Source organism: Carlito syrichta, unplaced genomic scaffold (genome assembly GCF_000164805.1).
Source record: "Carlito syrichta isolate Samal-C Ts95f unplaced genomic scaffold, Tarsius_syrichta-2.0.1 Scaffold287601, whole genome shotgun sequence".
Classification (NCBI taxonomy): Eukaryota; Metazoa; Chordata; class Mammalia; order Primates; family Tarsiidae; genus Carlito; species Carlito syrichta.
Window position 1 is genome coordinate 18391 of NW_007231697.1, and position 62933 is coordinate 81323.

At 41.1% G+C, this 62933-nt stretch overlaps 2 protein-coding genes across 4 annotated transcripts; both read left to right on the forward strand.

The window, feature by feature from the left end:
- Positions 1-2789: 2789 nt before the first annotated feature.
- On the forward strand, positions 2790-11313 carry B2M (beta-2-microglobulin). Its single transcript, XM_008052864.2, has 4 exons — positions 2790-2885; positions 6796-7071; positions 7970-8000; positions 10824-11313. The coding sequence occupies exons 1-3, from the start codon at positions 2819-2821 to the stop codon at positions 7981-7983; spliced, it is 357 nt and encodes a 118-aa protein (XP_008051055.1). The 5' UTR covers positions 2790-2818; the 3' UTR covers positions 7984-8000; positions 10824-11313.
- Positions 11314-27629: 16316 nt separating this feature from the next.
- On the forward strand, positions 27630-58243 carry TRIM69 (tripartite motif containing 69). 3 transcript variants are annotated; one of them, XM_008052866.2, is made up of 7 exons: positions 27630-27870; positions 33024-33500; positions 34365-34460; positions 38727-38960; positions 44594-44616; positions 44702-44826; positions 57645-58243. In XM_008052866.2, the coding sequence occupies exons 1-7, from the start codon at positions 27865-27867 to the stop codon at positions 58184-58186; spliced, it is 1503 nt and encodes a 500-aa protein (XP_008051057.1). In that variant the 5' UTR covers positions 27630-27864; the 3' UTR covers positions 58187-58243. The 3 variants fall into 3 exon arrangements, with proteins under 3 accessions (XP_008051057.1, XP_008051058.1, XP_021565569.1); XM_008052867.2 differs by lacking the exon at positions 33024-33500; XM_021709894.1 differs by lacking the exons at positions 33024-33500; positions 38727-38960.
- Positions 58244-62933: the final 4690 nt, after the last annotated feature.

A 62933-nucleotide genomic window follows, 5' to 3' on the forward strand; every position in this document is an offset into this window, starting at 1 on the left:
TGCTGGCCGGGAGCGGCCACTGCACTTCAGTCTGGGCGACAGAGTGAGACTCCAACTCAAAAAAAAAAAAAAGTTCATTTAGTTTTCATTCTGATTTCAAAATATGTCATAAATGGTAAATCCAAGAAAAATACAAGAGTTCCCCCACACATAGAAAACTGGAAAAGTGGGCCAGGTGTGGTGGCTCATGCCTGAATCTCAGAACTTTGGGAGGCTGAGGTGGGAGGAATGCTTGAGCCCAAAAGTTTGAGTCCAGCCTATGCAATGCAGTGAGACTTGTCTCTATATAAAATCAAAAAATTAGTCAGGTGCAGTGGCATGTACCTGAAGTCCCAGTTACTTGGGAAACTGAGGCAGGAGGATCACCAAAGCCCAGGAGGCAGGAGCTGCAGTGAGCTTTGATTGTGCTACTGTACTCCAGCCTGGATGACAGTGACCTCTGACTAAAAAAAAAGAAAAAGAAAAAGAAAATGGATAAGCAGCCTTTTCTCTGTCTTCACTGTTTTCTTTCATTGCTTTTAAAATTAGTTTTTAAAATGAAATAGAATCTCTTTAATGAATTTTAAATTTAGTATTTCTCTGTGATGTAGTAAACAAGGAACTAGAGGCAAAAAACAGCCTTGTCTCTTTCCATACTCCTAAGGTACTCTTCTAGTACAACTCAACACTAATGCTTTCAAGTAAAATTCAACATTCACATTTCAGGCTTTAAGGGCCTTCAGTGAGTTTAGAAAAAAAAAACAACAGGAGTGTTTTAGCTCATAACTTCATGCATAACAATTATGCTTATATTTCAGAGTTATAGAAAGGGGGCTGGTAGAAAAACTAGGTAAATAATTATAATTATATGCTTATTAAACACTATAGGACACTTACTATGTGCTAGGTACTGTGGGAGGCTCTCTGGGTGCGTTATCTTATTTCATTAGGTCAAATGGAGTGTATTCTGTTTTCTCTAGTTTAGACAAGGCCTCCACAATAGGGATTATTAAAAGTCTAAAAATAGTAAAAGAAACCCAGAAGGTATTTGTTATGTTTCTTAGGGGAAGTACAGCCACTCTTTTTAACTGAAAACCCTGGTGATTTCCAAAATCTTTGCCTCCTCTCCCTGTATCCATGGGACAGGGCAACACTAACGCTATTACTTCCTCTTCTCACTGTTTCACCCAGAAAAGACTGAGTCATTACAGTGACTTAGTAGCCACAACATGGCAGCACTTTGTTTATGGTACCTTTTTTTTTTTTTTGAGTTGGAGTCTCACTTTTGTAGCCCAGGCTGGAGTGCGGTGGCATGCTCACACGGCTACTGCAGCCTCGACCTGCTGGGCTCAGGCGATCCTTCCGCCTCAGCCTTCCAAGTGGCTGAAAGGAACTACAGACGCACACCACCAGGCCCAGCTTATATTTTGATTTATTGTAGAGACGCGGTCTCACCAAGTTGCCCAGACTGGTCTCGAACCCCCGGGCTCAGGCAATCCTCTTGCCTCGGTTTCCCAAAGTGCTGGGATTACAGGATGAGCCACAGTGCCCGGCCTTATTTATGGTATCTTTAGAGTGTAGGTTTTCTTAGTGAGTTTGCCTGACACTGTCTCACTCTTAGAGTCAGTGTGCTTAACGTTCTTAGTCTGGGCCCACGGCAAATGAAGTTCAAACTCTCATTAAAATTGCCAAGCCTTTTGTCTCCCAGTGTCTAACGCATGCTGACAGAATCAGGCCAGAGTTTGAATCCTACTGTCTTAGCCTTTGTTTTCCCTATCCATAAAAGGAATGGAGTATTTCTTACCTCCTAGAATTTACTCATGTATTCATGCATTCATTCATACCAAGTACCTACTATGCCGCAAGCCCACTCTAGGGTGGTAACTCTAAGGGAATGATCAACTCGAAGGGCTCTGGAAATTCTAAAGCTCTAGTAAAACAGTTACTGCTTCTGCTACCAGTGGTAGCTTTTCTTTTCCATTCTTTTTTTTTTCATTATTGTAGAGACGAGATCTCGCCAAGTTGCCCAGGCTGGTCTGAAACCCCTGGACTCAGACAATTCTCTCGCCTCGGCCTCCCAAAGTGCTGGAATTACAGGCTTGAGGCACCGCGGCCGGCCAGTAGTCGCTTTTCCCCACAGATCGACAGCACAAAGAAAATTACCTAAACAACGGGAGGAACTTCCTAGGACAGAACATTCCAAAAAGAAACTTTTTCCTGGAGTTCAAGAAGCATGAAAGATCCTCATTTGCTCTGGGTGGTTTTCTGAACTGTCCTCAGGTAGCCTTAAGGTTCCTGGGACCGTTTTTCTTGCCCACAGAATCGGGAAACCCTGAAGTATATTCCAGGGTTATAGTTATACACCGAAGTCCTCGTTCCGCCAGGCACATTTCAACGCTCTCAATTTTTTCTGGGTTTCCGTTTTCTCGAATGCAAACCGCAAGTCCTAGGCTCTTAACAGGCGAGGGCACCAAGTCATTTAGCATCTCTGGGGCCAGTTTGCAAAGCAAAGACGCCGATGAAGGCGCTCTGAGCCTGAAATCCTAGGATGAGGGCCGGGAACCCCAAGCTCCGGCGCGCACTCCAGATCCGAGCGCACCGAATTACAGACAGCAAACCCACTCGGTCCAGGCCCGCCTTCCTAAGCATCACGAGATTTTATAAGAAAAGGAAACCGAAAACAGGAAAGTCCCCCTCTCTAACCTGGCCAGGGGCGGCGCACTTGGAGACGGGTGACGCTCCCCGCTGGCCGGGCCCTGATTGGCGGGGTGCGCGTGGAATATAAGTGGGCGCGCCGAGTCGGGAGCGCTTTTCTGCTGTGGACCGAGCTGTGTTCGCGATGTCTCGCCCCGTGGCCTTGGCCCTGCTGGTGCTTCTGTCTCTGCTTGGCCTGGACGCTGTCCAGCGTGAGTCTCCCCTCACCCGCTAGCCCTTCCTCTCCCGTTCCACTACCCTCCTGGCTCTCTCCGCGCTCTGTGACGCTCCCCCCGCCCTCCCCACCGTCCCGGCCAAGTTCTCCTTCCCGGCCGGGGGTCCAGTCCAGGGCTCGGTCTCGAAACGGTGGTGTGGCGTGGGAGTGGGGAGGGGGTGTGAGCCTGGGACGCCAGCGTCTTGCCTCTTCCCACGGGGAGCGAGGGAGCTCTCTGGCTTGCGGGGGCAGAGGTTCGAGACAAAGGTTAGGGCGTTGATAAACTTCGGAGCGGCCGAGGTGGGGGAGGGTTTCTCTTCCCTCTTGCGCGGGGCCTCTGGCTTCCGGAGCGCCAGAGGACAGGGCGGGGAGGCCAGTCCCCAAGGCGCGAGTGGCGGCCTGAGGAGGAGTCGGGTGTCTAGGGTCTGGGGGAGGCACCGCCCGGGGAACTCGGCTCGCCTCAGAGCAGGAGGACTGTTGGCTTCGTCTGGGCGCCCGCTGAGGTCGTTCTGCCCGGGGCACCTCCGGATCCATGTGCGACCAAACTATGGCGAGGAAGCGGCACACGACGTTTGTTGAATGCTTTGCGGTGTTGCAAGGCACTTTCGAATCATTAACTCATTTGTTCCCGTTACATGTCACTTCTGATCATCAGAAGAGCTACCTGTTGTTGACAGCTTACGGTGTGCAAAGGACTTTACGGGTTTTATGTCATTTAATTTTGAAAATGCACCTAGGATGAAAATACTTTGGTTATCATCCGCATCTCACAGATGAGGAAACTGAGGCACTGGGATTTTAACAAACTTAATTACTCGGGATAAATGGCAACAATCAGGATTGAAATCGAGCCTGATCAGGGCCTTCTGCGGAAGCGTAGGCCTTTTGGCTGTTATCCTTGTTTTTCAGGCTCCTCACCTTACAGATGAGATTCAATCCAAGTTGGGTCGAGGACACCAAAGATCTTGAGCACTTTCTAATTACCTGGCAATATAGTGGGCCCTCTCCTTCTTTCCCTTCACAAAATTCCTGTAAAGTAGTCTTTTGATAATGTGAAAATGGTGTTTAATTTTAATGCATTTACAAAATAAGGAATAATGTACATATCATCACCATACTGATGTTTGCTGGTGACATTAGATGCTGTGTTAAAAAATAACAATCTGGTGTGTGTGTGTGTGTGTGTGTTTTTCTTTTTTTCTGAGTTGGAGTCTCACTATGTCACCCAGACTGGAGTGCCGTGGCATATTCACAGCCACTCCAGCATTGACCTACTGGGCTGCAGTGATCCTTCTGCTTCAGCCTTCCAAGTAGCCGGAACTACAGGCGCTCTCTACCACGCCCAACTAATTTTTTATTTATTGTAGAGACGAGGTCTTGCCAAGTTACCCAGGCTGGTCTCAAACCGCAGACTCAGGCAGACCACTCGCCTTGGCCTCCCAAAGTGTTGGGATTATAGGCTGAACCACTGAGCCCAGCCAACAATCTGATATTTTAAAAAATCTTATTTTGGCCAGGCACGGTGGCTCACACCTGCAATCCCAGCACTTTGGGAGGCCAAAGTGGGAGAACTGCTTGAGCCCAGGAGTTTGAGACCAGCCCGGGTAACATAGTGAGACCTTGTCTCTATAAAAAATTTTTTAAAAATTAGCCAGGTGTAGTGGCATGTACCTGTAGTCACAGCTACTTGGGAGACTGAGGCAAAAGGATTATCTGAGCCCAGGAGGTCGAGGCTGCAGTGAGCCATGATCGTGCCACTGCATTCCAGCTTGGGCAACAGAGTGAGACCCTGACTTAAAAAACAAAACATGAAAAATCTTATTTTGAAAATTTCAAAGTAATACGTGCCATACATGGACTACTCCTGGAAGATACACAAGAAACCTGTATTGGTGATTGCCTCTGGAGGTCTTTGTCCCTTCTGTCTTGTGTGTGGGTTTTGTTTTACTATGGGCATCAATTAGTTTTTTAGTTAAGCTTCAGAAGCATAAATAATGCTTTCAGAAGTCACAGAGCAGTAATTGGTTGAGCCCAAATTCAAACCCAGCCTATCTGATACTCATCCTCTTAGAAAAGATTACAGTGGTGTTCTTGCAAAATCCAACTTTCTTTCCTCAAAGAGAGAATTCCAGGCAGGATGAACCTGTGCTCTGACCCCTGTGGCATTTATTATGTTCTTATTATTAGAAGTTCATATGCAAAGAGTTATCTGTTTTATTTTTACTTTTAACTTTATGGGGGGGAAAAATCAAAGATTCATTAAGATCTCCATTCCAGCTCTTGATGGGGCTAGTGACCTTTCATGATGATAGGGTTTTCGAGAAAGATCCATGGTCAAAGTGTCCTGGTACTCTCCTTCCCACTACCTCCCAGTCTTGGAGGAGTAGCTTCTCTTTACTGATCAAGTACCCTGAATATATGTATATTTAAATGAATTTTGTACTCATGTATTAGTGCCAATCCACATTTTAGTAGCAGTAACACTTCTCTTTATTTTGGATGAAAAATATAGAAATAGAATTTATAATATTTTCTTTCCACTTCCCCATGGATGGTCAAGTCATGCATCCCATTTTGGAAAGTCCTGTTCTGTAGTAATAGGCAATGTATTCCCAACCTGCCTAGTTACAGCAATTACCTGTGGGTGCTAATTTAAATACAAATCTCGGCCGGATGTAGTGTCTCACACCCATAATCCCAGCACTTTGGGAAGCCGAGATGAGAGGATTACCTGAGTCCACGGGTTCAAGACCAGCCTGGTCAACTTGGTGAGACTTCATCTCTACAATAAATCAAAAAATTAGTGGGCATGGTGGCTTGTGTCTGTAATTACAGTTACTTGGAAGGCTGAGGAGGAAGGATCACCTGAGCCCAGCAGGTCAAGGATACAGTGGCGATAAGTGTGCCACTGTATTCCAGCCTGGGCGACAGAGTGAGACTCTGACCAAAAAAATTATTAAATAAATATAAATAAAATGCAAATCCCACTGTCACATACATTACTCCATTTGGTCTAAATGGAGAGTATGTTTTTCTCATTTGCCATAGTCCTCACTTCTTCCTATTGTATTTTATCCAGCCCAACTCAATCATGTAAGGTATTTGCTAGGTCCCATGTGCATTTGGGTGTTGTTTCTTTGTTTTCTAGCTCATGAAATCAGGTATGAAATCAGATAGAGATCTGGCATATAAACTCTGGGCAGAAATAAAGAGGTTGTGCTGGTTTGGTAAGAACATACCTTGGGTTGATCCACTTAGGAATCTGAGCAAGGAGGTAATAATAATAACAATATCTGCTACGTATAGAGCAATTGCTACATGTCAGGCACTGTACTAGACACTTAATACATATTAAAAAGTCAGATGGCTGTAAATCTAGGCAGATATAGGAACCAAAAAGAAAGGAGTAAAAGTAAGAAAAAAAATCAAAGGAGCTGATGCAGGGTACAATAACACGAGTAATCTGATGTGGCTACTATGGAGAGTATTTGAAGTGAGAAATGAAGTTTGAAATATAGCTTGGGGCCAAGTCCTGTAGACCCTTTAGTGATGTGGTAAGGAATTCTATGAGTGCTTGAGAAGCCTTCAGAGGTTCTTAAGAGCCTCCAGAAAAAGTTCTCCAAAATTCAGCATAATCTCCAGTGACAGAAGAAAATACTGCTAGAAAAGAAAACAAAAGGGCATACAGAGAGGAATTATGTAGAAAAGATACTAAATCATGGTTTATTCCTCAAAATGAAGGTAGCCTTTTGGGAATGTGGAAGCTTATTTGACTGGCCAGAGTGGAAATGGAATTGGGAGAAACAGATTAAATGTAAATACATGGTACCTGATCTAGCTTGAGACCCAGTTAGCTCCAAGTGAAATATTCTAGCAATATTCATTAGTCTTTTCCTGATGTTCCTCAGGTCCTCCAAAGGTTCAGCTTTACTCACGTTACCCAGCAGAGAATGGGAAGACCAATTTCTTGAATTGCTATGTATCTGGGTTTCATCCACCCGAGATTGAGGTTGACCTGTTGAAGAATGGAGAGAAGATGGAGGTGGAACAGTCAGACTTGGCTTTCAGCAAAGATTGGTCCTTCTATCTCCTGACCCACAGTGAGTTTACCCCTTCTGACAAAGATGAATATACCTGCCGTGTGAAGCACATCACTCTTCTACAACCCAAGACAGTTAAGTGGGGTAAGTTTTAAGTTCTTTCCTAAGCTGCTAAAAGTTGTTTCTTAGTAGAACCATAGCATAGAGCTGCGTTGATATAAGAAATGTGCATACTGGGTTTGCCAGGGAATGTTCTTAAAGGCCTGATTAGTGGCTGGGTGCGGTGGCTAATGCTTATAGACCCAACCCTTTGGGAGGCTGAAGCAAGAGAATCACTTGAACCCAGGAGTTTGAAACCAGCATGGGCAACATAGTGAGACCTCATCTCTACAAAACATTAAAAAAAAAAATGAGCTAGGCGTGGTGGTGTGCACCTGTAGTCCCAGCTACTCAGGAGGCTGAGGTGGAAGAATTGCCTGGGCTTAGGAGGTTGAGGCTGCAGTGAGCTGTGATCGTGCCACTGCTCTCCAGCCTGGATAATTGAGTGAGAGACCCCCAACTCAAAAAAAAAAAAAAAAAAGGAAGAACTGATTAGTGGCATCTGCTGAGACCTCTGCACAGCATGACACCATGGTCCCTGAACAAGAAGTTTCCCTGCAGTAAGAGCAGGGAGCAGCATCAACACTTGCATGAACACACCCACACTCCCAACATTTCTTACCAACTGGCTTTTCTGGAAGCCTCATGGAAACCTGGCACCAATGAGCATCTCAGGAAGGCACAGGCCTTTGTCAGATAGTCCTGATACACCAGCACTCTATAATCCCAGACTTCTCCAGTACTCCCTGGTTGGGTTGATATCTGTGGGTAGTAGGCAGGGCTGCTTCCTACTGGGTAGTTCTAAACGAGGTATTCATGGTTAGGAACAGCAGCCTGTTCTGCCAACCTTATTTCTAACAGTTTGATATGTTAGTTAACGCACGGTATTTTAAAAATAAAACTTAATGTTTTCCTTTTTCTTTCCCCATTGTCTTTTTTATAGATCCAAACATGTAACCAGCATTGTTGCAGAGGTGGGTTTTTGACCTTAAGAAAATGTCTTTTTTTGTTTCACCATCCTAGGGACTATTTATAAACAGCTCTAGCACGATAACCCTCACTGTGTGGAGTCCATTAATTAGAGTAGCATTACAGTAGGCAAAGAAAAATCATGTGAGGTCCTATTCCCTTGTCCTGTGGAGTGGCATGAAGAAGATGTGTGGCCCCAGGTGTAGCCCTGCCAGCATTACTGACACTACAGGGAAGGCAGAAGAGCTTCAGTGTGGTATGGCAGGATAAAGGCCGCTAGGTACCCACACCACCTGGAAGGCTTTGATCTTTCTTCTGCCATTTTCACGTTGGACATCTCTGCTGTGAGAAGGACATTAAAAAATGAACCACTCTCTTCCTTTGCATAGCGGTTGCTTTTGTTCTTTAGCCAGAGGAAAGGAGTGACACAGATCTGCATATGTCCCATTCCTGTGTTGGCATCGTGTTTACCTTTGAGAGGCTCTCAGACCACTAGAAGAGGGAAATGGAAACAAGTTGTTGTAAATTGATGTAAAGGTATTATAATAGGCTGGACTTGGTGGCTCAGCCTGGAATCCCGTGCTTTGGGAGGCTGAGGTGAGTGGATTGCCTGAGCCCGCAGGTTCGAGACCCGCCTGGGCAACTTGGCGAGACCTCATCTCTACAATACATCAAAAAATTAGCTGGGCGTGGTGGCGCTTGCCAGTAGTTCCAGCTACTTGGAAGGCTGAGCGGAAGGATCGCCAGAGCCCAGCAGGTCGAGGCTGCGGTGGCCAGGATCATGCCACTGCACTCTAGTCTGGGCGACAGAGTGAGACTTCAACTCAAAAAAAAAAAAAAAAAAGATATTATAATAAATGTATTTACAAGGAGCTCTAGAAGCATTCAAGAGGTAGGAACTTGTACTTCTCTGCATCTTCAGTTGGAATCCAGAGTTATAAAATCCAGCTTTTTGATGAAATTCTACTACCTTGATGATGAAAACACATTCACATCTCTTGTTATATTCTGAAATAGGGAAATTGATTTTAGAGAGCACTGGAGAAGTTGGGTGATCTTCCCAGTCACACAGTTACTAAATGATAGAACCAGGACAGTGGTCTAATACAGTCATGTGTCACTTAATGACAGGGACATGTTCTGAGAAATGAATCTTTAGAAATTTCATCATTGGCTGGTGTGGTGGCTCAAGCCTATAACCCCAGCACTTTGGGAGGCCGAGGTGAGGGGATTGCCTGAGTCCATGGGTTCGAGAACAGCCTGGGCAACTTAGCAAGACCTCATCTCTACAGTAAATCAAAAAATTAGCCAGGTGTGGTAGTGGGTGCCTGTAGTTCCAGCTACTTGGAAGGTTGAAGCGGAAGGATCGCCTGAGCCCAGCAGGTTGACATTGGGGTGGTCATGAGTGTGCCACTGCACTCCAGCCTGAGAGATAGAGTGAGACTCCAACTCAAAAAAAAAAAAAAAAAAGAAATTTCATCGTTGTGCAAACTTCATAGAGTGTACGTTCACAAACCTAGATGGTAGAGCCTACTACACACCTAGGTTTGCTCCTAGGCTACAAACCTGTACAGCATATTACTATACTGATACTGTAGATGACTGTAACACAATGGTGTGTATCTAGACATAGAAAAGGTACAGTAAAAATACGGTATAATCTTATAGGACCACTGTTGTATATATAGTACCTCATTGACCAAAATGTCATACTAAGGCCTTGGGAGCGCCAGTAGGATAAACTAATGGAAAATGCTCTTTGTGATGGGTTTGGAGAATTATCTGCAATTCTTTTTAAAAATTCATCTTGCCGGGCTCGGTGGCTCAGCCTGTAATCCCGCGCCTTTGGGAGGCTGAGGTGAGTGGATTGCCTGAGCCCGTGGGTTCGAGACCCGCCTGGGCAGCGAGACCTCATCTCTACAATAAATCAAAAAATCAGCCAGATGTGGTAGTACATGCCTGTAATTCCAGCTGCTTGGAAGGCTGAGGCGGAAGGATCGCCGGAGCCCAGCAGGTCAAGGCTGCGGTGGCCGGGAACGGCCACTGCACTCCAGTCTGGGCGACAGAGTGAGACTCCAACTCAAAAATAAATAAATAAATAAATTCATCTTTGGCCGGGTGTGGTGGCTCATGCCTGTAATCCCAGCACTTTGGGAGGTGGAGGCGAGAGGATTGCCTGTGCTCAGGAGTTCAAGACCAGCCTGAGCAACATGGTGAGACCTCATCTCTACAATAAAATAAAAAAATTGGCTGGGCTCAGTGGCTCAGCCTATAATCCCAGCACTTTGGGAGGCCGAGGTGAGTGGATTGCCTGAGCCTGTGTGTTCAATACCAACCAGGGAAAATTGGCGAGACCTTGTCTCTACAATAAAATTTAAAATAGCTGGGCGTGGTAGCGTGTTTCTGCAGTTCTGGCCACTTGGAAGGCTGAGGCGGAAGGATCACTGGAGCCCAGAGAGTCGACGCTGGGATGGCCATGAGCATGCGTGCCACTGCACTCCAACCTGGGTGAGGAGTGAGACTCCAATTCAAAAAAAAGAAATTAATTAAACTAAAATAAAAAAATTAGCCAGGCAAGATAGCACATGCCTATGGTTCTAGCTATTTGGAAGGCTGAGGCAGAAGGATCATGCAAGCCCAGCAGGTCAAGGCTGCAGTGACTGAGAGCGTGCCACTACACTCCAGCCTGGGTAGCAGAGTGAGACTCTGACTCAAAATAAATAAATAAAAATAAATAAAAAGTCACCTCCAACAGAAGTTTAGATGAGATCTCTAATCCAAATAAAATGAATTCATTTGCTAATCTTTTTCTTTTATTTTCTTTTCAGATTTGAAGAGGCCTCATTTGATCTGGACTAATTCCAAATCCTCTTTTCTTTCTTTTTAATAATGATATCAAAATATACACTTGTATACTTTATACACAAAATTTAGGAAGTTATAGTGATGTTAACACAGACATCATCTTTTAGTTCTACTTTGGATCGGTGGTATCTGTCAGGTTGCACTAGAGGAACTAACAACTTAGAAGTGGGGAGGAGAGAATTCTCATGCCTAACATCAACATCTTGGTTAAATCTGAATTCTTCAGTCTCTTCTGCATGTGAAGCTTGATAATTAGGATAGTTATGCATGTTCAAGTTAATTTCCAATTTGCTTACTGTGCTTGTAGAAATGTAAGTGTTAGATTATTAGAAATTCGTTATAATGAATGAAACAAAATTCATATTTATCTCTTAAATCTGTTAAAGACAGACATGGTTGCACAAATTTTGATCTCGTTTTTGTTTCAATAATTAAACCATTCATAAAGCTTGATGTGTTTTTTCCTTATATATTACTCCTCCTCTTTGTTTTCAAAGAGGGGAACAGTCTTCAAGTGCCACTTGGTTAAGAGTGTGAACCCCTTGTACATAGGGTTTAGCTTACCATGGAAAGGGTCTTAGTTATCTGCATTTTATAGATGAGGAATCTGATGCCCAGAAAAGTTAAATGACTTAGAGTGACACAGCTACCTACTGGGAGACCAAGCTTCTCTATTTTAGCCAAAGTTCTTTGCTGTGGGCCAAGATATGAGGAATATGCAGACCCTAAGCGGGAGCAAAAGTATCTGGAAGATGTAATGTTTTAGCAAGCAATAGGTACACAGTCATCACTCAGTATCCATGAGAGATTGGTTCCAGGATGCTTCCCCTCGGATACCAAAATTCACAGATATTCAGTTCCCTTATATAAAATGGCGTATTTGCATATAATCTACTTAATCCTGTATACTTTAAATCATCTCTAGATCACTTATAATGCCTAGTACAATGTAAATGCTATGAAAATAGTTGTTATATTGTTTAGGGGATAATGACAAAATCTACATGTTCAGTACAGACACAACCATCTTTTTTTTCTTTTTTCTCAAATGTCTTTGATCTGTGGTTGTTTGAATGAGGAGCCCACAGGTACTGAGAGCCAATTGCACTTGGAGTGAAAAAGAATAGATTTTAAAATTTCAAGGCATAGTGTGATGAACAGCTTTGTAGTTTTGTTTATTTGACCAAGAATTTGTGTTAGCTAGTGCTAGGTACTGACGAGATAAATAAAACACAACATTGCTCTCAATTTGCTCAGTTTTGTGGAGGGGCAGACATATACTCAAACAAAGTATATCCTGCTAAGAATATAGCATAGGTATGCCCAAAGGACTTGGTGACAGGAAGGAAATTTTGTTGTTCAAGGAACAACAAAAACTTTAGCAGGGAGTTAGGAAACCCATTTGCCTGAGCTGTTATTGGTGGATAGGGCCTGGGGTTTCCAGGCATGAGGTCAGGATGTGTAGAAGCATGACAGGTCTGTGCAATGCCAAACTGGATACCTGAGGGAAGACTTGCAGAAACTCAACTGAACAAATTGAAGAATGACATTCCGAAAGAAAAACAATTTGTTTTTTCCTTCTACTCTCACACTCAGCACAGATCACTTTTGTGACCAGTTGTGTAGGGTTTTCCCCCCTCACACACTGTTAAAAACTTTAGACAGATTAAATTTAACAGAGAAAAAAATTCATGCTTCAGGCAGTTTCCAGAAACAGAATTAAGTTCAGAGCGACTCTGGAGCTGCCACATGATCGGATAAGTTATGGACAGTTAAAGGCAAGTGATATACAGAAAACGGAAGTGAGATACAAAAACAGCTGGATTGGTTGCAGCTTGGTATTTGCCTTATTTGAACAGTTGGCTGCCTATGGTTGGTTGAAACTCTGGTACAAAGGTAGGTTACGGTTTATTTACATATCCAGTTACATTATGGAGAAACCTTTATACCAAAGTTAAAATATGTAAGGAGGTAGCTTTAGACTAAATTTAATTTAAGAACACCAAGCAATCTCCAATGGATACCGACTGGGTATCCTATAATTCAACTCGATTCTGATGCTATCTACCTGGAGGTAGTGTCAGATCCCACAGGTTGAGGGCTCAGTCCCACAAGACTGCCCTCCAGTTCAGATGCCAATCACAAGCAGCAGGTTGTCACCTATACTTCTGACGGACCGGCTAGAAACCAGGGTTCCCATGACCCCCTCCTTAAGTTGATTAATTTACGAGGACAGCCATAGAACTTGAGAAAACACTTAATGTTTACCATTTTATTACAAAAGATGCTACAAGACTGGGCGCAGTGGCTCATGTCTGTAATCCCAGCACTTTGGGAGGCAGAGGCAAGAGGACTGCCTGAGCCCAGGGGGTTCAAGACCAGCCTGGGCAACTCGGTGAGACCTTATTTCTACAAAAACCAAAAAAAATTAGCCAGGCATGGTGATGTGTGCCTGGAGTCCCAGCTACTTGGGAGGCTGAGGCAGAAGGATCACATGAGCCCGGCAGGTAGAGGCTATGGTAGCTGTGACTGTGCCACTGCATTCCAGCCTGGGTGACAGAGAGAGACTCCAACTCAAAAAAAAAAAAAAAATACTACAAAGATACAGATGAATAACCAGCTTAAGAGAGAAATAGGGCAAGGTATAAGGGGCAGAGGTGGTAAGCTTCCATATCCTCTTCAGGTATATGCCACACCCCATCTCCACACGTTCAGCAAACAGCAAATTCTGTTTTTCAAGAGTTTTATGGAACTTGAACTCCAGCTCCCCACCACCTTCCCAAAGATTAATGAGTTGGATTGAAACTTCCATCCCGCTAATTCTCTGATCACTTGGTCTTTCTACTGACTGGGCCCATCCTGAGGCAATGTAGGGCCACAACCTAGATAACTAGATAGTTCAGGACTTACCAAATGGGCATATTATGAATAAAAAAGACACTTCTATCAGTCAGGAAATCTCAAGGCTTTTAGGATCTTCTGACAAGAATACAAAGAGCAAATATATTTCAAATTATGCCACTCTTACCTAGACCATTTATTAGCCTTTCACCTGGCTGCAAACAGAAATCACCTGTAGATTATTAAAAAATAGCTTTCCAGTCTCCAATTCAGATAAACTAAATCATAATCTCTATGTGTAGAGTCCAGGTGTCAATGCTATTTTTAAAAATCTCTAGATAGTTCTAATGTGCAGCCAAGATTAAGACCCATTGTGTTAAATAGTAAGGAACCCTCTATTACATGTCATTCAACAGAGCTATTTTATAAGAAGCTGCTCTGTTGGCTGATGGCACAGAGTGATAGCATATCAAAGTAAAAAAAAAATAATACAGAGGTGAATCTCTGAAATTAAAGTGCCTTATTTGGAAGGAAAGAATAGCAATTAAGGGCATACATGCAGATTAGTTGGGTTTTGGGGCAAAAAATAACTGTGTCTTTCTCTGGAATCTAGACTTTTAGAAAAAAATTGAAGATGAACATTTGGTCTTAAATGTCTTAAATAATAAATAATATTTGCTATAATAAAGTATCTGTGAGTACCTTGATTGGAAACCTTATGCGTAAATATTTTTCTGATATTTTGGAGAGTGACAAGAAAAGATGACAGAAAAAACTAGTATATATAATTAAAAATAACAGTTGAGCATGTATCAAGCACTTATTATGCACTCAACTCTATACATCTCCTCTCGTTAGTTGGATGCAGTAATTCATCTTCTTTGGTCCTCCACAACATAGATGATTATTACAAAGTCTATGAAACTGAGGTGATATCTATCTCTCTTTGGTAAAACATACAGGCCCAACTAAAGTCCTCAGTGGTAAGCAGTCTTCCCCTCCCCCCACGGACCACTTCCTCTTTTTTCTGTTTTCACTAAAAAAACAGAGAGAACTTTTGCTACCACACAATCTGAAGTCGTGTTCTAGTTTTCTGCTACGGTTTGAGCATTTGTGCCCTCTGAAACTCACGTGGACACTTAATACTCAATGTTGCAATATTAAGAGGTGGACACTTTAAGACCTGATTCATGGGTTAACGAATTAACGAGTTATCATGAGAATAGGTTAATGATAAAAGTCAGTTTGGCTCTCTCTTGTGTGTCCTTCTTGTCCTGTGATACCTTCAACCATGTTATGACACAGTACAAAGTCCTCACCAGAAGCCAACCAGATGCGGCCCCTCAGTCATGGACTTGCCAACCTCCAGAACCATAAGAAAGAACTTTCTTTTCTTTATAAATTACCCAGTCTCAGGTGTGCTGTTGCAGCAACAGAAAACATTCAAAGATAGTATTCTCAGCTATCTGCAAGTCTGCAAGTTGTTTTTATTACCTGAAGAGTCAGAAAGACCTTGCAGAAACAGGCCCTGAGCTAAGGAGTTGGATGCAAATGACTTATTAAGAATGGGCTCCTAGGGAAACACACACACACACACACACACACACACACACACACACACACACACACACGGGATTGGGGACTGAAGGACAGAGAATGGGCAGAAGCAAAATGGGAATGTGATTTCAGAAGCCCTGCACTCTGCCTGCTCACATGAGGAGCTCTAGAACAAAGAACACTCCTCACAGTTTATCCTGCCTCAGTGCAAAGGAGCTGGGCTTTGGTACTCCACATCAGCCTGTCTTGTGTCTACACAGGGTTGTAAAATGGTGTGAAACACAAAACTCCAAGATACTTCCAGCTCTCCAGTGTCTGAGGGTTATCTGCAGGTACTGGCAGTTAACAGCAAAATATGCAAAAGCTGAGGACTGGCTCATAGAGCCAGATATGGTTGAGGTATCCATTGCTGCTGTGAGTTTCCTGTCGACTTCCTCTGCTGGGCCCATAACACATGCAATCCCAAACTTCCATTACAAGTTCAAAATTTCTAAGGGACTAGCATTAAAGTGTGAATACCATTTCAGACCTGAGTCTGAATCCTAATTCCACAAAAGGAATTGGACAAGTCATATTACTGACTTGACCCTTGGTCATTGTATCTGTAAAATGGGATGATTATTCCTATATCATAAAATTCACTTATTTATTCACCCAATTATTTGTGTAATAACTGTGGAGTATCTACTCTGTGCCAGGCACTGTTGTAAAGTTGTTCTAAGAAGGGGAGGGCAACGAGAAGGGCTCTGTAGATGTAAGACTCTAAGCAACTGCTTTTGTTTCCAGTGGTTCTTTTTTTGTTTGTTTTTTTTTGAGTCCAAGTCTCACTCTGTTGCCCAGGCTGGAGTGCAGTGGCACACTGCTCACAGCCACTGCAGCCTCAGCCTGCTGGCCTCAGGCTATCCTTCCACCTCAGCCTTCCAAGTAGCTGGAACTACAGGCATGTGCCACCACGCCCAGCTAATTTTTTTGATTTATTGTAGAGATGAGGTCTCGCCAAGTTGCCCGGGCTGGTCTTGAACCAGGCAATCCTCTTGCCTCCACCTCCCAATCCCAATCCTGGGATTACAGGAGTGAGCCACTGTGTTTGGCTGTCCAGTGGGTCTTTATTTTCACAACTCATTGAACAAATTACCACAACAGACCATTCCTTATCTGAGAAGCCTGGGACAGAAGTGTTTTGGATTTTGTATTTTTTCAGATATTGAAATATTTGCATTATACTTACAATTGAGCATCCCTAATCCGAAAATCCAAAATCTGAAATGCTCCAATGAGCATTTCCTTTGAGCATCATGTTGGCACTCAAAAAGTTTGAGATTTTGGAGCATCTTGGATTTCAGATTTTCAGATTAGGGATACTCAACCCATATAAGGGAAAATTCCTTGGCACTGAGCTAGTGAAAAAAGAAACTATGGAGGAATTCTTTGCCTGATGGTCTTCCCTCTGGACAGATTGTCCAATGGTAGGCCTGCAAGAAAAGCACTTTTCCAGCAGCCTCAGGATTTCTGCAAATGATCATCTTAATCAGGGAATTCACAAAGTTTAATTGCATTTCCAGGAGTTTCCAGGCCTGCCTCTGTCAAGATTCATCCTCTTCCATCTAAACCTTTCCTGGCCTCAATTTTCCTTCTTTGTTTCTTCCTTTCTCTCTCTCTTTCTCTCTCCTCTGTCCCTCCCTCCCTTCCTTTTTTTGAGTTGGAGTCTCACTGTTGCCCAGGCTGGAGTGCCTCAGCCTTCCAAGTAGCTGGAACCACAGGCACGTGCCACCATGCCTGGCTAATTTTTTCATTTATTCTAGAGATGAGGTCTTGCTAAGTTGCCCAGGCTGGTGTCGAACTCTGAGTACTCCGCCTCCCAAAGTGCTGGGATAACAGGCGTGAGCCACCGCGCCCAGTCTCAATTTTCTTAACTTTAAAATGATGGCACTATAAGCAAGCTATTTGTGTAATGGAACCTTATCTAACAGATTTCTAGAATAGCAACACAGTATTCGAGTTCAAGTTTGGCAGACTGAGGTGGGCACCGTCCCGAGGACTCTAGTATATATTAGAGGTTTCAAATCCAATCCTATCTAACACTCCCCCTTTTTTCCAACACCTCCTTTTTTTTTCTTTTGGTAGTACACAGGTTTACTAACTCTGTGAATAGGAAGATCACTTGGCCCCCCAGTGCTCTCTTATAAACAAGGGCGTAAGTTTGCTATAAAATCTGTCTTTAAAAGGAACATCTCCATATGCCATAGTTCCTGATACTGGGGCAAGGATATAGCGTCAAGTCTTGTGTTGAGGAGTCTTTGAAGAGACAGAGTCCCTGCCAGCATGAGCAGAAACATAAGTCAGCCAAGCATATCACTCCAGGGCTGCTTTGACTTTGGTTTACTGTTGCTGCTGCTGTTAGGGGTGTTGGGAGGGTGATTCTTTCCATGCTGCAGAAGAGGGTTATGTCGTAAGTGACCCCTGGCTGCTAGCTCCATGTGATTCTGCATGTGTCATTCACACTCTCATAGCTGATGCCAACACCTCCTTTTTATAATGACTGTTTTGTAATGACTCTTACTAATATGATTATGAAAGTCAAGTCATTTAGTACGTGAATGTTCTAGTCTGGCAGCACTGGCTGGTGTCAAGTAGTGCCAGACAGTACTTGCAACCTGCCCAGGATCTCTGTCAACAGGTGGCATGGAAGACTGACAGGCATGCTTTATTGATGGATCAGATTCAGATGTGGTATTTCTGGTTCTGGTTTGATTCTCTGAAATGGCTAAAGTCTCTAGGTAAAATTTCCCAAACAAACAAAAAAACCAGACATCTTCCTTTGAGTTGCCTGGTAGTTGTATTCCTGGAAAATTCAGCCTATGTGAGCCAGGGGTAGCAGATAGTCAATAAATACTCAAGAAATAAAATAATTGAAATTTATAAAACACGTTTTTACATGTGATTGTAAGCACAGATTATAAGCACGTTTTTTCATATATTAAGTGAGTTTGTTTGTAGACTGGGACCTCTGACCCTCAGCCTCTAAAATACTCCAGGTGTCCTCATTACTGGAACAACCAAAACTCCCCCAAAGGGCGGTGTACTGCCGCCACTGAGAAATACTTGCCTGGAGAGTGTTAAGTTGTTGATCTCATCTCTGCGTGGGGCGTGTGGGCAATGCAACCAGCCCTTCCCCTTTCTCGGAAAGCACCGGGCTTTGGAGAAAGAGAAACGAAGGACGGGAAAGTCCCCTTTTCTAATCTGAAACAACGCTTTTTGCCCAGAGACCTGTGACGAGTCACTCTGGGCTCGGGTTTTGATTGGACAGTTGAGAATCTGTAAAAGTAAATTAAAGGGGGGAAAACCCAGAGTTTTACGCCATGTGGTTGTGGAAGTTCGCTCTGCGGCGCGTAGCTTGATGACCTTGGCACAGCTCGCTGGGCCCCGCCGTCAGCCTAAGCGTGTCCGTCGCGAGTGCCCTCTCCCGTTGCCGCCTCCTCCCTCCGCTTCCCTCTCTCTATCCAACTGCTCTCCCTGGTCTGTGACCTCCAGGTCCTTTTTCCCCGCCCAGTGCAGCTGGGCACCCCGGTTGGGCTTGCTCGGGACTCTGTCCGGGACTGGGAAGCCCGGGAGGGCCGAAAGAGGGGCGCACTCCTAAAGCGCACGCGTTCTGTTCTTCTACCTCTGAGTGACAGTTGAGGCAGGACTGGGTGGGACAGGACAGTATCTCTAAGACACTGATGGGCTGCAGGGTGCATAGGTGGAGCCGGGAAGGAGGAAGGGCGGATCGGACACGAAACGCAAATAGTCGAAGATAGTGATGGAAGAGGGTGGAGTCTGTGGGGTTCGAAAGAAGTTTTGCCTTGACAAGTAGGTCGGGGCATGCTAGGAAGCGCTGAGCATCCTCCTCTGGGCTCCGCCCACTTTTCTGTTGCTCCTCATACTTCCTCGCTAGGTTCAAAAGCTTGCGTCTAAATCCAGGTCGTGTCTCATTGTGTAGTCTAACATTTCTGTCAACTTGCATCTTATTGAGATATAGTTCACAAACCATACAATTAACAGGCTTAAAGTATACCTTTCAGGAGGCTTTAGTATATTCATAACCATCACCTCGATTTTAGAATGTTTTCATCACTCCAAAAGAAACCGTATACTTGCTAGCACTCACTCCCCATTTCTCCCAAACCCCTCAGCCCTAGGAAACCATTACTTTCTGTCTCTATGGATTTGCCTATTCTTGACTTTTTTTTTTGGACTTGGAGTCTCACTCTTGTTGCCCAGGCTGGAGTGCAGTAACCTCCACCTGCTGGGCTCAGGGGTTCTTCCACATTAACCTTCCAAATAGCTGGAACTACAGGCACGCGCCACCACGCCCGGCTAATTTTTGACATTTAATATAAACAGAAACATACAATATATGGTCTTTTGTGACAGGCTTCTGTTTTAAAAGATCATCCATATTTTTCCAAGTATCAAAACTTCATTCCTTTTTATTGCTGAATAATATTTCACTGTATAGCTATACTAAGTTTTGTTTATCCATTCATTAGTTAATTAACTGCCATTTGGGTTGTTTCCACTTTTTGACTATTATAAATAAAATGTCACCAATATTCATGTATAAGATTTCAATTTTCTTGGGTATATACTTAGGAATGAAATTCCTGGGTGATATGCTAACTCTATATTTAACCTTTTGAGGAACCACAGAATGTTTCCCAAAGCTGAAAGTACTGTTGTACATTCCTAGTGGCAGTGGGACAACATCCTCAACTCTTTTTGAGTACTCTTTTTGAGTATAGCCATTCCAATGGGTGTGAAATGGTATCTCTATAGTTTTGATTTGTATTTTCCTAATGACTAACGATGCATTATTTTAAAAATTGCAAACTAGGCCAGGCACAAGGATTGCCTGAGTCCACAGGTTGGAGACCAGCCTGGACAACTTGGTAAGACTTTGTCTCTATAGTAAATAAAAAAATTAGCTGGGCATGGTGGCGCGAGCCAGTAGTTCCAGCTACTTGGAAGGCTGAAGTGGAAGGATCACCCGAGCGCAGTCTGTTATGGCTGTGGTGGCTGTAAGTGTGCCACTGCACTCCAGTCTGGGGGATATAGTGAGACTCCAACTCAAAAAAATTTTTTTTTGTTATGAGCTGATGCTGGGCACGACTAGTAGGGGAAGGGAGGTAAGGGGCACATAATCACCCATTGGTACCATTTGTCTACTACCAGGGGAGAGAGGGCTTGCTAGAAGCCCAAGCTTCACCTCCATGCAATTTACTATGTAGCAAATTTTCACATGTACCCCACAACTCTAAAATTTAAAAAATTTTTGATATATATTTTCTCTATATATCTATACATTTTATACATGCACTAATAGCTAATATCAATCTTAATTTAGACATTACTAAAGCTTCATTTTTCTCTCTGTTTTTTCAGTTAATAATTCAGAATGAACTCTCTTAGAAGTAGAATATTCACTGAGCTCTCTTAGAAGTAGAAGATTCACTACTGGTGGGAGCACAGCAATTGTGGAAGTGAAGACAGGGCTAGAAGCAGAATAAGAATTCAAATATACCAGAGAATCTGGCCTCTACATTCTTAAGTCCAAGAGTGACTGAACAACAGAGGTGAGATGTCGAGAACTTTGACATTTATTCTAAACTTTGGCACAGAAGATTGAATCCAAAACAAATGAATATTGGAATATACTGTGGAAGTGTGGTGAACTCTAGACAAGCCTGAGAATTTCCTACATCTGGGGAGGGAGGCCCAGCTTCAGACATGGCCTTGGACGCAGAACTGATAGAACTTGGGGAAAATGATGAAGTAATTAACCTCACCTGTGAATCTCTAGAACCTGAAGTGATTGACCTAACTCAACATGACTCTGTTGTGATTACTGAGCCAAGGAGGAGGGCAACAGGAAACACAAGGTCACTCCAAGGCCAAACTGGCAATTGTGTGATGAGCAGTGATGAGGAGGGGTTGATGAGGGACAGAAATGTAAATATGATCAACAGTGCCCACCATAATTCCCTGGAAGAAGAAACTTTATATCACACATTACCTGGTTATATCCAATGTCAAATTTGCATGGATGAGTACTCGGAGATTGAACTTAGTAGACTACACATCTACTCTACAGAATGTGGCCACATGTTCTGTAGTCAATGCCTCTACATTTCAAATATTCTAAAACTTGCCCTGTTTGTCTGAAAAAAATCAGCTGCCATCAGTGCACCACATTTATATATGATGTGTGTGCTTTGCTGTTCAAGATGGACAGTTCCCAGGGATGAATTTTTCCATGTCCTTGTGCAGAAATATAAGTTGTTGGCACCCAGTAATCTGAGCTTTAAAAGCCTTATTTTTAAATTTGCTTACCTGGAGCATATTAAAAAACTCTGTCATTTCTCCTATGTTCTGAGACTGCTTTTTATTTTCTTGGTTTCATGTTTCAGGGCTGGACTTTGGTTGCCATAGTATGCCAGATACTGGTGGTAGTCCTCAGAGCAATTTTCCTTTTCTTTCTCATAGTCATCAAATTTTAACTGGTCACATGTAGACATTCTAGACTAGGTAAATAAGGGCAACACCTTAGACACTGTGAAGCAAGTAGAGTGAAGGAACTTGGGAGACTGACACTATAAGCCAGAGTCACTATACAAGTTTGGATTTTTACTTGAGAGAGAAATCGATTTCATTCAAGCTTAAGCAACCATTATATACTGGGTGAATTAGATTGACACATAAAATTAACCAACACACTGGGTCTCATTTAGAGCAATGGAAACTCTATTTTAATTTTTAATTTTATTTTGAGTTGGGGGTCTCCTTTTACCCAGGCTGGAGTACAGAGGCATGATCACAGCTTACCACAGCCTCCAACTCCTGGGCCCAAGCGATCCTCTCACCTCAACCCCCTGAGAAAACTACAAGCATGTGCCACCACGCTTGGCTAATTTTTAAATTTTGTGTAGAGACAATGTCTTACTATGTTGCCTAGGCTGGTCTCAAACTCCTGGGTTCAAGCAGTCCTCCAGCCTCAGCCTCCCAAAGTGGTGGGATTACAGGTATAAGCCACTGTGCTCAGCCAGAAACATAACTTTTATGTGCATTGGGAAACAAAAAATTCATGTCACTTGATTTATTGCAGTGGTCTAAAACTGAACCTGCAATATCTCCAAGGCATGCCTGTGTATCTCTTTATATATTTCAAGACAGAAAGTTAATTTGCCATACCAATGTTCGTTTCAATAATAATAGCTATTGCCATTTTGGGGGTGCTCATTATGTGCTCACTTTACATATATTATCTTGAACTCCTGGCCTCAAATGATCTTTCTACCTCAGTCTTCCAAAGTGTTGGGATTACAGATGTGAGCCATTGTGCCCGGTCCTTTATCTTATTTAATCCTTGCAACAATCCCATAAGGTAGGTATTATCATCCCTTTTTTTTTGGTCTTGTTTTGTTTTTTGAGTTGAGGTCTCACTCTGTCACTTAAAAGTGCAGTGGCATGATCACGACTCACTGCAACCTTGACCTCCCAGGCTCAGGCAATTCTTCCACCTCAGCATCCTAAGTAGCTGGGACTATAGGTGTGCACCACCACATTCAGCTTACTTTTTGATTTTTTTGTAGATATGAGGCCTTGCTATGTTGCTTAGGCTGGTTTTGAACTCCTGGGCTCAAACAATCCTCTCGCCTCGGCCTTCCAAAGTGCTGGGATTACAGCGTGAACCACCATGCCTGGCTGAATCTTTATTTTAATTAATGGACCCGGCAGAGTGCTGTGTTTGTGTTTCTCTGGATTTTCTGATTGCATTGGACTGGAAAGAAGTCAGTCCTTTCTGATTACCTCTCCAACCAGCAGGGTGAACTGGAATACATTCTGGAAGCAGGCACATGCCATGTGGGGACTCCTAGTGACCTGTGAGGCTAGCCTGCAGAATTACCTAGGCACACTGGGACCTAGAATTGTGGATCTGTGCTCTTTTATCTGCCAGAACAGAGAGGAGCTGCTGTCACTCTGGGATTACAGGTGTGCTTGCCTTCCACCACAGTGGTCAGCTAATCAACAAGTTGGCATGCTTCTCTGTGAACAAAGAACAGCCTGACTGGGTAACAGGCCTTACAAAGCATGTCTTACCACCACCCATCCCCGCTGCCAGCTCTTTTTTCTTTAGCAGAGAATTATATAGCACTCACAATTCAGCCTGCACTTTAGAGTGTGCAGTGCTCTTTCCCTAAGAATGAAACATGCAGTAAAGTTTCTTAGTTACAATGGTTGTAGCGGCATTATCTCCTCCAAGGAGGCTCAGTCATGCCAATGGCGTGGTGTCTATCCCTGTGTCATGTCTATGTGCTCATTGCATTCTTTGGAATGCTGCCCACAACCCAGACATGAGTTGACTTGGTACAGGAAATGCAAGATAAATGTGGTATACACCCTCCAGTGGGTTCCCTTTTATATTCTAAAGTGAGGAACAAGAGAATGAAGAAAATTCGAAAAAAATCTTAAGTAGTATCTTCCAACATTCCAACAGATCATCTCGTATATCACAGTTTAGAGACTATTAATTTCTCTGTGATATATATAGCACAGTGTGTCACAAACCTAACTATGACCAAAACACTTGAGGCGCCTACTAAATCCAGGTTCTGTTTTTGCGTGTATTGTCCACATGATCGTGATCAAGAACACTCTCTCTTCAGTTTGCTAGCAGCCCTTGGCCCTCCTGTTGTAGTCTACCCTGTCCACTCACACATTTAACTTACCTGCCAAGCTTCTATAGACACTAGAGTTTTTGGCCTCTGCTTTAGGGGAAAAAAACAAAGGGGATTCTGACATTAAAAAAAAATCAAGGAAAATTTACAGACAGTGGTATGCATTGATCTTAACTGTATAATTAGATGAATTTGAGCAGATATGTATATTCATATGACCAACATTCCAATCAAAATATACAATAATTTCATCACCCCAGAGAAGTTATTTTAGGCCTCCTTCTAGACCCGTCTTCTCTCTCATAGGTAACCACTGTTCAGATTATCATCACCATAGATGTGTTTGGGAACACTGACTTTTGTTACTTCATTGTCTAGCATAGCTCATCAGGAAGGGAAATTTGATAGAGATTTGGAGTATAAGCACAAAGCAGGGTTCGTTCTAGTGGAAGCATGGGATTATATTATCTCTTTTAAGAACTGAAGCAAAGCCGGCGCGGTGGCTCATATCTATAATCCCAGCATTTGGGGAGGCAAAAGAGAAAGGATTGCCTGAGCCCACAGGTTCGAGACCAACCTGGGCAACTTGGCGAGACCTCATCTCTACAAAAATAAAGAAAAATTACCTGGGTGTTGTGGCGCATGCCTGTAATTCCAGTTACCTGGAAGGCTGAGGCAGAAGGATCGCCTAAAAAAAAAAGAGGAAGAGTTAATCTGTGTGGTAAACTTTGTGGTTGTCTCACTTTTAAAAATTGCCACAGCTACCCAACTTTTAGTAACCACCACCCTGATCAGTCAGCAGCAGTTAACACTGAGGCAAGACCCTCCACCAGCAAAAAGATTACAAGTAACTGAAGGTTTAGATGATCATTAACATCTTTTAGCAATAAATTATTTTTTCATTAAGGTACGTACTTTTTTTTCTTTTTGAGTTGGAGTCTCACTCTATCACCAAGGGTGGAGTGCAGTGGCAAGCTCACGCCTGCTGGGCTCAGGCAGTTCTTCTGCCTCAGCCTTTCAAGTAGCTAGAACTATAGGTACATGCTACCATGCCTGACTAATTTTTTGATTTATTGTAGAGTTGAGGTCTCACCGAGTTGCCCAGTCTGATCTCGAACCCCTGTGCTCAGGCAATCCTCTCGCCTCAACCTCCCAAAGTGCTCCCGGTGGTATGTACATTTTTAAAGACGTAATGTTCTTCCATACTTAATAGACTACAGTATAGTGAAAACATAACTTTTATGTGAACTGGGAGACAAAATTTGTGTCATTGGATTTATTGAGGTGGTCTAGAACTGAACCTGCAATATCTCTGAGGCATGCCTGTGTATCTCTTGATATATTTCAAGACAGAAAGTTGATTTGCATATCAATGGTAGTTGCAATAATAATAATAGCTATTACCATTTCTGGGGTGCTCATTATGTGCTCACTTTGCGTACATTATCTTATTTAATCCTTGCAACAATCCAAAAGGTAGGTATTATATTCCCTATTTTCTTGAGTTGGGGTCTCACTCTGTTGCCCAGACTGGAGTACAGTGGCACCATCAGGGATCATCATGGCCTCAATCTCCTGGGCTTAGGTGACACTTCCACCTCAGCCTCCTGAGTAGCTGGGACTATAGGCGGATGCCACCATACCCAGCTTATTTTTTATTTTTTTGTAGAGGCGAGGTCTCACTATGTTGCCCAGGCTGTTCTCAAACTCCTAGGTCCAAGCAATCCTCTTGCCTTGGTTTCCCAAAGTGCTGATACTACAGGTGTGAGTTACTGTGACCAGCTCCTATTTTGTATATGACATAATTGAGAATGGAAAGAGAAAAGTAATTTTGGTTTATTACTTTTTTTCCTACTAGTTATATGGTAAAACTTGGTATGTATATTTTCTTAGATGTAACAGTCTGTCCCACTCGAAACTGTTTTTAAATAGTAAAAAAAAGACTTGAAATACCTACAATTGGGACCTCTCATACATAAGATTTGGAATCACAGCTTCTAGAGAAGGGGAGGGGGCGGTCTTAGGTATTCACATTTTAAAAAAGAGGGAACTGATACCCAGAGTAGTTAAATGTCTTAGCTAAGGCTACTCAATGCTCTGGTGAGAGAAAAAATTTCCATCTTCTAGGCCAGTATTCGCAACACTGGGCTAAAGGTTCAAGAAAGTGCAGACTCCAGGCTTTAGTACAATCATCTAAAGCATTATTAAAATCAAGATGAAACAAAACTAATTTTTGACTTATAATTTCTAAGTGAAAATCATCACAATTTATTTGACAAATAATTTGATCCAATAAATATCATGTACTGTCAAGGTGAGCAAGACACAATATTACCCTGCCATTATCTACAACTTAGTGGAGGGGTAGACATGCAATCAAACAATAAAATACATTCGGTTAAGGCCAATGGTATAGACATGTACAAAGATCTAGGGTGCTATGAAAATGTGTAAAACTGTGGTTCTCAATGAGGGGAGTAATTCCAACTCCTGCCCCTAGCAGACATTTGACTACAGCTCATACCTTTGGGAGGCAAAGGCAAGAGGATTGCTCTACACATCTGGTGTGTTAAAGGCCAGGGATGCTGCCAAACATCTGAAAATTCATAGCCCAGTCCTCCATAACAAAGACTTAGCTGGCCCGAAATATCAATAGGGCTGAGGATGGGAAACTCTGATATGGAACCAGCAAAATATTTTTTACAAGGGATGTACAGTGGGTAAAGTTTGGTAGGGGGGTGGTTAGGGAAGAGCTTAGTAAAGAGATCATGACTAGGATATGGGGGAGGAGAGAACCCCAGCAGAAGAAACAAGATGTGCAAAGGGGCAGAAGTATGACATATTTGGGCAAACCCAAACACTGGAGAAAGTTGTGGGGGCTAAGGCTGGACAGTTAGGCAGGAGCTAGACTACTTCAAGAAAATATATTGAGTTAGAGGAATTACTGTAAGAAAACTGTTTGGCTCTGTGATGGCTGTTGTAGATCACTCAGGAGGACAGTGTTAGTATATATCAACGTGAGCTAAAACAGTTGAAGAAAGCTGTAAGAAATGAGGCTTTCAGCCGGGCTCGGTGGCTCAGTCTGTAATCCCGTGCCTTTGGGAGGCTGAGGTGAGTGGATTGCCTGAGCCCGCGGGTTTGAGACCCGCCTGGGTGGCGAGACCTCATCTCTACAATAAATCAAAAAATCAGCGGGGCGTGGTAGCGCATGCCTGTAATTCCGGCTACTTGGAAGGCTGAGGCGGAAGGATCGCCGGAGTCCAGCAGGTCGAGGCTGTGGTGGCCAGGAGCGGCCACTGCACTCCAGTTTGGGCGAGAGAGTGAGACTCCAACTCAAAAAAAAAAAAAAAAAGAAATGAGGCTTTCCCTTTGCTTCCTGAGGGCCTGGCATTTTCCAATATTGTATTACTTTCTCAAAGATAGATTCAGAGTTGTTTCAGCTTTCTTATTAAAGCCACTCAGCTGGTGTCTTGATGCTGTGCTGGGATCATGAGCAGGGGTGAGGTGGTTATTGCTCATGAATTAGACTTATAGACTGGTAATGATGTTTATTTTCATTTTCTCAGAGCAGCCTAGTCCAAAGATGGGGATCTGTGACCTTAAGATTAGACTACTAATCTAGATGAGCTTCCCCTTACCCCTTCAAATAAAAAAGATCTCTTTCTCTTAAGCAAGCCATGATCAAAGCAACTGACAAACTGTCACAGAATCTGCCAGACCTCACTCTAGCCTTGCACCTTCTCTCCAGCTCCTGAACATTTCTTCCTTCTGCTATGCTCTGAGTTCATTTCTAGAATTGGTTCCTGACTCCCGGTCAGCAGCTATCCTGGGCCTGCTGAGCTCTGATCCAAGTGCCTGCCTCTGTGCCCTGGCGGCCCCATGACCAAGCTTCATGGATGTGAGTTACTCTTTTTATTTTTTAAACTTGGCAGGTTTTCTAGGCACAGTGGAAAACAGGATCATAGAAGGGGATATGGATTTGGGACCACGAAATGAAATTTGTGAAGGGAAATATTTAATTTGTGACAGCTGGTAGCTTCTGTGCTCTCTCCAGGCCTTGGAATAACTGAGAATTTATATTAGAGAAGTTGATAGTAAAGTAATGAAATCCACCAAAACATCTTGAGAAAAATTAAACTATATGCTACACAAGAATTTACCTTTCTTAATAATGTAATCACTTTATTCATTTTAGATTAAAATTATAATGTAAGATGTTGTTTTCTCATTTATACTATCACATTTGATAGTTTATATTTAAAGCAGAGTTGATTCTCAAAGAAGTTGAACATCTTCAAATTGAATTCTCTCACTTCAGATCTTTTGAGAAGTAAAATAAAGGATATTACATTCTTCTTAACCTAGCGTTTTCTTGATTATCAGATAGACAAAATAAAATCTTTACTTAATATAAGAAAGCTGAAAAACACAAGAATTAATTGACAAGAAATGTTGACACATAGACCCTTATGTTCTGAATTATCATAATTTCCACCGGTTTCCACTCCTTATAATGTTTTATTTCATTATATGTATATTAATAATTAAGATCAGTTTCTAATTTCCTTTAGATTTGGGTTTGCTCTTACTCATCTCTGTCAACTGTTGAAGCAAACAGGGCTATAAGTATTTTATTTACAATCTGTAAGAAAAAAAAGAAATACTATTGCCTATACCTACTGTATTCTTATTCCTTTAATACCAAGTCAGTAAAAATAGACATTTTTCCATAGTAGTATAAATACTGTTTGTGTGATAGTGAGCTTTTCATTATTTCAAATGTCCAGGCAAAGGCTGGAAAAGAGTGAATTTAAGGCCTTAAAATCTCAACTTTCAGACTCCAAGATATCAGAAAGTTTGGAATCTTTCCTTCTTACATGAGAATGGTATGACTCGTGAAGCAGGAGTGTGTCTTGCTCTTGTGTTTGAGCTACTTGTGCCATATGGTTTTTCTCTGTAGATGAATTATATTTTTCTGTTCTCAAGAGCAGGAGGGCAACCTCTAGACCAATTGGGATTTTTGCCTCGGAATAAGTCTTCTACCTTTTTTTTTTTGGAGTTGGAGTCTCATTCTGTCACCCAGGCTGGAGTGCAGTAGCAGATTCACAACCAATCACCTGCTGGGCTAAGGTGACCCTTCCACCTCACCCTTCCAAGTAGCTAGAACTATAGGCACGTGCCACCACGCCCAACTAATTTTTGATTTATTGTAGAGATGAGGTCTCACCAAGTTGTCCAGGTTGGTCTTGAACCCTTTTCTCAGGCAGTCCTCTCACCTTGGCCTCCCAAAGTGCTGGGATTATAGGTGTGAGCCACCACGCCTGGCAAGTCTTCTATTTTTAAGTTTTTTTATCCTTCAGAAGGAGATGATATGCAAATTGAAAAATAGAAGCCAGAGGTTTCCAGTTACATGTTGTCTTGACCCACAAATATAGTGGAGGTCCAGGTGTGAGCAGCTCAAGGACTTTATTGGTATTCTCTATTTGGTGAGATATTATTCTCCTGGTTTCTTTGTGCTCTTTGAGCATATTTAAGATATAAAGTCTTCATCTAGTAAATGCAATGCCTGGGCTTCCTTAGGGAAAATTTCTAGCAATATTTTCTATGAATGGGCCATACTTTTTTTTGTTGTTGAAAATTGAACATGTTGGATATTATACTTTGGTAACTCTGGAAGTCAGATTCTTCCCATCCTTGGGGTTAGCTGCTTATTGTGGGTTGTTTGCGTGTTTAGTAACTTTTCTAAACTATTTTTGTAAAGTCTGTTATCTTTGTCATGTGTAGTCATTGAAAGCTGTGTTCCTGTAGCTCAGTGGTCAGCTAGTGTTTTGACAGTTTCCTCAAATGCCTGGAGCCGAAAAGAAAAAAGTACTCTTACAGTCTTTGCCAATAGAATCTGTGTTATTATGTTCCATTAACACTTAGTCAGGCTGTTTACAGCTCTGCCTTCACATTTACTTCCTGCTCACATAGAACCTGAAGGTCAGGAGGAGGTGAGAATGTAGGGTCTTCTCAGGCTTTTTAAAAGTGTGTGTTCATATCTGGACATGCTCATGGAATTCTTCATTACCAGGTATATGAGGGAGATTTTAAAAACTTTGCTCCCTCATCTATCTCTTTTTCCAGCCTCTTCCTTCTCAGGCTTTTGGTCTGTCTGTTGCTTATTACTATGGTGTAGATATTTGTCCTCCCAAAACCCATGTTGAAATTTGATCCTAATGTTGGAAGTGGGGCCTAATGGGAGTTGTTTGGGTCATGTAGGCAGATCCCTGATGAATGACTTGGTGCCATCCTCACAGTAATGAGTGCTCTACTAGTCCCCATGATAACTGATTGTTTAAAAAACCTGGCACCTCCCCTGTGCTTGCTTCTGTTCTTGCCGTGTGATCTCTGCTCACACCAGCTCCCCTTTGCCTTCTTCCATGAGTGGAAGAAGCCTGAAGCCCTTACCAGAAGCAAATGCTGGTACCATGCTTTTTGTACATTCTGCAGAACCATGAGTGAAATAAGCCTCTTTTCTTTGTAAATTATTCGGCCTCAGGTATTTCTTTATAGTAACACAAACAAACAAAGACACTTATCCTGTTCCACAGTTTGTCTGCTGTGGGCAAAATTTTTGCCTTTAAATGCTCTCAGCAAAAGCAGGGTGCACTTACTTATCCTTATTTTTTAAATGCCATTAAAATTTATATAAGAATAATAAATCCATAACTGTGTTAGAACACAGGGAATTGCTAAGAGTGGGTCAAACACAATGAAGAAAGCAAGGCAGGGACAAATATATAAAATTTAATTTTGTTTATATAAACATCAAACTAGGTAAAATGAAATAGTATATCATTTAGACATATATGTGTTAAAACTATAAAGTAATGTTAGGAAATAACACAAAATTCAGGATAGTTTTCATCTCAGTTATAGGGGGATGGGCATGTAGATGGTAGGGAGTATATGGAGGGCTTCTGGGACAGCCAGCAAGGCTCTGTCTCCTTTCATGAATGTTTATTTATTAATAATTCAATATGCTATATATTTCTTTTATATTGTTGTGTATTTGTGTCATACTTAAAAATAAAAAAGTTTAAAAAATAACTAAGAATTATTATTAAAAAATCATTAACAAAGTGAAATGATGACCCAGAGAGTACAAATAGATGTTTGCAATGCTTGTATGAGGTAAAAATTCATATCTAGAATATATGAAGAACTTCTGTGAATAAATAAAAAGACAGAAAACTCAACAATAAAATAGGTGCCTTGAGCTGGGCTCGGTGGCTCAGCCTGCAATCCCGCGCTTTGGGATGCTGAGGTGAGTGGATTGCCTGAGCCCACGGGTTTGAGACCCGCCTGGGCAACTTGGAGAGACCTCATCTCTACAATAATTCAAAAAATTAGCCGGGCATGGTAGCGCGCGCCTGTAGTTCCAGCTCCTTGGAAGGCTGAGTTGGAAGGATCGCTGGAACCCAGCAGGTTGAGGCTGCAGTGGCCAGGAGCGTCCACTGCACTCCAGTCTGGGTGACAGAGTGAGACTCCAACTCAAAAAACAAAAAAAACAAAAAATAGGTGCCTTGAACAAGCACTTCACAAAAAGAGAATGCAAATGAACAATTAACATAGAAAAATGGGCCAAACATTCACAGTTGTCAGGCAAATGGAAATTAAAGCCACAATGCAATACTACTGTATATTCATAGCTAAAAGGAATACACCTATAGTGAGTGTTGGCAAGGATATAGAACAATACTAGTGGTAGTATAAATTGATACAACCACTTAGAAAACAGTTGGCAGTATCTACTAAGCTAAATATATGCCAATTCCATGACCTACTTCCAGGAATACAACCAAGAGAAATATATACATATATTCAGCAAAGGACATGAGCAAGAGTGTTCTTAGCAACACTGTTTATAATAGCCCCAAAGTGGTAACTACCCAAAAGTCTATCAACAGAAGAATGAAGAAATACATTATGGTATATTTATGCAGTGGAATAGTATACAACGAGAATGAGTGGACTACAGTTATATACAACAATAGGGATAAATCCTACAAATGTAAGATCGAATAAAAGAAGCCAGCAACAAAAAGTACGTATTTCATGATGCATTTATATAAAGTTCAAAAACAGGCAAAAGTAATGTATAATGCTAGAAGTTAGGATGGGGTCAACTTTAGTGAGGGGGGAGGCAACTTGAAACTGGCATGTGGGAACTTCTGGGATCTTGCTCATGTTCTGTTTCTTGATTGGTGTGATGATCACACAGATGAGTTCATTTTGTGAAAACTCAGTGAATTACATACTCATGATTTTGTATTTTTTCCATACTTATATTCCTGAAATGTGTTTTTTTAAAAAGAAGTAGAGGGGCTGGATGGTTGATGATATCATGCCACTGAATGAGGAATCTGACTGGTCTTCTGATTCTTTGTACATGATTTCTAGAAAACAAAAATAACTAGTAAACTAGGTAATAACTAGTAAAACAAAGGAAAGTAGGTGATGAGAGGGATATACAACGAAATATACTTATTTGGTTGAGTATTGTTTCTTTCTCTGCCTTAGTGCTCTATTAAAGCTTAAATAGAGTCACAACTATGATGTTAGAAAACAATAACTTTCCTGTAATCCCAGAACTTTGGGAGACTGAGGCAAGAGTACTACTTGAGACCAGAGGATCAAGACCAGTCTGGGAAACCTGGCAAGACCTTGCCTCTACAATAAATCAAAAAATCAGCCAGGCATGGTGGTGTACGCCTGTGGTTCCAGCACTTGGAAGGCTGAGGCAGAAGGGTCACCTGAGGCTCAGGTTGAGGCTGCAATGGTTATGTGCATGCCACTGCTCTCCAGCTTGGGTGACAGACTGAGACTCTGATTAAATAAAAAAAAAAAAGAAACAATGAATTGACCAGATCCCTTCCAAAGGAGAGATTATGGTGCTATTACTCTAGTTGCACCAATGTTCAACTCTTTAGGAATCGAGCCCACCATTCTGGAGTGTGAAATGGGCAATAAGAAAGACAAACTCATTTTAGCTGTTCTTTTCCAAAGGTATCCTCCAACCTCTCCTTCAACATTGATCCAGGCAACTATGTTGAAATGAATGATTCAATCACCCACCTGCTCTCTAAAACAGCGATACAAGACATTACAACGGAACTATACTGTCCACTGTGCCATGATTGGTTCCATGATCCACTGATGCTAAGCTGTGGCCACAACTTCTGCCAAGCCTGTATTCAAAACTTTTGGAAGCTGCAAGGAAAGGAAACAATCTGTCCTGATTGTAAGATGCTATGTCAATATAGCAACTGTACATTCAACCTTGTACTGGATAAGCTGGTAGAGAAAATTAAGAAGCTACCCCTACTCAAGGGTCACCCACAGTGCCCAGAGCACGGAGAGAACCTGAAACTGTTCAGTAAGCCAGATGGGAAACTGATCTGCTTTCAATGCAAGGATGCTCGATTGTCTGTGGGGCAGTCTAAGGAATTCCTGCAAATCTCTGATGCTGTCCATTGCTTCACGGTAGGTAAGCCCTGGGCCTTGGTAAGCCAGAAAAAATCTTTTTTTTTTCTTAGCCTTGTGCAGTGTGGCTCAATCCTGTAATCCCATCAGAGGAAAAATCTTTTAAAGGGCTTCTTCTCTCTTCCAACCCCATCCTTTTATCCAAATGATGACTAGAAAGCCCACACTGCTCAGAAAATACAACATATCTTGCAAAATTCTTCCTCTAGAGTAGTTGCTTCTATGAAAGGAACAGTGGAGAGCTCTGGCCTATTCCCTCAAATATTTACCTAAACCCTGCCATAACAGCAGTCTACTAAACACTGTGTAGAACATGGACATATAAGATATTGCTCTTGTCATAAAAGCTTCAAAGTTTGGTCAAGTTTAAAATGAAGAAAACAACAGTAGAAATATAAGGTAGTCTACTATTGAGAGTTAAATTTTGTCACATTTGTAACTCATAAATGTTCAGAATTTCTGAGATTATAGAAATAGAGCTTATATAGTGAAAGAAAGGAAAGGGACTTGAAATGGGAAATTATTTGGATTTGGAAGAGCAAAAGAAACAAGTGTTTCAAGTGAGAACAAATAAATACAATTATAGATGGTGAAAAGAGTATAACTAGAGTGGAAAATGTAGAGAGTTCTATTACCTTCTTCATACTCATGTAGATAGTTAATAAAAGAGCAGAACTAAATTTTCTGCTGTAATTTTCTTCACAATTCTTGAAAGAGACAGAAACTGTGATATAGGGAACGGGAAAAAATTTTGCAGCGAGAGTTCGCTCTTTTGGGGCACACTAGGGCTTTAAGGGAGATGTCCTTTAAGGCCCTTCATCTCCCAAGGATAATTCTATTTGGTATTCTATTTGGCATTCCCAGGAGGAACTTACCATCCAACAGGGTCAACTAGAGACAACCCTGAAGGAACTTCAGTCCCTGAGGAACATGCAGAAGGATGCTATTACTTCTAACAAGGTGAGGAGCAGGGTAGAGGGGTTATAAGATGAAACTGGAATACACCCTCCATGTAACTCAGCCATGAGTGCAAAGTTGTGTATACATATATTACCAGTACACTAAATGGCACCTGGGCTATAGAACTGGAAAACTGAAACTGTAGGGTGGAAAAGAATATGGTAGCTGACTAACAGAACAGACTGACCTTTCCCCTGATATGCTGATCCTTTCGATGGTTCGGTCACTAGGTGACTGTTGTGGAGTTGAAATCTGACTGGTCTTTCCCTTAACTATGGCAAAATAAGGAACTTACCAGAAAAATTTACGAAAGATTGATATGTCCAAAGAAATACCCTACTTTCCTTTAGGTTTATAACCAGACAACTCTGGACCAAGGTTTCTCAGATTGCTGGCTTTTCTTATCTAATATGATCTTTCTTGGCTGTCCTCAAACTAAATAAAGCTATTGTATACAATTTCAACTTCATAGGAGCTCTAGAACAACATTAATGGCTAGAGATTTGGCAAATCAGTCCTTAGGTTGGGGTACTAAATGGAGTTCTCTTTCATCATTTGATTATTCTGTGGAGGAGAGCCTTCTCTACCACTTGGCTTGTAAAAGAAGAAATATATAGACTCAGGAAAAAAAGAAGAATGAATGGAAGTTATGATGTCTTCAGAGAATCTTTTTCCTGTTTTTAGGAGTTCCACTATTAGAGTCAACATTCATTCATTCAACAAATATTTATTGAGTGGGTCAGGCATTATACTAGATGGGGAGTGGGAGACAAATGTTAATTAAATAATCCCACTAATAACAACAAAATGACAACTTTGATAAGTACTATAAGTGAAAATATAGTGTATTGTGAAAGCATATAAGTGGAGAACATAATCTATACTGGAGGAGAGGTGTACACTGAAGAAGTCACTTAATAAAAATTGAGAATTGAAGGATAAGTAACTTAGCTAAGTGAACTGGGTGAGGGGAATGTAAAGGAAATGACCCGAATAAGAATATACTAGGAAGAGAAAGAGCATATGAAAAAATCCTGAGACAGGAATTGGAATTCAGTGGTTATGTTTTTTGTTTGTTTGTTTGTTTTTGAGTTGGAGTCTCACTCTGTCACCCATGCTGGAGCGCAGTGGCACGCTCATGGCCACTGCAAACTCGATCTGCTGGACTTAGGCAATCCTTCTGCCTCAGCCTTCCAAGAAGCTGGAACTACAGGCGTGCGCTGCCATACCCAGCTAATTTTTCGATTTATTGTAGAGACAAGGTCTTGCCAAATTGCCCAGGATGGTCTTGAACCCCTGAGCTCAGGCAATCCTCTTGCCTCCACCTCCCACTACACCAGGCAGTGGCTATGTTAAACAGAGAAAAGGCTCCTAAAGCTGGAATATGCTAAGCAAGATGTGAGCCCTTGTGTAGATAATGTTAAGAATTTTGAATTTCATTTAGCGAACAATAAGAAGGCATTAAAGGTGTTTTGCTTTGTTTTGAGTCAGAGTCTCACTCTGCTGTTCAGGCTGGAGTGCAGTGGCACACTCATGGCCACCACGGCCTCAACCTGCTGGGCTCAGGACACCCTTGAGCCTCAACCTTCCAAGCAGCTGGAACCACAGGCATGTGCCACCATGCCTGGCTATTTTTTTAAAATTTATTGTAGAGATGAGGCCTCACCAAGTTGCCCAGGCTGGTTCATTAAAGGTTCGTAAACAAGATATTGTTAGAATGGATATGACATTTTGTCTCATTTTGAAAATATCACACTGCTGGCTGTGCGGAGAATGGAATAGAGAGAGGCAATGACAAGGACAATGGTTAGAAGGGTACTGCAATGGTCCCAGAGAATGATAACGGTGACTTGGATTAGCAAGGCAGTGGATATGTAGAGAAAGACACAGCTTCAGGATATGCTTTGGAGGCACAAATTACCTGGAAATGGTAAATGATCAGATGTGAGGGATGGGTAAAGATGTCAAATAGGTAACTGTATTTAGGAATACAGAGCTCAGAAGTTAGCCTAGGCTGGACATAAGAAGTAAGCATTAGCTGATATCTAAAGCCATAGGAGAAGAGGATCTTGCTTTGAAAAAAAGTATAGAATGAGAAGGAAAAAGAGCCCAAGACAGAATATTAACTAATTATAACATTTAGAGCTTGCACAGAGGAAGTGGAACCAACAAATAAGATTGAGAAATAGTAGTGAGAAGGGTAAACAGTAAACCAAAAAAAAGTGTGAGCTAGAGAAGAAAGGGAGTTAAGACTATTCTTTTTTTTCCTTTTATGTTTTAGAGACAGGGTCTCACTATTGTCCAGGCTAGAGTCTCGTGGTGTAATCATAGCTCACTGTAACCTCAAACTCCTGGGCTCAAGGGATCCTCCCACCTCTGCCTCCTGAGTAGCTAGGACTACACCATGTCTGGCTTATTATGACCTTTTTTGAGAAATGGGGGTCTCACGATGTTGCCCTGGCTGGTCATGAACTCTTGGCCTCAAGTGATCTTCCCACCTTGGCCTCCCAAAGTGCTGGGATTACAGGTATGAGCCAGCATGCAGAGGCAAGACTATTTTGAGAGTGTAATAATTAGGGACCATGGAACTCAAGCTGGGTAAAAGGATATGAAGATAGAAGTCAGTCAGGCTGGGTGCGATGGCTCATACCTGTAATTCCAGCAATTTGGGAAGCTGAGATGGGAGGGTCGCTTGAGCCCAGGAGTTTGAGACCATGCTGGGTAACACGGCGAGACCTTGTCTTATTAAAAAAATTGGCCAGTGGTGGTAGCATGTGCCTGTAGTCCCAGCTACTTGGAAGCTGAAATAGAAGGATTGTCTGAGCCCAGGAGGTGGAGTCTGCATTGAACCATGATTGTGCCACTGTACTCCAGCTTGGGTGACAGAGTGAGATCCTGACTCAAAAACAAAAATAAAAACAAAGAAAAAAGAAATGGAGGTTTCAAAGAGATCCAATAATTTTTGCAATGAGTGCCTGAGTGAGCTTGGTGCAAAAAACTTTTTTTTTTTTGGAGTTCGAGTCTCACTCTTGTCACCCAGGCTGGAGTGCAGTGGCATGCTCAGTCACCGCAGCCTCGACCTGCTGGGCTCAGGCGTCCTTCCACCTCAGCCTTCCAAATAGCTGGAATTACAGATGCATGCCACCACACCCAGCTAGTTTTAATGATTTATTGTAGAGACGAGGTCTCACTAAGTTGCCCAGGCTGGTCTCAGACCCCCAGGCTCAGTCAATCTTCTTGCCTCGGCCTCCCAAAGTGCTGGGATTACAGGCTGAGCCACCGTGCCCAGTCTTTTTTTTTTTTTTTTTTTTTTTAAGTTGGAGTCTTACTCTGTTGTCTAGGCTGGAGTGTAGTAGCACAATCACAGCTATCACAGCCTCAGCCTGCTGGGCTCAGGCAATCCTTTTGCCTCAGCTTCCAAGTAGCTGGGACTACAGGCGTGTGCCACCAAGCCCAACTAATTTTTTTGAATTTTTGTAGAGACAAGGTCTTGCCATGTTGCCCACACTGGTCTCAAACTCCTGGGCTCAGGCAATCCTCTCACCTCTGCCTCACAAAATGTTGGGATTATAGTCGTGAGCCACTGTGCCCAGTGCACAAAACATTTTTTTGGAGATGATGCTATTGCTGGGGATGATAAAATCCTAGGTGAGACTGTGGGCAAGAGTAGATAAAGGTGGCAATCATTAGGAATAAAGAGGATGAGGAACTGAGAAGCTGGGGTGCCAAATTGTTCACCTGTAAGGATGTTGAGGTCGCCCAAGAAAAGAGTTATCAATTTTAGTGCAGACATAGCTCATCATCTGCTTCTTTTATATTGTCCTGGCAGTAGGAGAGGCATCCCTCCTCCCAGTTCTGATTTCTAGACAGTGACAGTTCTTCCAGCCTTCCAATGGCTCCAGTCCAACAGTACCACTTGATAGACACTGGTTTACCAATCTAGGAGGGTATTATTCATTCTAGAATGTTTGTTTAACTCCATGGTCTTACTTAATATGTCACTGGTTGCCACTTCAGTACTGCAAGAAGAAACCTAGAGACCACTTTTGATAAATCTATCCTGAATTATTAAACTAGTTGGGAAAGAAGGAGTAAGTCTCCCAAAGGACTCCCTGTAGTATGGTAGAATGTTAACATTCAGCAGCCACTTGTATGCATTTTTCTGTGATGGCATTTCCCAAGTGTGTGAGTGTTGGTAGTGTGGGCCCCCACCCCCAAGTGCTAGTTTTAGTCATAACCATGTTTGATAATTATGGAGGTTTCCAGGAAAACAAGCTGCATCTGGAGCAACATGTGTCCTTGGAGTTTCTAAAGCTGCATCAGTTCCTGCACAGCAAAGAAAAGGACATTTTAAATGAGCTCCGGGAAGAGTGGAGAGCCTCGAATGAGGAGATGGAACTGAATCTGAACCAGCTTCAGGAGCAGTGTCTCCTAGTCAAGGATATGTTGGCGAGCATTCAGGCACGGATGGATGAGCAGAATTCCTTTGACTTTCTTAAAGTAAGACCCCATAACATGATAATAACATGATTATGGATGCACCCAGAAGGGAGAAGAGGTTTGGAAAGGATCAGAAGTGATTTTTTTCACTGCCAGGGAAATGAAACAAAACTGCTACAGTCCTTTTGAAATTCTCTGGAAGAGACCAGGCACGAAGGTTCACACCTGTCATCCCAGCACTTGGGGTGGCTGAGGCAGGAAGATTGCTTGAGCCCAGGAGTTTCAGAACAGTCTGGGAAACATAGTGAGACCTTGTCTCTTCAAAAGTAAAAAAAAAAAAAAAAAATTAGCTGGACATGGTGGTGCACACTTGTAGTCTCAGATACCTGGGAGGCTGAGGTGGGAGGATTACCTGCGCTCAGGAGGTTGAGGCTGTGTTGAGCTGTGATGGTACACTGCACTCCACCCTGGGTGACAGATGAGACCCTGACTAAAAAAAAAAAAAGATTCTCTGGAAGAATAGCAGGAGGCTACTTGTGCTTTATGCTCAGCAGAAAGCTTTACTTTCAACCTCTCAGAAAACAAGATAATAAAACTCCATTAATAATGAAAGAAGTTCGGCACCAGTAACGACTCCTCACCCGTTTAAGGCCAAGAGATTTATTAAAGAGGTGGTTACAAGGGAAAAAGGGAAAGGGTCTGTGGAGAGAGAGAGAGAGAGGAAGTGGGAGAGAGGCGGGGAGAGAGCTGCAGAGAGGGAGAGAGCGACAGAGAGAGAGAGAAAGAGAGACCAAGAGAGAGAGATGCAGGGAGAGGGCTGTATTTACTAGCCTGACAGGGGCTGGAAGGGGCTGTGCTAGGTTCTTATTGAAGGAACAGCATGGGAGCAGGGTGGGGCCGACGCCGTGTTATAGTCCTATTGGATGCATAACAAAGCTGGCTAAGGATTGGAGGCTTGCAGGTTTGAACTTCGAGTGCGCGGGATATTGTGCACACAGAAGCTGGGACCTAGGGCCTTTGCTGTCTGGTGTGTCCTCACCATGCTCGGTGCCATTCTGGGAGCCGCCTCTCTGATTGTTTCCTGTACCCTTCATTCCCACCTTTTCTGTTCTTATGGGGAGGGGCATCGTTACTCTTTGTGGCTACTTCCTGCTGGTTGGGGGCATTGTGGGGATAAGGTGGTGGAAGGGTGTAGAACCAGCCAGAGCAGGGCCCAAAGGTAGGCGCTGAAGGTGTAGATTTCCGCAGGTGAGAGTTCCATGAAGGTTCCTTGTAAGTGTAGGACAGCAACTTGTTCCGGCCAGTCTTCCAGTGGGTCCGAGGGCGGTAGTAACCAGCTGTCTTGGAGTAGACTGTGGAGGTAAATAGAGAACCTGGAAGAGAGCATATCTAAAAGAAAAATTAAGTGATGTTTAGGGACAAGGTGTTGACTCCTCTATTGGGACAGGTTGATAACTATTGAATAACAGGAGGTTGAGGTTTTGATTTGAGAGTTTAGTTAAGCGTTGTTGGAGAAATTTAAAGATATATGGGGGTATTAAACAAAAACACAAATTAGAAAGAGGCAAGTGCCTCCCTGTTGGACTATTGAGAGCCAGGAAAATGGGGTGACTTTGGCTGTCTGTTTGTAATATTGACTAAAGTTTTTAAAAGCATGTTACAACACAAAATCACAGTAGTTATTGCAAAAGTTACTTATTTAGCCAAAATGATAGTGCAACGATTTGAAAAGGAAAAAAAAAACCTCACTCTTTGTAACAAAGACAGTAGGGGAGGGGGGAGGGTAATTGAATTTTGTCTCTTTTTTCTCCCCTCTGTTATTTAAAGAAGAAAATTTTTGGAGATTGTTAATTAAGAAGCTCATGTTCTGGCCTTCGAGTAGCATGTTGGCCTAGCATTAGTGTAATTGATATTAATGGTAAATTTATGGAACCCTTTTTGTAGCCTCGAGTGTTTACAGAATTTCTTTCACTTTTTTCCACTAACTTTCACCTAACATGTTCGATAAACTCATACCATTCTTGACATGCTTGTTCAATAAACTCATACCATTCTTTGACATGCTTAAACCTTCTATTTTTGTTCTATGCTTTCTTTAACCAGCCATTCTATTATAGAACAAAATGTACCATACAAGATTCTTTCCTATACAATTATTTATCTTTTCTTTATCCTTTCTTACTAAAAACATACCTTACACCAACAACTTTCTTTACATTTTTCCTAACCTCAGAGCTCTAACCAAAGCAATAAGTTTATATGTAGTGGAAGGGCTTAGATAGGATCCAATGTGGAACTATTAGGGAAATCCAAAGCTATACAAAAGGCACCCAAAAAGTACAGTGGTGTGAGTTTTAATTTTTGTCATAATGTCCCTTCCCAATAATGGAGCTGGACACGTTGGCATAACAAGGAAAGAGTGTTGAAATACTTTATCTCCCAGAACACATGGAAGTAATGGTATAGTGAGGGGCCTGGATATAATGCCCTGTGCCCCCACAACCAAAAGGGGTGAAGGAAGGAGTGGACCAGGAAATGTAAGTAGATCTGAGCATGTAGCCCCCGTATTAATAACAAATGATATAACCCCGCCAGCTACTGATATTTCCACCCTAGGCTCGGTTGGTTTAATGGTTTGTTCCGAAGACACTGGGGCTACCAAGTTAGTGGCGAGTCAATCTGACTGGAGCAAGCCCGAGAGATCCCCTTCTGAGATTGTGTAAGATGCTTGGTGTCCCTTAATTGCAGCAAGCCTCTGGGCCATGTGCTCTCCTCCTTCTGGGCGAATGAGGCAATCATGAGCCCAATGTCCATGCTGTTTGCATTTGGGACAGGGTTTTGCTGGTAGGCAGGGCTTGAGAGTCTTTGGCCATATGCCCATTTTGATGGCATCAGAAACAAACCTGGGAAGGGGGCTGTGTACCCCTTCTGCTATTGACCATCTGGGGTGGAAGATTATCAGTGGTGGCTTTTTTGTTAACATGGTAGATAAAAGCTGAAGTGCTTTCCGTTTATGTTGGTGGTCCTGTATTTCTTCCTTCTTTGGGTTGTTAAAGATTTTAAAGGCCGTGTCCAATAGCTCTAATTGAGGGGTTTGTGGGCTCTTTTCTAATTTGTGGAGTTTATGCCTAATACCCAGTGCTGACTGGGAGATAAAATACATAGCCAAAAGAATTTGTTCCTCTACAGAGTTTAAACCAATATTAGTAAACTGCTGCAATGTTTTAGAGAGGCAACTTAGAAACACTGTTGGATTTTTATCTGGTCTTTGAAAAACCTCTTTTATTCTGTCCTAGCTAGCCTGTTTATTAACACCTTTTTGTAGTTAGCTAACAGGATTTATTTACATGATCTCTTTATTTTCGTCTGGGAAGAAGGTTGATATAGACCTGGTTTAGATATAACTTGAGAGAAATTTAGTATAAGGAAACAACAAAGACTTGTTGCAGCTGGTAGGGCTGCTATCAGGGGTTATCAAGCAGTGAGGGGAGGGGAACTTAGAGGAGGAGGCTCACACGTGCGTGGAATAATGGGAGAAAGAGAAGTTGTTGGAGAAGCAGTAGATGCTAGCATGAGTTGAGAGTGGAAGTTAGAGGGGTTCCAATTGAGATACAGGCGAGGATGTTTATGGAGGAGAGAAAAAGACTGAACATAGGGAATCTCTACCCACCATTTTGAACACTCACAGAAAATACATAGGCCACTGATTTTGGTTGTCTAAGGGGTATGTTGGCCAGTCTTACGTGCAGAAATGAATTAGGTGTTTGGGTTTGATATCGGGGAAAGAGAAAGTGTAGTGAGATTGTTTAAGAGGCATTTAAGAGGGGAATCAGCCGGCACAGATGACAAGCCTCCCATGGTGAGACAGGTAGACTAAACGGGGCATCCCCCCGAAGAGCCAGCTGTCCAAGAAGTGCGGCTGTAGCAAAGCCTGTCGTCACAGGGGTTTGGCACAACCAGAGTTCTCCTGGAGAACCGAGGGGGTCAAGGCACCTAGCACAAGGATTTTTGAACCAGACAGAAAGCACTTGACTGGGCGGGGGGTGGGAGTGTGAGATTCCTGCCGGTCAAATAGGGCTTACTGTGGGGCAACAAACATGGAGCCTCTGAAGTTCCCTGTTACCCAACAGATATAGGAGTCCTTCAGAATTCGCTGTGGGCCAGCAGACGTGGGACCCCTGGGGTCTGCTGTGGTCTAACAGCTGTGGGATTCCTTGGGGCGGGGAGAGAGAGTTGTGCAAGATCCGCTGCGGGCTAGCAGACGTGGGACCCCTGGGGCCCGCTGCAGCCCAGCGGCTGCGGGAGTTTTAAGGTTTAAGAAATGAAAGAGAAGAGGAAGCCTTTAGGGTCCGCTGTGGCCATGAAGGCCGAGGTGGGGTGCGTTCCCCCTCGCCCTGGGGCCGGAGGGGCTGCCGGATGATCAATGGTCTGTTCCCCCCAGGGATCCTGGGTAAGTTTCAGGCTTCTGTGTCTGGGGAACTCACCTATCCAATGGTCACTGGTGGATGCAGGTCACGCCTTCAAAACAGTGGGAAGGTCTGGGAGGGCTGGAGTGGCCACCGGTGCCGGGTGAGGGGGTCCCGCCTATGGGGATAGACACGCACAAGGGTGGGAGAGTACCCGATCTGAGTCACGGCACCAATGAAAGAAGTTTGGCGCCAGTAATGACTCCTCACCCGTTTAAGGCCAAGAGATTTATTAAAGTGGCGGTTACAAGGGAAAAAGGGAAAGGGTCTGTGGAGAGAGAGAGAGAGAGAGAGGAAGTGGGAGAGAGGCGGGGAGAGAGCTGCAGAGAGGGAGAGAGCGACAGAGAGAGAGAGAAAGAGAGACCAAGAGAGAGATATGCAGGGAGAGGGCTGTACTTACTAGCCTGACAGGGGCCGGAAGGGGCTGTGCTAGGTTCTTATTGAAGGAGCGGCACGGGAGCAGGGTGGGGCCGACGCCATGTTATAGTCCTATTGGACGCAAAACAAAGCTGGCTAAGGATTGGAGGCTTGCAGGTTTGAACTTCGCGTGCACGGGGAATTGTGCACACAGAAGCTGGGACCTAGGGCCTTTGTTGTCTGGTGTGTCCTCACCATGTTCGGCACCATTCTGGGAGCCGCCCCTCTGGTCGCTTCCTGCACCCTTCAAATAATAGTATGTATTAATATTTTAACACTTTTTCATAAAGAGTTTTGAAGCTTTATTTCTCAAAAATAAAAATGTTGCAGCTTGAGTTGTATCTTTGACTGGCTCTCAGCAATCATAAGTTGACCTGTCTAAAAAGCTGTTTGCCAACATTTGCTATCTGAAGCTTCACCTCTGAAGAGGAGTTGATGACCACTTCAGCACCCAGAAGCTTAATTAGCTAGTGTAAGGAAAAGAGGCCTTGGGACTGGAATATCTATTGTGTTTTTCTTCTGAGACTATTCGAAAGTGTGGTTAAAAATAACTTAACCTTAAGTTATTGGCTTCTGTCTTGTTCCCTATAAAAGGGAACTCTAGAAAATCAGAGCCATGTAAGGCCAGTTTAACCTAGGTTAGATTAGGGATGAAGATCAGATAAACATATGAAGGATGAAGGAAGTTGGAAGAGGTGGGTTGGGGGCCGTCTACACAAATTCTGGTAGTGGCCAGCATCACTGCCAGATGAAATTTCTGGAGTTGATGAACTGGCATCTGACATTTCTATTTCTCCTTTCCTCTTCTAGGACATCACAACTCTCTTGGATAGGTAAGTGTTTCCCTATGGTACTTTTAGTACTCTTCCTTCAGTCCTTACAGAATGTTTAATGATACATGATTTATGTCCCCTGCAGCTTGGAGCAAGGAACTAGGGTGCTGGCAACCAGAGAGCTTATCTCCAGAAAGTTGAACCTGGGCCAGTTCAAAGGTCCCATTCAATACATGATATGGAGGGAAATGCAGTCTACCCTCTCTCCAGGTATTAATGGGTATTAACTATTGTTTCCTGGGGCTTCTAATCTGTGTTTCATCAATGGGATCTTTTCAGTGGCCCTCATTAGGTCTTTAGAGTCTGGCATGGGGGTAGGTTCAAGTTTAGCAGAAAGAAGGCTGGTTGGTAGGATTAAATTTCTTCTGGTGCCAAGACCTAAGAATTTATGACTTCGTATTGATAAATAGATAAGACTCCAATATTGGAATTATTTAGCAGCCTATGATTTTGTTAGACTATTCTATCAAATATGACAATAGCCAAAATTTTATCCTGTTTTACTAAATTGGCTATATGAATCCCTGAGGCTTCTCTGCTCTGAAGGTTTCTGTACATACTCTTTGTACATACATAGGAACTTTACAAGTTGTCTTGAGCTTGTACAGGATGTTCACTGCATAGAATATAACATCTTAGGAGATTGTTTAGATCTTTGGTGCTTCAGAATCAATAAGTTAAATTAATTTTCCTGATAAAGACACTGTTATTTGTTCTTGCAGATACCAAAAGACTGAGCGAACAAAAGCACACAATAGCATTTCAAGACCATTAAATAAAGTTCTAAATAAAACTCTTTTAGAAATAAAATTATATATAAAGTTTGTATAGATTTTATATAGACACATCATTATTACTATTGTTTATAGCTACTTCATTTCATGAAAATCAAAAGTCATCCCTGTTAACAATTTTTCTAGATAATTGACATAGAAAAAAAACAAACTGTACTGAGGTATAATTAACATGGAATAAAACTGACCAATTTAAAGTGCACAATTTCATGAGTTCTGACAAATATATACACTTAAATAAACATCTCCATAATCAAGATATAGAACATTTTTATCATCCCCAATAGTCCCTTTATAGTCAATCCTTTCTACCTTTAGCTTCTGACACTCACTGATCTGCTTTATTTCACTTTAAATGTGTCTTTTTTAACTTTTCATATAAGTGAAAACATACATTATATCATTTTTTGTGTCTTTTTTTCACTTAGTATACTGCTATTTGAGATTATTCTGTGTTGTTGCATGTATCAGTAATCATGTTTTACGGGCATATCACAATTTGCTTATTCATTTGATAGATGTGGGAATAGTTCCCAGTTTTTGGCTATTATGAATAAAGTTGCCTGAACATTTGTTTATAAATATTTGTGTTTTCATTTCTTTGAGGTAAATACCTAGTGGTAGGATTGCTGGATGTGTGTTAAGTAGGTTTATTTTGATAAGAAATTACTATTTTTTTCCTAAAGTGACAGTACCATTTCACATTCCTACCTGCAATGGTTGGAAGTCTCAGTTTCTCTATATCCTTCCAAAACTTGATATTGTCAATCTTCTAACCATTTTATTGGATGTATAGTAGTATCTCACTGTGGTTTTCATTTGCAAAACTCTAATGACCAATCTGGTTGAGTGTCTTTCACGAGTTTCTTTGCTATTCATATATCTTTTTGGTTGTGTTCAATCTTTTGTTCATATTTTTACTGGATTGCTTTATTATTAAGTTATAAAGGATACAAATCCTTTTCAGATATGTTTCTTAAATACTTTCTTTCTATGGCTTGCCTTTTTATTTCTTAACAGGGTCTTTCAAAGAACAAACGTTTTTAAATTTACCTGCCGAGTCATCAAAAGGTCATACAAATCCTAAATGTGCTTCATGTATTTTGAAGCATTATTAGGTGAATATACTCAAGATTGTTATGACCTTTTGATTTCTCAATCCCCTTATAATTATGAAGTGTTCCATTATAATTATGAAATGGGTTTTATCCCTGTTATTCCTTTTTCTGAAGTCTATTTTGTCTAATATCAATATTACCACTCTGCTTTTCTTTAGATTGGTGTTTGCGCAGTATGTTTTTTCCTGTCACGTGATTTTTTTAAACTTATTTGTGTTTTTATTATGTACGTTTTATGTAGCTAGAATATAGTTAAGTCTTGCCTTTTTATTCAATCTGACAATCTCTGCCTTTTAATTGAGGTGTTTTGACTAAATACATTTAATGATATTATCAGTATAACTGGATTTAAATCTACCATGTTATATTTGTTTTGTATCCATACCATCTGTATTATGTTCCTTTTTTCTCTATACCTGCCTTGTTTTGGACTGGGTGCCTTTTTAGTTTTTCCTTTCATCTTCTTTTTACCTTATCTGTACTTTTTGTTTTATTTTTCATTTCTCTTTCATTTTTAATTGCTTTAGGATTTTACAATATACATCTTTAACTCATTCTATCTCCAAATAAATAGCACTTTTCATATAGTATAAAAACCTAACAAAGTATACTTTTTTTTCCTTTTTTTTTAAGTTGGGAGCCACACTCTGTTGCCCAGGCTGGAGCGCACCTGTATAATCAAGGCTCACTGCAGCCTTGACTTCTTGGGCTTAGGTGATTCTTCTGCTACAAATTCCCAAGTAGCTGGGACTACAGGCACATGCCATCAGGCCTGGTTAGTTGTTGTTTTTAGAGATGAAGTCTTGCATTTGTTTTGTATTCATACCATCTGTCTTTTGATCCTAACTTCTTTTGGACTGAGTGCCTTTTAGTTTTAAGTTTTTTTTGTTTTTTGTTTTTGTTTTTTTGAGTTGGAGTCTCACTCTCTCACCCAGACCAGAATGCAGTGGCCGCTCCCGGCCACCACAGCCTCGACCTGCTGGGCTCCAGTAATCCTTCCGCCTCAGCCTTCCAAGTAACTGGAACTACAGGCGTGCACTACCATGCCCGGCTAATTTTTTTGATTTATTGTAGAGATGAGGTCTTGCCAAGTTGCCCAGGCGGGTCTCAAACCCGCAGGTTCAGGCAATCCACTCACCTCAGCCTCCCAAAGGCGCGGGATTACAGGCTGAGCCACTGAGCCCGGCTTAGTTTTAAGTTTTTATGTTTCCCAGACTGATCTCGAACTCCTGGGCTCAAGCAATTCTCCTGCCTCAGCCTCCCAAAGTGCTGGGATTACACGTGTGAGCCACCATGCCCAGCCATATTTGCCTGCTTTTAAGACTTGCTTTTTGTCACTTGCTTCCACTAAGTTGATTATATGGGGTCTTGGTGTGATTTTCTTTATATTTATTCTGCTTGGGTTCATGAGCTTTTTTAATCTAAGGGTTATAGTTTTCATCAAATTTGGAATTCAGCTAGTATTTCTTCAAATACTTTTTTTACCACTCCCTTTTCTCCTCTCCTTCTTGGAGTCTAATTTTACTTATGTTATACAATTTGATATTGTCAAGTTGTCTCCTGTCATTGATGCTCAGTATTTCTTTTAGTTTTTTTCCTCCTGCACTTCATTTTGAATGGTACTTATTGTTATTCATGTTGTCTCATCTTTTTTTTCACCGGCCAATCTGTTAACACTGTTCAAGATATTTTCCATTTCATATATGTAATTTCATTTCTGAAAGTTTCATTTGGGTCTTTTTATATCTTCTATTTTTATCCTTACCATGTTCATACATTTCCTCTACATTCTTGAGCAAATGAAAGATATTTATAACCATTTTAATGTCCTTGTCTGCTAATTTCATCATCATTGTCATTTCTGGGTCTGTGAGTCATATCTTCTGCTGCTGTGCATGGCTGGTAATTTTTTTCTTTCTAATTGGCTTTATTTTTTAGAACACTTTTGGATTTTTAAATTTTACAGAAACATTGAAAAGATAATATAGAGTTTTCTTATATACCCCATCCTCAGTTTTTCCTGTTATTAACATCTTACGCTTAACACCTTTTATAACTAATGAACCAAAATTGATACATTATTATGAACTCAAGTCCATAGTTACTTTAGATTTTCTTATTTTGACCCAACATCATTTTCCTGTTTCAGGATCCCATCTAAGATGCCACATTACACTTAGGTTCCTCTTGGCTATGGAAGTTTCTGAGACTTTCTTTGTTTTTGATGACTTTGACAGTTTTGGAGAGTACTGGTCATGTGCTTTGCAGAATGCTGCACTATTGCAATTTGTTTGATGTTTTTCTCATAATAAAACTTGGGTTATGAGTTAGGAGAAGAGTGCTAAAGTACCATTTTCATCACATCATATTAAGAGTACTACTGTTGACATAATTTATGACTGTTGATGTTGGCTTTAATTACCTGGCTGAGGGAGAGCTTGTCAGGCTTCTCCACTGTAAAGTCCATCTTGTTCTACTGGTACAATTTGGAAGCCAGTCACCATGCACACTCCACACTTAAGAGTAGTTACATCCCCCTCTTTGAGGGTAGAGTATCTACATAAATCATTTGGAATTCTGTGGCACAAGAGATTTGCCTCTTTTGGCTGGTAATTTTTTATTGGCACCAAATATTATGAATTTATATTATTGTTTGTTGAATTTTATTGTGGTTCTTTGAGTACTGTTGGACTTAACTCTGGCATGCAGTTAAGTTACATGAAATCACTTTGTTCCATCTGTGGCTTTATTAAGCTTTGTTAGAATGGTTCAAGAACAGCCTTTAATATAGGGCTAACTTAGCTCATTTTCCTAAGGTAATACCCTTCCGAGTACTCAACCAGATATTCACAGCTTATGAATTTTTCCATTCTGGCTGAAAAGCATTTTCAGTTGTTAGGTTTGGGAGAATTATTAGGTCTGTGGGCTGGTATGCTGAGCTGGTGCCATGGGTAAGATGCAAAGAATTGCACAGAAATTAGATTGGGAAATATAATTTATTTAGAAAGTAGATGAGAGAGAGAGAGAGAGAGAGAGAGAAGAGATTGACCTCCCAAGATAGGGGAGGGGACCAAAGCTTAGGGAACAAAAGCATGGCCACTGCTGCTTGAGGTTTAGAGCTTTTTAAATCTTTCCTTTGGTGGGGGCAGGTTGTTAATGTGATTGAGTGGTAGTATGATTTATGTCATCATGAAGGAGTGGGTAAACACAGGTACTAATGTCATGGTGATGGATGGCAGGTAGATGCATGGTTTAGTCACATAACTTGTCATGGTGATGGGGTCTGTTTATGCCAAGTAGGTCACAAAGGGCTAATTGCAACAGATTAGGTTATCCTGTTTTTTTTTTTATGGCTGAAAGACAAATATTTGGAAAATAAAAGTAAATAGTACAAAGCAGGCTTGGGGGTGGAGGTTGTAAGACAATTATCAATAGCTATCTCTGGGAAACCAGTTCTGTCCTTGGTTAATGATTAGAGGGTAAATTAAAGTGAACTGCTAAAAAAAAAAAAAAATACGACAGAACTAGGCAGTGTTAAAATGGCTGCTCTTTGGTTATGTCAAATCCATTTTGGTCTTTTGTCCTTTCACCAGTCTTGTGTGAACTCCAGAAATTGCTCAGTCTACTGATTTCTGTATGTTTTTCTCTGGGCTTGATGAGTTTCACTGCATGCATGTGCAGATCAGTACTCAGGTATAATTTTTTTATTTTTATTTTTGTAGAAACAGGTTCTTTCCCAGGCTGGTGTTGAACTCCTGGCCTCAATCTGTCCTCCTGGCTCAGGCTCCCAAAGTGCTGGGATGGCAGGTGTGAGTTACATTGCCTGGCTTAGTCACAGTCTTGAGAGAATCCCTTTGCAGACGTTCAAAAGATTCTGTGCATCTTCCTCCTCTGTGTTACTCTGCCCAGCAAATTCTAACTGCCTTGGTATCACACAGAGTTTTTCTTCCTGTATGCTTTGCTCTGTAAAGCCAAACTTCATTTCTAGCAGTCTTTCAACATGCAAAGTGATTTTTGTTTATTTTTGGTATAATTTTACATCAAGAAAACCAAACAGGATTTATTTAGTATGTGACTGTTTATCAATAATGTATTATTAATTTATATACTCTCTCCCTACAGAGAGTGGAACTTTATGACTGTTTATTAATAACATATAATTAATTTATATACTATCTCCCTACAGAGAGAGGGACTTTTTTTTCCTATGGCAACTGTGGCCAGACTTTGGTAAAATATACTGCATATTTTTTATTTCTATTCTTTACTTATACTGCAGATCCATACTTTCTCCTTCTCTGCCAGGCTTATAAATGAGGCTATTGCTTTAGGGCAGGAGCTGGTACTTTTACTGTAAAGAGTCAAGCAATAAATATTTTAGGCTTTGCACAATGTTTGGTCTTTGTTATAACTACTTAACTCTGACATTGCAGTGAAAAAGAGGGCACTGATAATATGTAAATGTATAGTCATGAATGTGTTTCAATAAAACTTTATTTATAAAACAGGTAGTAGGCCAGATTTGGGCTTTTGGTTCTAGTTTGCCAATTCCAGCTTAGGGAATCTTTCAATTATAAATATTTTAATATGTTTATTTAGTTTTGTGTGCATCAATAAAATATCATCAAAATCCACTCATTCATTCTTTTATAGGTCTACTACATGTTAAGCACTAAGTTGGGCTCTAAGGGCATAGAAATAAAAAATGTAGTTTCTGCTCCAAAGCAAGAGAACTAAAAGACCAACTTTACTAGACATTTCAGTGAGAAATTGAGATTTAAATCAAAAGACTGGCAACAGGAATGGGAAATAAAGAATAGATTCTAGAGACAGAATTCTCTAGCAAAATGTACTGGACAGTAACTGAGGATAAAGGGGATGCCAAGAATGAAAATATAGAAGATGCAGATTTTGGAGGGGGTTGATGAGTTCAATTTTGACCATGTTGTGTTAAAGGACCTGCAGCACAACTAAATGAATATATTCAAATACATTCTAACCAGAGCTTAGAACAGTGCCAAGGCCAGAATAATCAGTAAAGAGTAGGGGAGCTGAAACTATTGACATAAATGAGATATTCCAAGTTAAGTTAGAACATACAGTCAAGGAATTCCAACAGATAAAGGGAAATAAAGTCCCCAAAAGAGACTCAGAAATTCTCGTAGAAAAAATAAAAGGAAAACCAGGAAATAAACTTGACATGGGATCTAAGGAAAGATTGTCAAGGAGAAGGGAATAAGGAATGGTCATTCATGCTAAGTTAAGAGATAATAACTAAGAAAATGATTGGAAATAGATTTTTTTTTTTTTAAGTAGAAACCTCACTCTGTCGCCCAGGCTAAAGTGCAGTGGCACACTCACAGCTACTGCAGCCTTGACCTGCTGGGCTCAGGTGATCCTAATGCCTCACCTGACTAATTTTTCAAATTTTTTTTTGTAGAGATAAGGTCTTGCCAAGTTGCCCAGGCTGGTCTTGAACCCCTGGACTCAGGTAATCCACTCGCCTCCGCCTACCAAATTGCTGGGATTACAGGCGTGGGCCACCACACCCGGCTGGAAAACAGATGTTTTAAACAACAATTGGTGAGCAATTGGTAAATGAGAGGAATGGGTAGAAATTATATTGTTAAGAGTTGAGGAGTGATTTGGAAATGAGGCAGTAGTGAAGTGAATAGATCATTCATTCAAGAAACTTGAATGAAAAGGGTAGGTAGGTATGGAAGTAGAAGGTGCAGGTAGAGTCAAAAGACAAATTTTTTAAAAATAAGCTGAAGGGGTCTGAGCCCAGGGGCTCAAGACCAGCCTGGGCAACTTGACGAGACCTTGTCTCTACAATAAATCAAAAAATTAGCCAGGCATGGTAGCGCGCACCTGTAGTTCCAACTACTTGGAAGGATGAGGCAGAAAGATCACCTGAGCCCAGCAGTTCAAGGTTGTGGTGGCCGCGAGCATGTCACTGCACTCCAGCCTGGGTGACAGAGTGAGATTCTTGACTCAAAGGAAAAAAAAAAAAAAGCTGAAGGGATGTATTCTGTAGCAAGACAGAAATCAATGGTACAAGCAAGGGCATAGTTGGTGGAAGTAGGGAAGAGCGAGTGAGAGCTAGAGCAGAGAGAAGTACTGATTTTCCTCAATTTCCTCTGAAATTGGAGAGGAAATAGAGATGGAGGGGGCAGATAATTTCATCACAGGAATCTTATAGTATGAGTGGGAAGGATTGAAGTATTCATATAAGATGTTCTGTATTTTCTCTGTGAAGCAGGAGATGAAGTCTTCTGCCTGGGATTGAATGGGTAAGTGGTGGAAAGGAAGTTTCAGGAGGGAGTTGAAGTTTGAATTTGCTGTTATAAGAAAGGAGAGAGGATTTGATTTGGGCAATATAGTATTTTTGGGCAGTGCTGATGGTCAAACTTAGAGTAGAAATAATAAATTTGTAGTGGTATCTATCTGTGTAATTTTATAATTTTTCACAATTTTATAATTTGGGATGTGAATATGAATTACTAGATAGATCCAGGGTTGAAGAGTTACATGGCAGGTACTGCAGGAGCAAAAGGAGAAGAGGATAGAAGTATTGAGGTTATAGGCAACAAAGCTGAGCTGTTTAGGGAAGGATTTAAAGCCAGGAAGCAGATAGATTAGGATACTAAGAAGAAATCAGGAACGGGAGTTAATGAAATTAAATAATGGTTGTAGACGAGATAAGAGTGACAAGCTCAAGAAATAAGACATTGGGATATCTGAGTTTAAGATTTTAGAGAATGAATAGTTCCTGATGACTGGAAGGCCCAGAATATGGCCACTGAAGTGGACAGTGGAAGTGTAATGAAGTCAAAAGTCACTAGCAGTAAAGTCAAGGACCTTCAAGAATGGACGAGAGGCTGTGTCCAAAGGATAGTGAAATAACTTGGGATGACGGGCTGGATTTGGAATAGAGGTGTAAAGTTGATCAAAGTACAGGGAGTATAATCAGGAAGTTTGAACATAATAGCATCAAAAAGAGATAGAGAGTTGTATGAAATGGAATGACAAGAGACTCAAACAAAGAGTGATTTTTACATGAGGAGGGGGAGCACAGTAGTGGTCTGGAAGTGGCAGTAGTGGATATTGGATCTCTGGCATCTGAATTTAGAGAAATGAATAGTCCCATGAACTTTTGGAAGCTGTGTTTCTGGTGAATAACTAGCTAGGTTTCTGTTAAGCAAGGAGGTGATGAGATAATTCTGTAAACGAAGGATGCAGGAGAGTTAATTAGAAAGGAGTTCCAAAGGACAGAGTAGAAAGGGTTGGGTAGGATCAATGAAAATAGTGAGAAGATAAGTTAAGGGAGGGGTGGCAAAGAATAGAATACCAGGGACAAGAGTACAGGAGAGGATAAATCATTGGAGGGGTTTACATTCTAGATGTTGAACAAGGATAACAGAAATATGAAGCATGGTAGATCTAGTTGATGTCAAGATTCCAAATAGAACTTTGATTAAAGCTCATTTATTCATTTAACAAATAGTTACTTGAACATCTAGGAATATGTCCAAACTTTGAAGATACATGAAAAAGTCAAACAGATGAAGAACCTGACCTCCAAGACAAGACATGCTAGTGGAAGAGGTGGACAATGAGCAAGTAGATAATTTCCTACTGTGATAACCATTGTTAAAAGAATAAAGAAGAGTACACTCAATAAATTACTTATTCATGAGAAAATATAAAGCAGGATAAGAATACAAAAAACGATCAATAGATGAACATATTATTTAGACAGAATGTCCAGAGAATGCCTCTCTCAGAGGTAACTCCCTTCTCCATTCTATTGTGGAGATTTCCAAACATATGGAAAAATTTAAAGAATTTTACAATGAGCACCTCTAAACCTACCTATGATATCTATGATAGATTCTACCATTATCATTTTATTTACCCTACGTGAACAAAGGCCCAAATAATGTGGAGTGAACCATATGGTGGAAAAGTGTTCTAGGAAGAGTGAAGACCCTGAAGTAGGAATAAGCTTGTCGGTTCACGGAACTGCCAAAAGGCTGAATCAAAGTAAATAAATAGGAGTGTAGCAGGAAATGAAGTTAGAGAGGCAAGTAAATCATGTGGATCTTGTTTGCTCTGTAAGGACTCTGAATTTTATCTCAGAAGTGATGGGAAACACAAGAGTATGCAGAGTAGGAAAACTGCATGATCTCATTCACAATTATGGGCAGAATAGGTTGCAGAGGGGCAGAGTGGAAACATAAGAGAAAAAAGCAATTGCAGTAGTTCCAGGCCAGTGATGTTTGTGAAAGTAGTTAGAAGTGTTTAAGCTCAAAATATATTTTGAAGTTGGAGCTGACAGAACTTGCTATTGGATTGAATATGGCATGAAAAGGAAAGAGAGGATGAAAAGATGACTCCAAGGAGTCTTCAGAGCCAATGTGGGCTAGAGGTGTCAGAAGCTTAGCAATGAGAGTGGACTGTGGTTCTAAAAATGGTGGTAAAATGTCTTTATGGTACCTCCGAAGAAATCCTAGTCCTCACATTGGAAAGATTAATAGCCCAAAGTGCACTGAGATATGTAAGGGGGAGAGGATTCAGCCCATATGGAAAAATCCAGGATGCTTAACTATTTAAAGCCTCTTGTTGGAAACAGAAGTCCTTGGGATGATGTAAAAGACTCAGGTTTTTCTGGGAACAGAGAGTTAGACTGGTCTGATCTTGCCTTCAAGGATAAATTATCATCAAATGCATATATCTGTGTCCATGGTATGAACACACATAGCTATCATGTTTCCTTTATTAAATTTCATGCCAAGGTTCAATTATATCACATCTAGAACTGGTGTAATTAAAAAAATTTTTTATTTTAGAGTTGTGGGGTACATATGAGGATTTGCTACATAAGTAAATTGCATGCAGGTGAAGTATGGATTTCCAGCGAGTCCTCTCCTGGTAGTGGACATGGTACCCAGTGGGTGGTTGTGTGTTCCTTGTCCCCTACCCCTACAAGTAGTGCCCAGCATCAGTTATACCTGCCTTTGTTGTTCACATGCTCAATGTTTAGGGCCCACTTGTGAGTATGGACATGAGATATTCTGTTTTTTGTTTCTGTAATATAGAAACATCATAAAGGATATGATTTTGTTCTTCTTTATAGCTGTGTAGTATTCCATCATGTATATATATGTACTACATTTTCTTTATCCAGTCCACTTTTGATGGGCATCTGAATTGGTTCCATGTTTTTGCTATTGTGAATAATGCTGCAATGAACATACATGTACAGGTGTCCTTTTGGTAGGATAATTTATGTTCCTCTGGGTTTATTTCCAGAAGTGGAATTGCTGGATCACATGACAGCTCAATTTTTTAGTTGAGAAAAATGTCACACTGCTTTCCACAGGGTTGAACGAGTTTACATTCCCACCAGTAGTGTCTAGAAGCATCCCCTTATCTCCACAGTCTTGCCAACACCTCTTTTTTTAATTTTATTTTTATTTTTTAATGATAGCCATCCTGACCAGTGTGAGGTGGAATCTCATTGTAGTTTTGATTTACAGCTGAGTATTTTTCCATATGTTTATTGGCTACTTGAATGTCTTCCTTTGAGATATGTCTGTTCACATACTTTGCCCCCTTTTTAATGAGATTATTTGTTTTTCTTTTATCAATTCATTTAAGTACCTTGTAGATCCTGGATGTTAGGTCTTTGTCAGATGAATAGCTTGTAAATATTTTTTCCCATTTTGTGTGCTGACTCTTTATACTCTCGATGGTTTCTTTTGCTGTGCAAAAACTGTTCAGCTTGATAAGGTCCCACTTGTGAATCTTTGCATTTGAGAACTTGGTCATGAATTCATTGCCTACTCTGATGTCTAGGCAGGTGTTCCCTAAGTTTTCTTCTAAAATTCTTATAGTTTGAGGTTTCACATTTAAGTCCTTGATGGTGTCATCTTAATGGTCTGCTTCCAACCTCTCTTCATTTAGAAATTATTTTTCATACTGTTGCCCTTTGTCTAAGCAAATACTTGTCAAACTATCTCTAATGAAAGGACAGGTTTTAAAATGTCCATTTATCATGGGCTGACACTATTGTAGAATAAGATATAAATTAATTGCTTGAAAAAGTGAAATTTTAAAAAACAAAGATTACACAGCACAAGGCCAAATTTTGTAATTATTAGATTCAATGGACATAAAATTATTGTCAGATTGCTGTGAAAGTTTCCAAAACCTTACTCTCAATTTCTGTACTATTTTGTCCCAGACTGTAAACCACACTGTTTGTAGACAACATTCTGAGTAGCAGTGGCATGAGCCACTCCAGATCTCAAAAGTCTCATTATCTGTTAAACCAAATATAAACTTCCCACCATTGTCCTGTAAACTCTGTACTAGTTAGCTGTCTTATGTGTCTCTAACAGGCAAGTTCTTAAGTTCTCTCCCACACAGTGACTGTTTTTAACACATTTAGTTTTTTCCCTGTTTATCCAAAGCATTCTAAATATATGTTATATCATAACCAAAATACTTATTTTTCCTTAGAAGGCTTTCCTGGACATCCTTATCTAATTTTTACTACCCCTTTGGCATTTGTACTTTCTTATATTTATTAGTATGGATTTACATTATGTGTATTGCTTCCTTTAGTAGAGCATAAATTACTTCAGAGTAAAGCCTGATTTTTAAACTAAATATAAAAATGACTAGACTATAGTAACATGAATACTCAAACAATAAAAAGTATGTATGTATAATCCCACCACTTTAGAAGGCTATGGTAGGAGGATTACTTGAGGAATTTGAGACCAGCCAGGGCAACACAGCAAGACCTTGACTCTACAAAAATATATATATTTTAAAAATTAGCTGGGTGTTGTGGTGCAGCTACTCGGGAAGCTGAGGCGGGAGAATCACCTGAGTCCAGAAGTTCAATGCTGCACTGAGCTATGATCATGCCACTGCACTCCAGCAAAAAAGTGAGAAAAAAAAAGTATATAATTGCTTGTCTGTCTAAGAGTATATGTGTATGGGGAGATAAAGTCTGGAGACTATGTAAATACTATCTTTTACCATGGGAATTTGCACTCACCCCTTTTCTCCCATACCCTGCTTTCTCTTATTTTCTTATTAGGCCTATGTCCACTAACTCTGGACCCTAAAACTGCTCACCCAAACTTGGTGCTCTCCAAAAACCAAACCAGTGTGTGGCATGATGACATTAAGCAGGTAATGCCTGATGATCCAGAGAGGTTTGATTCAAGTGTGGCTGTGCTGAGCTCAAAGGGCTTCACATCAGGAAAGTGGTACTGGGAAGTAGAAGTAGCAAAGAAGACAAAATGGACAGTCGGAGTTGTCAGAGAATCCATCATTCGGAAGGGCAGTTGTTCTCTAACTCCTGAGAAAGGATTCTGGCTTTTAAGACTAAGGAACCAAACTGATCTAAAGGCTCTGGATTTGCCTTCTTGCAGTCTGAAACTGACTAACAACTTCAACAAGGTGGGTATATATCTGGATTACGAAGGAGGGCAGGTGTCCTTTTACAATGCTAACACCATGACCCACATTTATACCTTCAGTAGCACTTTCACAGAGAAACTTTATCCCTACTTCTGCCCTTGCCTTAATGATGGTGGAAAAAATCAAGAACCATTGCATATTTTACATCCAGAGTAATTAGTCATACTATTATATAAATTCAGGGTGTTATTAAAGAGGTACTGAAATATTTTACCAGTCTAGCTGGATTCTCTTCCCAATTTGTGAGAAACTCTGCCATAATGAAAGGAGGATTCACAAATCAAACTCCATTCTCAGTATCCTAAATGGATTTTACTGAAACCTTTCAAGATGTCATTCTACTTCTCTGGGGCCTTTTATGACACAGGAGCCACTCATATGACCATGATCATCACGCTACTATTACTGGAACAAACTACAACTTGAGTTTGTGATGCTTGAGAACTCTTTTCAAATGTGCCCAGAAATTCTATAATGCTGTCATATTACCCGGCATAATGACTCTTAGTAAATGAATTTTTAGATGTGTACTCTTTTTCCTATTTAATTATCTTTTGACATACATTTTCTTCTCTTTGTCTAGAACTAGTTCTTAGTCTTAATCTCTCATTCTAGAACTTATTGTTTTACTTTTAAAAATCTGATCCAGAGGCTTTTAAAAAAAGTAGAAAATGGTTTGGGTTAGTTTATAATCCTGTCTTAAATTCACTCAAGACATTTTTCAGTTCAGCAAATCTCTTGATTCTTCTTTTCCTTTCTCAGATCCTTTTCCCTGCTTTATCTATGTATGGGAGCACTTGTTTTTCTATATTCATACAAAGTATTTCCATCTACTTTTTACTATGTTCTGCCCATGTTTTTGAAACATCTGCTTGTTGTTTATAATTTTTTTAATTTATTATTTTTATTTATTTATTAATAGATTTAGGGGTCCAAGTGCAGTTGTGTTACATGGATATATTGTGTAGTGATGAAGTCTGAGCTTTTAGTGTACCCAATTGGTAGTATTTCATCACTTACGCCCTCCCAGCCTTCTACCTCTTGGAGTCCCCAACATCTATTATTCTACTCTGTATGTCTGTGTGTACCCATTGTTTAACTCCCACTTATAAGAATATGTGGTTTGCCAGCTCAGTGGCTTAGCCTGTAATCCCGTGCCTTTGGGAGGCTGAGGTGAGTGGATTGCCTGAGCCCGCGGGTTCGAGACCCGCCTGGGCAGGCGAGACCTCATCTCTACAATAAATCAAAAAATTACTCAGGCATGGTAGCGTGCGCCTGTAGTTCCAGCTACTCCGAAGGTTGAGGCGGAAGGATGGCTGGAGCCCAGCAGGTCAAGGCTGCGGTGGCCGGGAGCGGCCACTGCACTCCAGTCTGGGTGACAGAGTGAGACTCCAACTCAAAAAAAAAAAAAAAAGAATATGTGGTTTTTTGCTTTCTGTTTTGTGAGTCATTTTATTAAGGATAATTCCTACCCATAATTTAAATAATAGTATTTCTCATCTTGTTCTCACTCAGCCTCTAGCTTGTTCCTTCTTTCTAAGTCTAAAGTTCTTAGCATCATTTATCTCAGCAGTATTCTTGATGAACTGTGCCTATTTTCTTTCCTTAGCAGTTCCCATCTAAATGGGTTTCATTTTCTATAGCTTGGCAGTTTCAGGGGGACATTTTATGAACTGAAGCACTGGCCCTCTAAAATTTACAATTAGTATCATTTTTATGGCAGGATAAAAGCCACTGTCCCATCTGTCATAATGTGAAAAATAATACCTATACTACAGAAAATATTAATGTAACATTGACATATACAACATGAATTCATTTATAACAGCTGACTTGGATAAACACCATGACATGATTAAGACTAATTTAAGAAATTATTATTTTTTTTTAAAGAACTCACTTCAATCACAGTGTGGTAGGAATCTGTTTTGTGCCTGGAACTTTGCTTGATTTTTTTGAAGGGTTTTTATGCTTGTAGAAGAAGCACAGCCAGGTGTGTTGGCCCATGCCTATAATCCCAGCACTTTGGGAAGCCAAGGCAGGAGGATAGCTTGAGACCATTTTGGTTGGGCAACATAGCAAGACCTCATTTCTCCAAAAAGTTTTTAAAATTAGCCAGGTGTTGTGATGCGCACCTGTAGTCCCAGCTACTCAGAGGCTGACAAAGGAGGACTGTTAGAGCCCAGGAATTGGTGGCTGCGGTAAGCTGTGATTGTGCCACTGCACTCTAGCCTAGGGAACAGAGTGAGACCTTGATTCGAAAAATAAATACATAAATAAAAAGCATAAAAAGAAAAATAAAGGCATACCAATATAGAGGAAAGTAATCTGACTGAAAATTTATTCCAAAGTATGATAAATGGCAGCTAAAATATATTATTCTTATAATGCAATGGTTCTTAACCCTAGATGCATATTAAGTGCTTCTAGAGGGCTTTAAAAAACAAATTCAGGCCAGGTGTGAAGGCTCATGCTTATAATCCCAGCACTTTGGGAGGCCAAGGTGGGAGGAATGCTTGCGTCTAGGAGTTTGAGACTAGCCGGGCAACATAGTGAGACCTCATCTCTACAAAAAAATTATCTGGACATGGTGGTGAGTTCCCTGTAGTCCCAGCTACTCAGGAGGCTGAAGTGGAAGGATCGCCTGAGCCTAAGAAGTCAAGGCTGCAGTGAGCCATGATTGTGCTACTGCACTCCAGCATGGGTGACAGAGTGAGACCTAACTCAAAAAATAAAAATAAAAAATTTCAGATGCTTAAACCCCCACCCAAGACCAATTAAATAAAAATCTCTGGCAGGTGGAGTCCAGGCAGTTGTAGTTTCTAAAAGGTCTCAGGTGATTCTAATGTGTGGCTGGGGCAGAGAACACTGAACTAAAGGAACATATTTTCTTCTGTTACTCTTTGTTTTAAAAATAATACTCTTGGGCCGGGCTCGGTGGCTCAGCCTGTAATCCCGTGCCTTTGGGAGGCTGAGGTGAGTGGATTGCCTGAGCCCGCGGGTTCAAGACCCGCCTGGGCAGCAAGACCTCATCTCTACAATAAATCAAAAAATCAGCCGGGCGTGGTAGCACATGCCTGTAGTTCTGGCTACTTGGAAGGCTGAGGCGGAAGGATCGCCAGAGCCCAGCAGGTCGAGACTGCGGTGGCCGGGAGCGGCCACTGCACTCCAGCCTGGGCGACAGAGTGAGACTCCAACTCAAAAAAACCAAACCAAACCAAAACAAAACAAAACAAAAATAATAATACTCTTTGTTTTAAAAATAATGTAAACTTACAAAAAAGTTGCACATTAATATGATAAACTACTATATACTTTCCACCTAGATTCACCAGTTATTAACATTTTGCCACATTTGCTTGGACTCTCTCTCACCTACATTGAATCTATATGATTATGTGTGTGTGTAGTTATTATTAATGCTATTTTTGCTGAACCACTTCAAATTAAGCTGAAGGCATTATGATACTTATCCATAAATATGTCAGCTAGTATCTCCTAAAAACAAGATATTCTATTACATGAACATAGTGCTAAATTATTAAATTCAAAAATTTAACATTGATGCAATACTACTAGCTAATACACAGTCCATCTTAAGCAAGTAAATATTTCTAATGGTGAGTTTTTAGGCACTACGGTAAGCATTTCAAGTAATATGATAGAGTTTGGGGAACAAAATAAGGGCCTTTAGAATTCTACATAATGAATATCTAAAGTCTGTCCTGCTACAGAGTTCAGAGAAAAGGGAGGTCAGTGTTCACCAGGACAGGAGAAGAAAATTCTAAAAAGCAGTTGTAATTAAGTTGGGGATAGTGAAAGACTAGAAGGAACAGATATAGATTCTAATCAAAATTTGGAAAATAACTTCTTAAAAATAAAAGCTTGTATGTGATGCTTACACAATGATATAAACTAAAAATTAGCAAACTGTACACTTATGTGCAAATTATAAAGGATGCAATTTATAACACAATGAAGTTTTTCTTTAATGGAAAGAAAAAAATGAATGTTTTATTCAGATGACCAGAGGAATAATGACAAACCACAGGTGTATACATATTATCTGCTATCCATAAGTGACTACCATAATACTTTCTCTGACATACCACCTCAGTTCTCCAGCATTTGTCTTAACATAGATGACACAAAATTATTTTCCCAGATAAGTAGTTATTCAGTACTAAATAATCTGAATACTCCCTCTACAGAGAATTCAGAATGTAACTTTAGGCAAAAATCCTTCTAATGAATATGAGTTATAAAACACTAATATGGGACTTCCCAGTTAGAAATGGACCCTGAATGGCATTCACGGAAAGCATGATTAGAGCTATCTTATATACTCTTGTATCTCAGACTATAAGAGATAAGGCTAATAGCAACAAAAACATTCCGTATGACACAGAGGGTAAAAAAGGCCCCAGTCATGTGTTAGAATTCACTGAGGTGACAATCTCAAAAGGGGAATGCCTTGAATTTTGTTTGAATTAACTAGACTTCTAGAATAGCAGTGGTAATGCCACTTTACAGTTGTATAACATTGCTGAGATGCTGAAGAAGAAAAAGACAGTAAAACTAGATTACCAGGTATTTCCAGAGAAAGAGATGCTCTAGATAAGCCAAATGTTTAACTACTTTAGATAAAATTCTCTTAAGTTGGTATACTTTCTTGATTACTTTTAAAAATTAAGTTATAAAATACCAAAGGACCTCCTGAGCCCCAGGGCAAGATGGCCATTGCACAGATAGGGAATCTTGTTGGGAGCCAGCCATGGAGGCCCACTGAGCATTAGGGATCAGGAAGGGCTGTTGACCCCGAGACCACTAGGATGCGTTCGGGAGCTATTGACCCCATTTCCTCCCCATTTCTACTCAGCACTAACCAGAATAAGCTCCTGTA

What these genes read in the sequence shown, in the direction of transcription:
- TRIM69 (XM_008052866.2), top strand. An exon ending in ATGCTATTACTTCTAACAAG is followed by an intron (nt 34,461 to 38,726) that starts GTGAGGAGCAGG and finishes GGAGGTTTCCAG; the next exon opens with GAAAACAAGCTGCATCTGGA. An exon ending in ATTCCTTTGACTTTCTTAAA is followed by an intron (nt 38,961 to 44,593) that starts GTAAGACCCCAT and finishes TTCCTCTTCTAG; the next exon opens with GACATCACAACTCTCTTGGA.
- B2M (XM_008052864.2), top strand. Translation starts at nt 2,819, where the DNA reads ATGTCTCGCCCCGTGGCCTTGGCCCTGCTGGTGCTTCTGTCTCTGCTT. An exon ending in TGGCCTGGACGCTGTCCAGC is followed by an intron (nt 2,886 to 6,795) that starts GTGAGTCTCCCC and finishes GATGTTCCTCAG; the next exon opens with GTCCTCCAAAGGTTCAGCTT.